Below are 72089 nucleotides of genomic sequence, written 5' to 3'. Positions count from 1 at the left end.
GTTCAGACACACACATATCTTGGCAAACACATACCCACACATGCCTGCTGTTTACACCCTCCTCGCGACAGTCTTTGACTCCATGACACCAGCCTGTTTGATTCCACTTAGGCTGGAAGCAGATTAGTGAAGGTGACTTCTCCTGAGGGAGAATTCTTCTGCATAATTAGCTGACTTTATAAACCAATCAAAAGCACATTCTGAAGAACACTGTTCTTCAGGTATTAACTCCATGTAGTTTGATAAGCAGGGGCCAACCTATGCCTTCACACTTGCTATCATGCATGTAACTGTACATGTGATTCTTTTTCTATTTGAAGCTATCTCATTAACAAAAGAGGTTCTGTAAAGGCAAACTCTGCCTGATCCTGTTTATACTTCAAAGTATTATTTGTAGACAGGACTTCAACATTTTATTTGATTATCAGCATGTTGGTAGATGATAGAAGGTCATGTGCTTTTTTCCCAGGAAGACGAAACTATAAACGACCACATCAAAGCATCATAATGAGCTTTTGTTCAGGTATTTATATACTCATGTATTTACCTTGCTTAAGAACATGTGAATATCTCACTTACCTGGACTTAATCATTATAAGACCAACTTTTAATCTTAAGCTCACCCTGTCTGTGCTAACTGTGATACTGTATATGAAAGGCAAATACTGACATGTGGTTCCCATGCATTCAGAGGATAGCAACCACATAAGGGCTGGTGGGCTGGTGGGCTGCATGGCGAATGTGTGTCTTGCTCTGTAGCACCAAAGCCAAGGCTTAGGAAGGGACTGGATCCGATTTCCCAGGCTGAAGCAGGACCTCAGGGCACTGTGTGGAAACTAAGCTAATTGCAGGATATTGGTCCTTGGATGATTAGAGGAGGACATGGAATGCCTGGTCTGTGATGCAAGCAGACCAAGGTGAGACTAATGACGGATGCATTTTTTTATGTGTTCCGATAAGTCTGTATCCTGCAGTGTTGTGACAAGAAGGTCAGGGGAGCAAGCCGCAGTTTAAGGGGGAAAAACTTATAGTGCCATAAGTTTTAAACTGATTGTGCTAGTATCAGTATCCAAACCACAATATGTTATTTAAATAGACAAAAGATGTGTCCAAACATGACAGTCCATAACAGATAATGGACAAAGAGTTAGAAAACTCAAACCTCTTTGAAGAAAATGGAGTGCCAGCTCTACTGATACAAAAGGAGACTCTGGCTTTCAAAGCTTGTTGGATCATGATTATGGTTATTCCTGTCAGTTGGTCTGAAACAGTTTGTCCTCCATAAATGATGAAGTACGTTTGATATAAACAGTTTCATATAATAGTCATCAAGCTCGTTAGAGAGTGACACAAAGAGTGGCAAGAAGCAACAATAATTTAGATATTGGGATAACACACACTTAAATTATCCTTCCTGGAACGCAGCCCTAAAATACAGAAATGAAGCTGCACACAAATAGCATGAGAACAAAGAGAGCTTAACAAAAAGCTAATGTGAGCGTGATCATCTTTGGAAAAGTACAGAAATAGTTGGAGAACCTCCCCTGGACTAGTTTACTTCAGAGTGTTAAGCCTACTATATTTAAGGTTTAAAAGAGGACATTTCTAAAAAGACGAAACCACCAAATTAAAGTATAACTTTTTCTGCAGCAAGAAGAAAATTTTAATCTTTAGCAGGAACCTTACTCATAAAAAGGACCTCCAAAAACAGCATTTTTGCATGTAAATCCTTTATAATCACTGTTTTAATCTATAACTCTCATATTTAAATGTACATCTAATGGATTACATTACATTTTCATTTCAGTGCGTAACTACATTATATGTTACTACTTACTTCCCAACACTTCATGTTACACATTGTGCAAACCAGTCCTGACACTAAACAGCACAACCCCATGTGTATACCGAAGTCTGTACTCTGTCACAGAACAGTAGCAGCTATGACATGTAATTCAGTTAATAATACAGAAAACTACATATGTGCTAACACTTGTCTTTTATTATAGATTCCTCAAGCCACATGCAACAAGTGGTAATTATTTTCCTTTTGTATGATACAGCTGGTCCAGCTCCTCAGCTATGCTTCACACAGTTGTTTGCGTCCAGAAATGTTAGCCATATCGGGCAGGAGGCATTTTGGAACCAATGAAGTGTTGCGGTGCCTCTGTGCAGACACCAATCCTTTGATTCTGTGTCTGCGTTTAGTCGCCCCCTTTGTTTACAGTGTTTGTTTGATGTTACTTTAGCAGAAAGAGACAGACACCATTGAGTAGTGGGAGTGCTGTTCTGCTGCGTGCCATTCACGCCTGCTGTAGAGTGCGCGGAGTCAAACACAACAAGGGTAGGCCATTGTTTACCACTGGAACTAATCACCCTGATGGCACCTCCATAAATCCCCCTCCCTGTTGACAGTGATTGGAGTGTACCTATGTGTGACCATGGACAATACAACTGCGCCAAAGGCAAATAGAATGGGGGTGCACTGAGGCAATATTTAGCTTGGCCAGATGGCCAGTTGCATGCAGCAGACTTCTTGGCCCTACACATCTGCTCCTTGTGATGTGCCAACAGTGTCTCAGTTTTACTCTTTAAGGCTTTCCTGTGCACCCCGTTTTGTCTCACTACGTTGTGATGATTCCCTACCTTACTCGCTCTGTTGGAGGATTCCTTCCTCACTCACGCAGTCTTGTTTTTTCTTTCACACGGGCAGGCTTTTGGTACTTTGAGAGACACATTGGTCTGGGGCCCAGTCAAAAATCCTCTCCTCTAATTTCTTTAGTTCCTTGTCCTGGAGCGTGATCAGATTCAGACTTGTGGTGTGGTCCTGTTGCATCATCAGTCCACACACAGAAGCTTGCTTATGCAGCTGTTTAATATAAATTCTCTTCAACTATCTTTGTCCAGATGGTTTATTTTTACAAACAATACACAGGGCTGCATTCCTACTGAGCTTCATCCCCACCCCTTTACTGTCTGTCTAACTAGACAGCTTCACTTCAGAAGAGCAGAAAGAGAGCAATATCATGCTGAGTGTGGACAGATGGTCCAGTGACACCGCTGTCATACAAACAGGCTTCAATAAAAAAGATATATTGACGTGTATTGGTATGGATACATAAGCCATTCATTTTCAAAGGAGACTTACATTTGGACCCACATATTTGTTCATGCATGAGGAGACAGATGTGCATTGAGGCAGAAGAATAAAAAAAAAATACGTCTACAGATTTTTTATTCCATTGTGTATATTTTTATTAGACACACACTCATTTGTCATAGATCACAAGGTTTCTAGATGATTTCCAGATGTGTTAATGTCACTTGCCAGTGGTTGCATTTTACCCTCACAGCACTACAGCCAGGCACACTTAGCGTTAAAGATACATAGCTTTACAGAAGTTAGTTTGGCTATAGTGTGTCACATGTCAAAGCATCTGACATTAAATAATTAAACATTTAAATATGTATCAAAAGCTACCTTACAAATATAGCAATATAGCAAATGATTCACTCCAGTATGCAACATTAACAATCAGTTTTTCTATATATTAAAACTGAAATATGAATTATTCTACATTTTTGTTTTTACTTTTTGAAATTTGATATATTTTGACAATTTGATTCTTAATCACACCAAACAAGAATCAAAACATTTTTCACACGTTTTTTTTACAGCTTACTATTAGTGCCTTAGTGACATGGAAGTGTAAAAGACTCAAGTAATTACACGTTAGAGGCAATACCAAAATCAAAGCTGTGAACCTACAATACTACAACGATAAAATATATACTTTTACAATATATCCAACAGTGGCTGAAATTGAGTAATAGTGCTGCTGTTTGACATTTAATTTAAACATGCTCTTAAATTCTCAAGAGTAAATGTGAAGGTGAAAGTATTTGCTCTTTAACTCTATTTTAAAATTTGGAAGTTTGATAATTACAAGCACCACTGGCTACTGTAACCAAACAAACTGATTACATACAACTGCACATTTACATTTCGATGCACCAGCCTATTTCATTATTTAAAAGCAGCAAATGTAAGAGACATTATAGCTGAAATAAACACCTTTTTACATATTTTAGTTTTTTTCCATAAAATGTGAGTTTTACCCAGTCCCCCATTTTCACCTCTCCCCAGGCCTTACTGCCACATCCACTGCACATCCTCTGCTCCCTTCCGGGCCCCAAGCTCTGGAGCCTCACAAAGGAGCCCTAACAAGAGAGAAGAAAGAGCCAGTGCCACTTGGACGGGATTACATCCTAGTAAGATTCTTCAGTCCTCTTGGCTGGCCGCCCCTTAACCCTCCCCTTCCCTGATTAGAAAGTGAGCAGGGAAAGGCTGGCTGGATAGAAAAGAGGTCCACACATGTCCAATGAAGTGTTGCACTGTTGTTTGCAGTAGACTTGCTGAGAGTTGTGTCAGTCTGGTCTTATCAGAAATCCTCTCATTGAAGCAATTGTTGTACATGACTTACTTTGCAGTGCACCTGCAGTGTTACACAGAATTAGTTAATAAAAGGCCACATTAATACATTTTTAAGCAATATTGTGTGTGTTTGTTATATTGTTTCCAGTCTCGTGTGAACTTCAGCATTAGTTCATGCTCTGGCATGCTCAAAATCAAGGACAAGGACGCAACTACTCTCATGTTGTACCTTATCCTGTCTGGATCTGTTTTTAATACCTGGCTACACACTTCCTGTGCTCAGATCTAGCATGTCCTCATGCCGACCTGTCTATCTTGTTTTATGCTTCCTTTACTGTCTGCTTTATTCTACATTACTTTTTCATGATTTGAAGAAAGCTCATTTGCATTTGGAGTTTTCAAGTGACTAACAATTCATTCAGACATTCTGCAAGACAGAGTGCTCGAATAGAGGAGTGTTTTTTGCAGTGATTTTCTTTTTTTCACCCCACATGCTTTTCACACCACCTGAGCCCCATGCCTTCTCCAAGAGTGGCGGAAGAGGTCAGGTGGCAGGTGGACAAAAACCAGTAGCTTCAGAGTAAATGATGCATGCCCCAGGATCAGTAAATAAGAGGCAATGTGGCATTAAAACAGGGCTGCCCGCATAGCTGCCATTCTTGCTGCTGGGGATGTCGAGGGGTCATCTGGATGGACCTGCCACAAGCGCAGCACAGTGTAGGTCATGTTTGATTACTACAGATTTTAATTGCTAATAAGTGATGGCATTGTCTTTTTAGTAAAATAACTAAATGAGCCACATTTATTATTTTTTTCCATGAAGACAAAGAATTACAGAAAAGTGTGCATATGTGGAAAAACCCTGGATACAAGACAAATGGAGGAAAGGCAATAGCATAAACAAGGTTATAGTCGTTTGTATGTGATGGCATCAATCTTGTAAAAGATGTCTGACATTTAGCTGCAATGAAACTTCAGTTGACAAAATAAAACTGATGAGTTAAACACCACATCCAGTTTCAGCAATTTCTTGCTGCCATTAGCGATTCCTTTTTTATTTGCTATTTCAGCCAGAGCAAGAGATGAGCTGTTATTGTTTATGGGAAGGTGGTAATGTTTGGAGAACCTGTTTCAGTGCAGCAACGTCTCTCAGTGAGAGAGGGAGAAAGACGAAGAGGGGTGGGGGTGTTCTGGCTTCCCCTCAGGAACTCTATCGTACACTGGAGCCAGGGAGGCAGCTGCTTGCTTGCGTAGCCAGGGCTCCCTTTAGCCAGGTCCCTGCAGCACTTCTCAGCTCTCCTCTGGAGCTGAGCAGGGGACTGACGAGGCCTGGAACTCCTCTGTCTTCTACATCGCAGCCAGTACAGCAGCCGCCAAGCCAGTCAGCCAGGCAGGCAAGCCCCCTCCCCAGCCTTAGCACCAAGCCAGGCCCCTTTGTGGTGCTCCACTGCCCAGTAATTGATGCCTTGCAGTGGGGATATATTTAATCACCATAACAAGGAGTTGGTAGGAATAAAATGATCTTGTAAAGGCGCAGCAAAGCCCTCTCTGAACAAGCTGGATCAGATTTTGTGGAAATGTAATGGTAAGATTCGAGTATATGAGTGTATGAGTGTACATGCACTTTTGTTCTCTCGCGCTTTCATATGACTATTTGGAATCTAAGACACTCACCTACGTCTTCCTCGTCTCCCCTGTGTACTTCTCTCCCACGACTCCACCCCAAAGACACGACTGCAGGCCAACAAATTTCATTACAACAGCCCTAAACTGCACAGTTTTAGAGCCTTCTAATTATTCCTCTCTCAGATGTGGTCATGTTGAGAAAGGCCGTAAATCAACAGAAGTACGAGCGCCAGGCCTGGAGCTGTGAGAAAACTGAAAACAAATGATGTGCCCCTTCCCCTGCTTTTTCCTTCTCCCACCATCCCTCTTTCCAACACCTTACCTCACTGTCTGCCTGCTTTGACTTCCAGGGACGCAGAAAGATGAAACAGAAGGACTGACTGAATTGAGTCTGCACGTTTAACATTCTACCTTTATCAGCCTCAGCCTAGACGTGGACACTTTTTAATAGCCTCTTGCTACTATGCAATTCTATTGAAGAACTTTGGTATGGAGTCTTTTGCTAAAATGTCGTATGGTAGTGAGATGGTCAACAGATAGCTGACTAGTACCTGGGACCAGGTCTGTTTGACTGCTCTGCCGTCAGTGACTGCCTGTAATCAGCTTCTTTAAAGGTTCCAGCCAGTAATTGCTCAGTATAGCCCCAAGATAGAAATCAAAGAGATGCTGAACTCATGTTCTGCCTCTCTCTGTTTCTTTCTTGTCTTCTCCCTCTATCCTTCTTTTCTTTTTCTCTTCCATTGTGACTCTTGTGTATTCTATTTGGAGACACTGTGAAGAAAAGCATCTTAGCATCTGTTTTTTAGTGTTTGAGGGAAGAAAATCAATTCAAATTGAACTAATGGTAAAATTGATATTGCTTTGAAGAATGTTTCTCCATCCCTCCCTCTACCTCCCCCCTCTCTCTCTTGTCTCTGTCCTGGTTGCATTTTTCCCCGATTCTCTGTTCTCTTATCTTTCAACAATTACAAGAGCACTCTAATGGCCCTTTTAAGTTGCCTGCCAGCTGTATTTGCAAAAAAATAATGTCTTCTTCTTCATCTATAGGCAAGTGTAGTTGTGTTGAGGTCCATTCTCATGTAAGGATCGCTGATGCCTTTCCTCTGAAGTCATGATGAGGGCATTAGAGCTGTTTGTCTGGGCATGAGATGTGAGCGAATTCATGAACAGATCTCATGATGTTATGTCAAATCTGTCAACCATCATAAAGGTAACAGGCAGTGTTTGATGTGGTATGAATTCCTGATAATCAAAGCTGTTAATTCTGCCTTCAACGGGAAGCCAAAACCATTACTTGATTAGTCAGTAAGATGATTGTTGGAAAATAATTTATCACATGAAAATAAACATTATCTGCTTATGACTTTGTAGATGGGAGTGTTGGTCATCATCTAAAGATGAAAACAATGTTTGTTTAGTTTTCAGAGGGTTTGGCTACTGGCTAGATTATTTCAAGACATCATTTTGGTTTCTTGTAATTTATGAATTTATTATTTTTGGAAATGTTTAGATTTGATAGTTAATTAAGCATGGAAATAACAATAACTAAATGTACGTGCATATTTTTATATTTCTAAACGTGTATTTTTGCCTTTGGACTGTACTGTAGATTTAGACTGTAACAGTGCCTTGCTTTGATAAAAGTCTCACTGTTTTCTGCTGCTACTTTGTCTGAGTTCTCACAAAATGTACCACTTAGCACTAAAGTTTGATTTGTTTGATTCTAATTTTATACGCATTTTATATGTATGCTTTACATGTGCTTGTTGCCAAACAGCATGGTGTCACTGGGTGAAGTCATCTGCTAAGTCTCATGAGAGAAGACACCTGCAGTTCAGCAGATGTCCCATCAATTATCACCGCCTGCACTTCTCCAACCTCACCCAGCACCCACTCCTGGTTTCTGGAAAGTGGCCCCAGCCTAATCAGACTAGCTTGTCCCTTTGATACAGTGCTGCAGTCTTCCTATCTTTTGGAATTGATTTAGGGTATTTGTGTTTTTGCTTTGATACCAAACCCTTCCGATCAAGTTGTTCACATCATATTCTGTTCTGAAACCCAGCATGAACCCCGTAGACTAGCATGATGTTACTTAGCACGATGTTTGCCAAACTTTAATGCCAGCTTAGCCTGTGTTGCACTGTATTCAAGTGGGGAAAAAATGAAGCGGTGTGTCCTTTCCTCTTAAGGCTTAGAAGTTAACCTGCTTAAGAATCTGTCTTACGTGGGATATCAGGTGAGGATCATCCAGCATGATTGATCAGATTGCATCATGACAAAGCACTCAAGCTTAAAGATGCCAATACATAGACGATGCAAGCTAAAGGAAAGAGGCATAAACATGGCAGAGGAAAGCCACAGAGGAGAGAGAAAGAGGAGTGTTGAAATAGAAGCAGAGGAAGGGGGAAGAAAACCCGTTTGAAGATACTGGAGAGAGGAATGAAGGAGTCAAGGAGAGGAGGGTATCAGTCTTGCAGCTACGCTAAGACCAATGAAGATAGAGAAAGAGAGCAAGTGGGGGTTTGTGCAGGAGAGAGAGCGAGCGACACAAGCCAAGCGTTTGAAGTGGATCACTATAGGCCAAACATCTGAAGAGGACAAGACTGCAAACATGTCACACTGCAGCCTGCTTGCATTTAACAACAGATGTTTGTTCTCCCCTTTTCTGGTAATAGTCCCACACTCAGGTTGGTCTGACCTAGTGAATGAATAATATATACATATTTTTCTTTTAAACCCATAAAAAAGGTGGGTTGCTGGCATGGATGGTCATTTTTAGAAGTCCTGAATTTTCCCAACTGCTAGTTCTCTTCTATCAACTAGAAAGGCTGTAGTGCTTTGTCTAAGGACCTTTCAACACAACTTTTCATAGGAAAGGAGAGACATATTAGTGATTCCAGAGCACGAAATATCAAAGTGTCAATGTTCAACTGTTGGCCACTTTCTCCTTAAAAAGAACAGGGATTTTAAAAACTAACTGCAAATTTCCTACTTTTGCTCCACTTTTCCTAAATATATTGTGGTCTATTTTTAGAATGCTCAGCTAAGTTTCTTCTTTAAATATGTAATTATTCTGCAGCATTAGCAGTCCAAACAGTCTCACAAGGTAGTGGCATCACTGGTCGTGTGCTGGTAATTTATGGTCCTAGAGGTTAAACGTTTTAAAAAGGTTTAATAATTTCTGTTAAATATCCCGACAGGTGCAAAAACCTATGTGTCGGATGATGATCAAACCTAGCAATTGCAAGTCTAAGCATGACAAGATACTAGCTCTGAACAGCTTTATACCTCTGCACTCATTTATAGGGGTTGGCAGTGGTGTGAGAGCAGAGCCAGAGGACCTTCATGAATTATAGATATGAGGTTGAATGATTGGGGCAGAGGCCATGTGAGCAATGGACAAATAGGACAGAAAGAAGTTGGCTGATGGGTTGTTGTCCCTGTTGCCCTGCTGTATGCCAGTGCTCATACAGATTAATGATAGGATGCTGAATAAAGCAGGCCTTTTGCTGGAACAGTTCACTGGCAATAAAATGCTAGGCCATCGTGATATGCAGTCATTGATGGAAGCTCATGACCATTTGAATGTGTTTTTAAAGGACTTTTGACAAACCAGTAGATTACAGAGAGCCTTAAAGACTGTACAGCAGGAATACACAAACTTGTATCACTTATTTTAAAAGGTTGCTTTTTTTGTTTATTTGAACTCTCTTAGAAGTTGCTGAGATTGTTTTACATCTATTATAAAAGTGTGAAACTTTTTTTTCCCACTAGAAAACCAAACAAATATTTAAGGGCAAATTGACACGTGAGGCTGTATAGGGGGGTTGTAAGGAGAACTCTGCAGCCTGTTTCAAATGATGATTTGGCCATGCCTTAAGTTTTTGCTATCACTCTGATAGGTTTCTTTTGTTTGTTTTTTTCTAGCCCAGTAATGCCTTTCATAGGCATGCCTAGCCTAATAATCTCTTTGGACTAAATATAGAGCATCGCAGTGAAAAAAAATACCAAATGCAAGTTGGAATCCACTCCAGATATTTTATCTGATTATTTTTTCATTGAATAATGAGGGAACAGACTTCATCTGGCCATTAAGTTACTTGTCAACCATTTACCTTTGAGCCTCTGAAAATGGAGGGGTATGTATAAAAATGAGTGTAATTCCTGAAAAGTTAAATCAGTGCAAGTGTTAAATTAAATCTGAAAAGCTATAGTACAATTTAAAACCACAACAGTGTTGTGCGTTGGCAAAATTACAAAAATTGTGCCAAAAAACCTGATTTAGTTTATTGTAACGCTTGTGACAGTCAGTGGGAATCTATATTCTTCTTTGTGCTGTTCCTTTTGCCAGTTTTTGTGCCAATGCACATTCGTAATACACAGAATTAAAGATTGCCATTCTGTTTTTAATGAACCACTTGTTGGAAGAGCATTGATTGTACAGACATTAAGCCCATGCTCAGATAAGATAACACAGAACATTCTCTAATCTAGCTCTGTCCTACTTCACACTTGACCAGATGGAGATTTTTTTTTTTTTTTATCACTTAAAGAAGCGAGAAATAAATCTCTTTAAAAATTAATACATTATTTACACCCACCAAAGGCTTACTGCCCAGTGTAAATCAAGTCCACAGCAGGCTCTTCTGAGTCCCTCTTAATGACTTCTAAAACATATGTTTTTTTTTTTTATCTTTCTCCTGTTTTCTTCCCTATTTTTTTTTTTTTTCTTTTTTTTAACTTTTTTGCCTTTTATTGAACCATACACACACTCACAGACACACAGTGAATTACACAGTGTCATTTCCACAGTAATAACAGAAGAACAGGTCCTGCACTCTACTGATAAAATCTGAAAAGGACACATAGTGACCCCCTTCCACTCATCCTCCACCCACATCAAAAGCCACCCCACACTCTCGTCTCTGTCTTTCCTTCTTTACTCCGTCTTACTCCTTTCTGAGAGGAGCAGAGGGGTGGGTGGTGCAGGTAGTTAAGACTGACCTTATGTAAAGCAGGCCAGCTGCTTTCTTTGTCTACAGTCTTCAGATAGCGTCAGTCAACAAGACCATTGTTGTGGCAGGGCAGGTAACTGTTTTTACATGTACCTTAAGAAGCATCTTGTGGGTGGCACTTTGAGATTACCACTTGAGATTTATTAAAATGGTCAGAGATAAAAAGAACAATGGGGCTTAAGCGGGCTGGGTAAGTGGGACTTACACACAACAGGAAGAAGGGCAATACGGCTGCACACCTACAAACAGGAGGATAAATGCCCCTGCTATTTTACCATCAATTAGCAAACAAGCTCAGAGGTTGGACTGTCTGCAAACAAAGAAGAAGAAAAACAATACTTGTTTGATTTGGGACAGTAAGGAACAGGCGAGCTAAGAGATAAGTTCCAGGCTATTGTCCAGGTGGCAACAGGAAGGAGAAGAGATCGCTTGCTTTCGAATGAATTCAATCAACTGAATGAATGAACGCTGCGACATAATTATCCTGTCCCTTGTGTAATGCAATACAAAGAAGAAGAAATAAGGTTGGAATGAAGATATCTAAAGGGAAATTGTGAACTATGTTTATTTATTTATTTTTTACACACTGAGTAATTGCAGCTACGGTAATATGAATTATTCCAGTGACATGTGTCTGTCAGTCAGTGCTGAGGTGCTTAATAAAAATTTGCGAATTAAAGCAGGGATACTACAGATGTTCAGGCAGACGTGCACATGCAAGCGTATGTTTTTTGTGTTAAGAGGATACATTTAATTCAACTAGAGAATAATTGTTGAAAATACTAGGCTGCAATCCTAATCTGAGTTCCAATCAAAGCATGAGCCTTAGTCAGATTAAATCTATCCCCTACATTTCCATCTGCTTCAAGACATCTCCAAAGAAATACACATTTTCTTTGGACAAGAAAACAACAGAATTAGATTTTGGCCCAAGGCAGTTTTAACATCACTGTTTACCAAATCAGCATGGATTAAAGAGAAGGCCCTTGTCCTGGCACAGGAGCAAGTCTGCACAAAAGGACAGAGCAGCACGGCATTCCTAAAGTTCTTTGGCCCACACTTTTACACACACACACACATACATCGTGCATGCACTCTACTATTACCAAGCCTATGACTTTATATGCAATCAGCTTGTATATTGCTTGGTTGCATTTTTAAATCCGCAGCAGCAAATTTGGGCTTCATATGGATAGAGGGATTAATCAACAGGATGTTAAAATGGATGACATCATCATACGAAACTCAGGTTTAGCTGGAAAAGTTTTGTCAGACAGTAGAAACAGCTACTATCACTTTTGACTTTTCACCTTTTTTACCCTCTTTATGGCTTTATGAGTCATTCAACTCAGAATAGGATGAGTATGTAGTGATTTGCTGCATTCAGTCTTGTCTTGGAAAAAAGTTTCAGGTAAAAAAAAAACATGAGACAGAGTTAAATTTTGCCTTGGAATTAACTTAGTTATCCGGAACTGGACTAGTACATTTAGTAATTCATACAAACTTGTTTTTTGTTTTTTTTAAGAGAAAAAAAGGAAAAGGTAGTCACATAAAGTTGAGTTTAATGAACTTTGACTTACGAAAAAAGAAGAGGGAACAGACAGTCCAGAACAAGTGTTAGTTTATTAACTGCATTAACTTTTAAAGAACAAAGAATTTGCAAAGAGTTGTGGCACAAAATCAAGGGTTAGGTACATTCATTTGAATAGCATATCGGGGGGGGTTTTCTCAATCAAAATACTGAAAATATTTATGCCATTTTAAGTTGTCATTTCCTGAAACAGTTTATACATGTTGCAAAACATTATCGATAACTAAAATCCTGTAACTCCTCCAAAACCTTCCATGTGAATGACAAAATGCCGTTTTCATGGCAATGAATGACTCATGACTCATACTGTGTTAACTAGGGTTGTTCGGGTATTTGGACAGAATGACAGTGGACTGTAGAGGTCTGTTCACCACAAGATTTTAGCACTTACATTTTTATGTGATGGGGGAAAATGAATGTTCCAGTGGTCACACAATGCATTAAAATATAGTTTAAATATAGTTTAAATATAGTTAGCCATCTTTAGCCATCTGCATCTTCTGTGCTTTTGTCTTCTCCTTTACACCACTACGCATCCTTACTTCTCACCTTCTCCTACAAATATTTTCATAGCTACCCATAGAAGTTTGACAGTGTGATGAACAGTTTTGCACATGATATTGCAAACAATGAAATATATTTATTTTAGTCTCAAAGGCATAAACAGTATTTGTTCAACTTTTTTTGTGTCATTTACCTGAATTTCCCAGAACATTTGCAATGACTAACGCTCTTTCTGATGTGCACAAGTACACTGTTTTGAAGGATTTAACATATTGTTTTGAAGAGCTAAACTGGCATTTAAGATTGATTAAACTACAAGTACAGGCATATACTTGTTTAAAGGCAAAGTATGAACCCTATCATCATTTCTCAGTTATGTAATTACTGCCGCCCTTCTTAGTGGTGGTGGAGGTTTTACACAGATGCAGACAGATATGAATACAGTCATTCTTAAGTCATACTGTGATTCATAGTCGCACTATCTCAAATATAAAACCATGCTTTTTTTAAGTACCTTTAATCCAAATAGTGTCTTCTCAGCAGAAAGTCTCTGGTTTCACGTCTGACAGTTCACTTTTTGAGAGTGACAGGAGATGACAGCAGGCTGCTATTACCTCGTTCTCATAGACGTGGCCTCGGCTGCAGACATGTCAGCCTGTGGCATTTTGGGTGGAATTGATGATACAGTTACACATGTTCACATATGTCTCGGGGAATTAAGATGCATCTCACACTCTTACTGTCTTTCTGGGGTCGATGTCATACTTGGCCTCTTCGAATGGCCCTGCCTGTCCACAGCTTTCTGCATTTCACACTTTGGATTATTGCTCACTTTGTGTTTCACGCTGGTACATCCTAATATATCAACCAGTGGCTCCACTGCCACCCCCCCTTAAATAACTCAGTTTCACTGTAGCTTGTTTTAGTCCATCTTTTTTAATGACCATGGCCAATTGGATATGTTCTGTTGGCAACTGTCTAGCTCCTCTCAAACACTGGACTATTGTGAAGAAGCATAAAAAAGAAAGTTAAGAAGGCCCTTTGGATATTTAACTGGTATGTGACAGTAAATTTGTTTCATGTGACTAACTGTCTGATTATATACTGGTTGTATAATTCTATACACATATGTTATGTGTGATTATCAATGCCTGTGTATCTGTTTTTCTACATTTATATATACTTGTATATAAGGCTAATCGCATTAGCATTTTTTTTTCTCACAAATTAAATCTCAGACTGCTGGGTTCACAGCTCCCTGGAATCATTTGTTCATCTCCTTAGAACAGAACCAAAAAAATGATAACACCCTAAATCTTTCCTTTACTAAGAAGAAGCAGCAAAAGTTGCCAAGCGGAGCGGAAAAACAACATTCATTGCCTATATGATGCATATCAGAACTGCTTATTGGATGGTAGAAAGAAAATACCCCTAATAGACCTTCTTTTATTGGCAGAACAGAAAGATCAGAATTAAAAATCATTCTTGATTTAATATGTAAGGCGCTGTAATTGATTCAGACTGTCAAATCTAAAAGACTTGTGAAAAATTGAGAAATAACTGTATAATTACACTATAATTAAAATGTGCAAATTTAATTGCTCATTTTACACACTGCATCCTGTTATCTGTGTTCATTGATTAAACCACATCAGTTGAGAATGACCAATATTCAGTTGCACGTTTAATTCAAGGATAGTACTGGTATTGGTTTAACTTGAGTACATGCGCTCACATGCTGGCATGAAGGAAGAGGTAGAGAGGTCATAAAATAGGGAGGAAGTATCATAATCTCTCATTACATCATTCATGGAGGTTATTGCAAAGGCATAAACCACAGCTTCAGGAAATGACTTAACAACTGTCATAAAAGTCAGTTAAATACTGCTCTCCCCACTGCAACTCCTCTACATTTCTGATCAATATATGTTGAAATGACAACGATGTTGTTTTAGTCTTGCAGCAATTTCACTAAGAAATGTATTGAAAGTGTTTTGGTTTTAGATGAAAACTTTATAGGGTAGACTAATTTACAAGACAGCCACAGTTATCATCGTTTAACTTCTTCAACTGATATTTAAAATAACTGCTTTCAAGAATCAAAATAAAAGACCTGAAAATCTGTGCATAATGAGTTAACATGTATTATGTGTAATCAAGACTATTAAAACCTGCTATGATTAAGCCATTTATCCACATCTCAAGGAACTTCTAAAATAACTTTCCACAGACTTGTAGGTCTTAACCTTGAAATGCCCGTATTCTTCTCTCTTTCTGCCTTGACCCACTCATTGCTCTCCTGAGGTCATGTTTTTGGTGATGTGTCTTACTCTGGGAGTAACCTAAAGCTATTTTATCAACTAAAACAGACTTGGTGGACCTCCCTCTCAGCTGTGTCCCAATTATCCCTCTAAGTCTTACGGCAGGTATCCAAAATGTCAAGCGTCTTCCATGTTATTTCTCTCGCCACTCCACTCCAGAAGTAGATTCAGTAATTAGTACCTGTGGGATGTGTCAGTGTGATCAGAGGGCGAGGGCTAAGCATGGCTCTGCAACGAAATGGTCTTTCATAACGGCTTGATGGTTGCATTGTTCAGACAGGGATTTTTGTTCGATAGAGCTCCTGAATCTTGACGTTACAGCAGTGTCAGCGGTGTGCAGGTATGGAGTCCTGGGCAGCTAGTTTATTGAGATGGAGCTTAGTGTTCTCACAGCCTTGAAGTGTTGCATTCCCACAATTAGGAAAAAAAAGTATGAGTTTCTTAAAGTTTTAAACTACAGTCTAATTCTCCTGCTAGGATAGAAACTGAAAGGTGAACAATCAGACCTGGACAATAATCAGACACTTTTTGTTAATGAAACAGTTTATTTTTGTGGTTAAAAATGATATTTTTTTCTATCATCAGTCATGTCATCGTATCCATTGGTGGGAGAGGCCACCATAAGCGTTGGTTGCGCCACCATGTTGGTTTCAAAAAAAGTATATGTATTTAAGTAATCCAGTACATTGCAATACTAAATGCCACCACTATTTTCACTGGCCTGTGGCACCTGTTTGCTGGATGGTCAAACTAGATTTGAAGTTTCTTCCCAGCATGCATTTACATCATTTGACAGTTTTGGGTGTAACAGAAGGTATCAGTTTCATACATGGTCTCCTTTCCACTAAACTGCATGTGTCTAAATGCCAACTTTTTTCTATAATACAATGTGGACAGGCATTTGAGGAATTAGTTTGAGCACTGCACAAAAAGGTCATATTTAAAGATAGGCAAGTATACCTCTAATTCTTTTGTCCAGAAGGATGCTCATTACCAAATATGTTTATTTAGATGGGAGCAATAGCATGCACTAAATAATTTTATTATAATTATATTTATTCTCACCAACTTCATTTCTAATTTACAAAAGATTAATATATTTTAAAAAAACAATTATGTCTTAGGTAGAGATTCCCAGTGTGCACCATCAGAAAGACAAACGTGACAATGATCAGTAATGATGTTGAGGGACATTTTGAAAGTACAAACCAGTACAATTCTATTGATGTCTTTAATTACATTGTTTCCACTTCTTCTATTACACCTAGCTTTTTAACTTGCCTTCTCTTACAGGGAATAAAAACACCTGTAAACTTTTTTCCCTTTTTGTATAGTCAGACAAGTGTGATGTGGCACAAAACACAACATTACATTATGAGCAGAGTTCACCTAATTTCAAAACCTCACAATCATTATTTGAGTAGTTTACATTATTTCAAGTGCATAAAGACACAATAAATAGCAGCAGCCTGTTATCTAAACTCAAAAACAATAACTATTTGAATGAACATTAAAAAAAATCATGAAAAGGTTTTCCACGTGATTAAATTGCTTTATTTTACCATTATGCAATTCTGTTATTCCAACATAATGTACTTGAATTGGACCAACTTAATTAAGTTTGAATTAAGTTGATCCAACCCATGCAAATTACGTTAGTCCAACAAAAGTACTTAATGCAAATAGAAAGCCATTTACTAGCATGGAAATCCTTTCCATGATTATTTTAAGTTCATTTAAAGAGTTATTTTTTGCAGTGTTCAACAAAGTCAGAGTCTGGTTAACATAAAACTTGTCATGTGCGTCTTATTTTCCTCCAGTTTAATGGATTTAGGACATAGCTGTCACTCCATCCATTCCCTTGGTCGCAGGAGCCTATCCCAGCTGTCACAGGGCAAGAGGTGGGGCACACCCTGTCCAAGTCACCATTATATCGCACGGAGACAGACAACCGTTCACTCTCACATCTATGGGCCATTTAGAATCATTAATTAACCTAACCCTACTGCATGTACCCAGGAAGACACAAACACGGAGAGAACGTGCAAACTCCACACAGAAAGGCTGTGGCCAGTTGAACTCAGGACCTTCTTGCTATGAGGCAATAGTGCTAACCGAGCAGATGTCACTTCGTAGTTAAATGCCGAATTTTTTTATGTTTTTGTCCCTAACAGGTTAAAAAAAGTGCTGTGGTTATGCTTTTCTGCCACTTATAATCCCAGTGATTTTCCTGTGGTTTGAAATCTTGCGTGATCTTGTGATATCGCGAGTCCACGCAGCTAACCACTCTTACTAGATTGTGTCATGTCATTGAAAGAAGAATACATTGAACTAGTATTGAGTTGTTGAATTTCATGCAGATCGTACATGATTTAATTACATTCACCATAGAAACATAAAATTATTTTTATATTCAAATTACAAGTTAGACTCTTGTAAATTTAATAGCCACCCAATTTTGCTTTTTTGAGTGTAGTTCCTAGGACTTTGGGTGGATCCAGAACATATTTTAAACATCACCTAAGCAGTGTCACATATACCCAGTAAAGGTATTTATGCATTTCCATTTTTTCATCTAACTTCCAAATGCGTACTTTTATTCTCTTCAGTTTCAAGGTCTCGCAAATAAGAGAATAGGAAATAAAGCAACACTGGGAAGCTGTGGGAAATCGACTGATGAAGCCGCTCAGCTCAGTGTCTCAGTTTGATATAAGAGCTATTCTATGCAAAAGCACTCCCTGCTCGTTTTTTCCCCCTCTCCTCGTGCTTTGTCACTTAAAGAATGCTTGGCGCCTGTGGATTAATTAAAGTCTAAACATTAAATATTGATTGATGCATTATCAGTGGCTCACAGTCGCCTCCTCTCAGATTGATTTCCACTGTGATTTATTGTCATATTTGCAGAGTCATTTCACTTGATAACAAAGAGAAATTGCTTGCAACCTTGGTACCCCCACCATTAGCCCCCCACATTGACACGCTCCTGGTACTTAGCCCTCTTCCCATCATCCCCCACATTTCTCTTGTTTCTGTTGTCCTTTTTTAGTCTTTTTACTGATGTTTCCTCCTCTGTCTTTGATATCATCCTCAAGCCATGTGCCAAGAAGCCTGTTCTGCCATTTCTTTGGCAGCTATTTGCAATGACAGGAAAATGCAGGGACAATAGAAAATATATGCATAAGAACTAACAGTTCAAAATATTAAGTGAAGCAGAGTATGCATGAAGTGAGTACTTCTGTTTAAAAAAAAAATGTAATTTTGTTCACGAGAACTGATTTTTTTTCTCCACTCTAAGTGGGTAATCAGGAAAAATGTCCTAAAGTATTTAAATGTATTATTGCCATCATTTTATTTTTCATTTTTTAGGAAAGCAATAATCCCAATACAGCAGGGCAAATTTCTATTATTTCTCCTCCAGTTTTTGCTCCATTTTCATGTGCCAAACATAATTTACGATGTCTCACCTCAGCCGTCAACTGTGAACTCTATTAATTTGTAAGGGGGGAATCTGATTTATAGACTTATGAGGCCATGTATTCACATCATCATTTGTTAACCAGATATTTGCTGCCAGCTCCCTGGATGATGGCATCATCCTATTTCTCTGCAGCACACGCACACATTGTGGATACATACACAAACACACACATAAACTTAAACGTATACAAACAGCCATCATATATACCTTCTAATTAAGAACTCACTGCGTAATGTATGCTTTATTCTCTCAGCAGGTTTAAGGGCACGTTTTTGTGTTTGTAGGCATGCGTGTAGGGCTGGGAGGGTGAGGAGGGAGGTCTCTGCAGTTTTCACTTATTGACATAATGTCAAAATGCGTTTGTGTTGTTTTTTTTTTTTTTATTTAACTAAAATGTATATTTTTAGAACAAAGCCAAAAGCCCTTGAAACTTTAAAGTTCTAAGGGCTTCGGGTTTCGGCTGATACCAATTAGATTTTGTGACATTGAATTATGAGATATGGCCTAATTTGTTTTGGTTGCATCTGTTTGTGTGGATGCAGGAGTACACAAATGTGTGCCAAAGATCTTGTGGGTTTTAATTCTCAAGCCAGTGCTGAGACGAGGGAAGCATGTCATCCAGGTCTCGCACGGTATTGTATTGCCTGTTAAATTGCATTATCAGTCATGAGGAGACTGTGTGGGAAACAGAGTTTTTCCAAATCAGGTGCTGAAAAAAAACAGAACCCATGTGATGTGAGCATGGTTCAAACCAGGCAAACACCACAGTCTCTCCTTGTCTTCTTTTGCACTACATCTGTTTAAAGAAACTGTTAATGTGTTCCAGAATAAATTACTCCATCAAAGTCATCTGGCTGGCTTTCAAAATACAAAAAGTACATAAAAAATTATTTGTTTTTAAGGCTCAAAAATAATGTTTGTGCCTTTGAAAAGCTTTTGATTGACATTTAATCTGTAGGTATTTCACACTTGCCCACTAAACACACATCCTTTATTCAGAACATTCTGCTTAATCAAGATATCCCCTCTGTGTTTGACATCCATAATCAGTATGCAATGAGGCAAATTATTCAATTAACCCTAATTAACACAGTAATATTCCTCAAATTGCGTGAAGATTAGCCCTGTGCTTTGACTACTTCGAATCATGTTCGCACATGCTGTACAAGCTCGTCTTTTGTCTCAGAGCGGTTAATTAAGGCTAAATTTGCTAATTGTTCATTTGTATTATTCTTATTGGCCTGTCGTGATAAATCACTGTGCTGTAATTCATCTCGCCCCATGTACTTCATCTCTGTCTTATAGGAGCTTGCGCTGCAGCTGAAGATGAAATGTTCATTGTTAGCATCATCTGTCACACCGTGGGAGGAGAGTGATGACACAGCTGTGATTCTTCAAGCTTTACAGTACTAGGCCTCTCACCCATACAGCCTGCTTCAGCAATCATAGTGAATTTCTCTTTTCGGCACCAGTGAAGAAGTAACTTAACAAGCCACAACAGCACAAATCGACATTTAATAGTCTAGGCAAGTGCTTCTTGAGCTCGTGTACTTGTTCATCTACTTCAGCTCATCTCAGTGGAGTTTAAACTTGATGTTATTTAACACAAATAATTATACTATACCAGATGTTGTTGTGTTACATATGTTTTGAGCTGGCATTTGTGTTTTTGGATTAGTAGAAGCTGGGTAATTATTCATCGTTTCCACTGCTTGTCTGTTACTACTTTCAACCACTTTAACCATTAGGCTAAAGATTTCCAATTCACTGTTCCCTTGCTAACTAGTTTTCACATGCTCACTTGCAACCTGTGGAGTTTCTGACTCAGGCTGGAAACCTATTTGACTGTTTAAATTCCATCTTAAAAAATATTTTGACACTCAAATCATAATCTCTCAATGGTCAACATTTACATCGAGCTCTCATCTGTAATCAGGCATCATTTCAAGCTGATTAACAAAAACTGCTCGCTTCCATATTCTGACATCACCGTATGATGATATCCTGCCACCCCTCTGGATAAAATCCTCCAGTTGTTGCTGTTTGCAGGAATTTACTCTGAGGCCACTTTTAGATAAACATAACCCAGTGTCTTCTCTATTCTGTGGTGAAGCAGTTCAATAACCTCTCATCTCTCTACCCCGCAGTCTCTCCCTACTGCATGTATTGGCTTCAGCCTCCACCAATCGTCTTATTGATCCCAAATGAAACTCTGAACTCATCAATAAGGTCTTAATGCAAGTTTGTTGTTCAATCACTTGGCATTTAAATCACCCAGCTCAAGTCCAACAAGCCATCCGTTTTCTGTCATACTCTGCACGTCTCACCAATTTGCTTTGTCATTTTGGGAGGAGTATGCAATTATCATAAATATGCAGCGTGAGCACGCCTGTGAGACTTCAGGAGTATGCCCCCTTTTTATCTTCTTTGTATCCCACAGTGAAAATAGGTGCCTCTCTCTTACCACCAGCACTTACGATGGCCTATTCTTACACCTTAAATGAGGTTTCAAGAATGTCACAAATGAAGTCAAAGTGCAACCCCATTGATTAGGCTGGTAATTAAGATGTAAATGTGGTTGTGGGCTGGTGAGCGATCACACCTGTGATAACAGCATAGTGCTGTTAACATCACCAGGGGTCTGACTGCCATGCAGTGCACTGTCTTATCAATGTTTGGGGTGATCTTCTGTTTAAATATAAGCTCCGCTCCTAATTCATGCTGTTTGCTAGTCTTGTGCTGCCAATGGCAGATACTAAGCTACAAGGTAATGACAATTTTCTCCAGTGGGTGCAACTCTCCAGATATCAACTCTGTGAGAGGTGGTTCTTACGTTAGCCACCTGGTTAAACAAAGGACCCCTGGAAGACATTACAGTCCAAGGGAGAATAACCTTAACTGCCAAAAGCAATTAATGTAGAAGAATTTGTCATGGTGACACATTCACAACTCACACTGACAGAACAGGCTGGCATATAAGGGCTTTCAGTGCAGTGTAAGGGGACAAAGCAAGGCATACTTAAGAATGGATTAGGTGTGAAATCTCAAATTAGGTCTATGAGAAATGTGTACATTAAGTTACTTGTTATTCTGTCATTGTACAAAGTTCCGCAAACAGCTCTGCCTTTGCAACACACGCACAGACTCTGTGATGTGCTTATACACCGCATCGTTTCTCTGTGAAGAGCAGATGTGAGTGTAGTGTGAATTTAGGTAGACCAGGCATGTGCAGCCGCTGGCAGTCCTTTAGGGTTCGGGCACTCACACTTCAGTGTTAACAGTTTAGCTCCAGTGCCAGGTAGAAAATGAATGACACGGGGCAGGGTGGCACATCCTTGGAGATGTTTGTCAGGAGATGTCCCTCCCTTCTGCGTGTTTACACTCACAGGGGCCACACTTGGCTGTTAGTGGGGGAGAAAACTGGGAAAACAGCCGTCTTGTGAGAGCCAAGACTCTTACTGTGAATATTAAAGAGAGACAGAGAAGGAGAGTGAGGGAGAGAGAGCTATCTGGACAAAACAAAGCTGGGTTTGGAGAGCCCGGAGCACATAATAAGCACGACTCTTTCACTGCACACCCAGGGCACTGTGGAAAGTGGGGAGGCCACTGAATGGGAAAGGAAGTAATAAAAAAAGCAAACTTCTTTGAAAAGAGTCCTGTGTGTGTGTGTGTGTGTGTGTGTGTGTATGTGTGTGTGTGTTTGTGTGTGTGTGTGTGTGTGTGTGTGTGTGTGTGTGTGTGTGTGTGTGTGTGTGTGTGTGTGCTTACATTTGTCCTTATCCATCTGAATGTGTGCAGCTGTATACCAGAGTGATGAGAATGCCTACCCTACCTGTAGTAGGGTTTTTAGATATGAGATGCTAGATCTCTGAGAAACAAAAAGACTGTAATTTTTATCTGTACCAAAACATCATTAAAGAATATGGAGCGAACCTCAGTGGGCCTTGTGAAAATGTAAGGCAAGCTGTGTTGTGTCCCCTTGCCAGATGCTTTGATGGGAGTTTGAAAAGCACCAACTCACCAAACAAGATGAGCCAGGAGGTAGGAGAAAAAGTAAAAGGGCAATGGAGTTTGATGAGAGAGTCTGATTGCCATTCTGTCTGACATTCAGCCTAAATGAGCTAAGAGAGCAGGAGAGGGACTATTTGATTCCAGCGTACGCACACACACAAACACAAATAAGGGCACTGAAGTGTTTTTCACTATTACATGGATTTTTTTTTTTTTTTTACTTTTTCATTTTCTTTTCATACCTTGTTCGACTCCATAGTAAATTAAATTTATTGGCGTAATTCTTACGTTTTATATCTTCCTTTGCAAAATATGAAAAGAAAATAGTAAAAAGAAAAAAAGAAGCAAGAGGAGACATAAATAGGGGAGAAAAGAGTGAGTCGTGAAGAAAAAGGAAGTGGGGAAGTGGTGGCAGTCCTATAACTTGACTGAGTTTACCCCTCAAGGTAGTCTTCTCGCTTGTCATCAGGGAACTGACTTCTCTGATATCCCGTATCCGACTAGACTTCCACAAGTGGGGTAAATAAAGAATGACAAGCCCTCCCCCTTCACCTCCAGGCAGATTTCACTCCTCTTCCCCTTTCCAGTGCAGATGTGGTGTGCAACAACAGTGGAGCTATAACGAAATACCATCTAATTTCAGTTCTACTCATTGAAAATAAAATGCCATATATATGCAGCACTTGCAGAAATTTTGTCCTCTACATATTATGTGGGTAAATAAACACTTAACAAAAACAGAGATACATACAGTATCTCTGTTTTTTTTTTCAGTCTAAAGCACACAGACATACACAGAAACACCAGCTTAAATTTAGTTCCCTCTCGTGTGGTCACAGGAAGCTCAAGAGCACACATGCAAACACATAAGAAGACCTCACATAGAGCCTGCAACACTTTTCCTCCCGACAGATTCCTCATTTTGAACCACTGAAACCTCAGTGCAGTCTCGTGTGTGTTTGTGCTTGTTTTAAAGAGCAATTAAGTACAGAAAGGCATCATATTTGGTGGTGAATTCTTTATTGGGAATATATAGAGAAATATAAAGAAAACAGGGCACAATCTGAAGCAGTCATTTAATGAATTGAATGTTGCTAGCAGTGAGCTTAAATGCCGCTTTGAAAGCACTGTGCACCAAAGTGAATTGCTTTATTCCAGCCAATCAATCAATCAATACATAAAAGAATGAGGATATTAATTTAAGAAATAGCCGAACAAAAAGGATGAAAGGGGGATGAGACAAGATGCAAAGTACGTAGGAAGTTAAAAATTTCATTGACTGGAGAAAAACTGACAAGAAATGCATTTCTTTAGGTGGCCTTAAAATGAAAGACTAAAAATGGGACTATAAATGAATAATTTAGCTAATGCTTCATTAATAGATGCAGGCTGTTAATTTGAACACAAAGCAGCAATCTAAAGGAGTGAGATCTTTCTCAATACACTCCTGACCAGCACCACCGGTAGCTCTCCCAGGTGCCAGACAGTGAGTCTGAAGGCTCCGCCCGGCCTCCACTCCCATTTCTTTCCCTCTGTAGCTCCAGGCCGGTCAGGGACAGGCTGAAGATCAATAGCTTGTGTTTGCCTATAGCAGTCCCATTCCTCAGCCAGGACACTGATGCTAACTATCAATAGCAATAAGAGGCTGTCTGAGACACAGTTAACTGCTGGCCGACCAACACAGCTGTCTGGCGGCAGTTGATAAACATCTTGTGCCCAGAGTCACTGCGAATAAACCGCTTGATATGTTTCAACTTTGTGGCTGTATTTACTGTAAGAATGTGTGTGTGTTTTTTGTTTTACGTGGCGTGTCTGCTGGCTCGGTGGTTACCTGCACGTTGCTTTGTGTGTGGTTACATTACCCGCCCGGCTTGCTTTGTGGCTGTGACACAGACATTGCATGTGTATATTCTGTATATTCTGTGTTTACGAGTGTGTGAAGTAATGTAGGGATAAGTCGATGTGTAATTTTTAGTTTTGCTTCCAGGTTCTTAAGAATACATAAACACTCAGCTTTCGGTGGGTGATGTCTGTAATTTCTTCAAGATGTTTGGAGTGTTTGGTTCCTCTATAACCTCCAGCCTTAGTGATGTGTGTCAGTGTAATCCGGCTCCATTCTGTGAAACATCTAACCATCTAAGCATCCCTCTTCATCCAAATATCATTTGTCAATGTCATATGAAAGCACAATGTGTTTTTCAAGAATACAAAGGAGCTAAAATGGGAGTCTTGGTGGTCGTCCAGTACCACTGTGTTTGTCGTTAATGCAACTCAAGCGAACATGTTTAATCAGATACAATCAAGTGAATTTGTATGATAACAATTGAAGGATTGAATGATTGCATCACTGTGACTGAGTGTATCTATTTAGAAAAAAAACTTGGGTGGACAGTAATGAGAAACAGCCATAAAGCTAATAAACTTAGTGAACTAAAGCTAAAGGTTCGTTTTGCTCAAGTGCTGTGTATATTACTTATCTATATCTATTTAAATGTTTATTTATAAATAAGAGTCATCAGTTAATAATCAGTCATATCTGATGTGAAACAAACTATGATTTGAATTTGTCCAAATTGAAAAGTGTAATTAATTGTTTTTAATACAAGAATGCAGCAAGTTATACTATCATAAAGTTTTAATCTCTTCTAAATTGTACTGTGTTTATATTTTATCTGAAACAAAAGTATTCTAGTGTTTGCAAACTATCCAAAATGATGCAAATGTAGTTTTATGTTTGAGTGCATCCCACCTGTAATGTTTGGTGTCCAGTTACACCATTCAGAAAGACACTGAAGCCTGGCCTCTCTCACTAATAACAGGGGGGCGGGGGGGGGGGGGGGGGGGGGGGGGGGGGGTTGGAGCTCTTTGTCAAGGATCCATTGGCACACATCTCCTAACACTAGTACACTTGTACCTGAGTAGCTACAGCTTAAACACAATCACTCACAGTGTTTGTGCCACAGATGGCTGTACCAGTGGCACATGCAAACTCACAATCACACACACACACACACAGCCTGGACATGCAGGGTATGTGTGATGGACCAGTGACCTCTAGCACCTCTGCGACACCCTTGAATGTTTGCTTGTTTTCCCTCAAACAAGATGAGATTGAAAGGGGGTGTCTGTAACTGCAGCTGAGATAATGTAAAAACAAACACGGCCCATTGATATCGGGCGATGCTGCAGGAAGATGTCAGAGGGCACAATGGGGGAAAACAATCTGTGGGACAAGTGGTGGCAGGGCTGCTGGAGGACAATAGAAAGGGTTTGATCTCTTAATTAATGGAGGCTAGTCGGTGCTGCTGCAGGTATTGAATTTTAATGCAGGCGATTTTTCAATGGGATTCCTTTGGTGGCAAAACAGTGCTAAATGCTGCATTCTGATTGTCTGGAAGACAAAGAAATCTCACTTCATACTTCAAGTAAATGAACCAATAATTTCTGCTCCAGCTGGAGTTTTTTTCTTCCCCATAGCCCTATAATCTGATTAACTTTAGATATGTTTTTTGTTGTTGTTGTTGTTTATTTATTCGTTTTGGTTTTTTAGAAGACTTAATGTGGAATAACTCAAATACTGAGTAATACTGAGGTTGGGCGCCGTAAACATAGCAGTACTGTTCTGTTAAGAGTCATACAGTGACAGAGTGTGTGACTTGGTAGAAGGAAAATATGGCCTTATTTCTTTATTTGAGCATGAGGCCAGCTTACAACAATCCCTTTAATCAAGCTCATAATCCTTTAGCAAAGACATCATGGTGCCATTAATAATGCCAGGCACTGGATATTTATTCTGGGAATGAGGGGGACCATTGACTTCATCAGTTGTCGTTAATAAAGAAAAGAAGGAATAATGTACTAGTTTATTCTGCCACAAAATAAAACATTTTAGGGAATTTCAGCCTATGGTTGTTTGTGATTGTATTTGTTATTATTAAAAAGGCCCTTTCTTAATATTATCTCTATAACTTTTTGGTATTTTTTAACAGAGGCTCTTTACTCATAACATATAAATCAAACCTATTGTCCATGTAAGCAGCAGCCCTGTTAATCAGGGACTCCACTCCTCTTCATACATACTGGAATCACGAGACTCTGCTTTCTTGTAAAACCTTGAGTTTTGTCCGCTCTCTCTTTTTGCCATTTGTGCGACTGTTATCACAAATACTACGCGCGCGCACACACACACACGCGCACACACGTGCAGCTGACCTAGATGAAGGCCTAATCCAGCTAGTTGTAATTCTTTAGGCATCGAGTCGAGCAGGACCGTGAATAGAAACCCACCACGTGTTGAATACGCAGAAAAAAAGGGGGCTTTCTAGTTAGAAATACAGAGTGTGAGGATCACTAACAACTGCGCTTTGGTAGATTCCTCGCTTTAACTATCGCATTATGCGCTCAGACGTGCAGTGTTTCTGAGCTACGTGATCAATCACGACGTGTCGGTGATAATAGTGAATGATGACACCCACGACAGACCGTCCCTGATATGGTGCGCGCAGCATTGATTGCGCATAACCGACAAATGCGCACTTTTTATGCGCCAAAGGCTTCTGTCACTTTTCTTTGAAAGCACTTTTCCCCCCACAGTGACAAAAAGAAACTGTTTGATGCGCCTGTTAAATAAACGGTTATTACATTCACCGTTAACCAAAGGTTTTAATAGTTGTTTTTTTTTAAAGGGAATATACATTAATAATTCCATCTCAATATCATTATCATTAGTATGATAAACATTTTTATGTTAAATATTTATTTTTTCCCGCTTTTTCACTCAACAGATAATAAATAATAATTCAGGCAGACACACGCCTCTGAAAAAAGAAAAGAAATAAAAAACGTTTAAGTCAGTTTAAAACTTTTTCAAGCACTGGCACTGAGTTATATCTGTTGGGTCCCCAAACTGTGTCCGCCTGTGTCATTCAGCCCATGACTGTTAACACTGTATCCTCAACCGTCCCGAGTGAATCCCATTTTAAATGTCTCCTGCTCGGCTGGGCTGCAAATCACCCTGTTTACAATCTCACACCAACACTCACATCAATTAACTGGCCATTGATTTTTCCGCCCGGGACATTACAATATTGCAGACCCCTTTTTCCTCTCCTAGCAATTTCAAGTTTCCTGCATATAATTGCACGGGCTTTTTAACTGCACGCGCACATACACATTTTCCCCTACTAATGATAATTTGCTCTTTGATTTTTTTAGTCACAGCTTTAATTTCGATCTGGTCCCCAGGTTTGTGGACAGTTTACGCATCAATTGATACTCCCTCCCCCAAAAAAAGAAGAAGAAGAAGAAGAAGAAAAGAATGTTCCATTTGAAAATCATGTGTGCTGTTTAATTATTCGACCTAACGCATTGATAAAGCAGATCACTAAGGCCATCAGAGGTATTTGATTTTCCCTCTGCTCTTTCCTTTTTTCATGAATAAGTAAATAGTAAGGCTAGTCGAAACTAAAAGATATCTGACACAAGAGAGGACCAGATCCATCTAGCCTGCAGCTGCTCTTTAAATATTCAGTGAAAAATAATGGCATCCGAGCCATCACCTATAGTAACATTATTATCTTCATTTCTCAAAATCAGCCTGACTGAAAGCTTCGTTTATCTTTTTCAGGTAATAAATCTACTCGACTCAGCGCTCACAAGAAGCTCTTGTGGGATCTCTTGCCCTCTTAAGCATCCCAAGTGAATGCGCACTCCTGTTAATGCATTATTTATAATAATAATAATAATAATAATAATAATAATAATAATAATGTAACTTCTGTAATCCACAGGCTCGATTAAGACATCGTTTTATTTGCTTTGCCGTTATCAGCTGAAATATATTGGCCAATTGTCATTCTAATAAAAACATTTACCATTATGATAAAATAAAACATATCAACAGGCCAAACATTTAACTTTTGATAAGGACATTATGCAATAATTCATGCCGATTTTACAACATAAACAACCCAGTGGATGGTGAATATATAAAGAAAAGTTTAGGGTTTTTTTTTCCAAATGCATGATGTGAAATATAGATTAGTCCACGTGACATGGATATGAGGCAAGCATTCGTTAAAAAAAGTGTTTGGGGAAGAATTTAAAAGCTTAATTTATCCCCATTCAGATGAACAGACTTCTGTCTCTCCGCTCTTTACCACTGATCATCCCGGCGCGCACAAACCGTTTGGCTCTGCTGTGCTCAATCAGAGAGAAAGAGAGAGAGCGGGAGCGAGGGAGAGGGAGGTGGAGGTGAATGGTAACGTGACTGAATAGCCCGATGACCAATCAGATCCTCGATGGGCCGGGCTCCACATTTGTCCCACTGCCGCACGGGCCCTCAAAGTTTGTTTATTCGCGGAACGCAGTGTGTGATGAAAACGTGTTAGTAAGTAACCCCTCTTTCTGCTAATAATAATCAAATCAAAGTGATTGGGACGTCGGATCTCACTCTGGACTTTTGGGAACGCGTAACGGTGCCATTTACGCACGGAACATGCTGGCGAGACGTTGCGTTTTACCGCACCGGGAGCTTCGCTTCAAACTCTTCAGAAAGTAGGTGTCGGTGTGCACACAACAAGAGCTGAATTACAGCGATCTTAACGCAAGAGTGGAGAACGGACTACCGAGTTGTAGTGAAATTAAAGTTGGTTGGAGATCGTGAAGGTTTGAGTTGCGAGCGTCCCGTCAATCCACATCAACAGGGGAAAAGGAAAAAAGAAAGAAAATAAACTGTGATCACTGCAAAAGACTGAAAGATACTGTCGCGGGCATGGACTCGAGAAGCTGACATTCCCCTGTAGTAGTCAAGATAAGCCTTGACTTGGCTAACAGAAGGGGTTAAACCGTATCTAAAGGGAGTTTGGAAAACCCAGCCTTTCTTCCTCATACGGATCAACTCATTGGGTGGGAGCTGAGAGAGAGACAAGAGTCCCCAGCAAATCAGGAGCTAATTGATTAAAGAGACTTCATTTGAATAGGAGGGGGGCTGGCAAGGTGCCAATCGCCTTTCAAAGAAGCCCCCGTATGATTAATCGCAGAGCATTATTGATAATCATAACGGGGCACATGCGCGGTGGATGTTCTCGATTTACGTAATTTTTTAGAAGGTTTTGTAGTCATTTTTTTATTCTTTGCCTGCTGATGTGCCAGCCAGCATGTCGCGGAGGAAGCAAGCGAAGCCTCAACACTTCCAATCCGACCCTCATCTGCCTTTATCGGAGCACAATGGTGAGTCCAAGTAACCCAACGCTCCTTTTATGCAATCACCGTGAATTTTTCTTTCTTTTAAGCGATGTTTTTATTGTGTCCGCGGTCAACTCTCACTGTTAAGGAAGACTTTGAATTGGAGTTTATGCTGTTAGTTTTTTGTTGATTTCGTTACAAATTCAAGTGACTTCTTGATGAAAGTATGGTCGACTTTTAACAAAAGTTGATGCACCGATTTTCCACGAATTTCCCATTATTCAAGTACCAAGAACAATTTGGGGTAACTTGACATTTCTGCGCTGATTATTTTATTATCAGGGGTTAAAACTCGGTTCTAGGCGGTTAATAAGTGAAATATAAGAACACAGATATGGTGCGTTTTCTTTGGGTTTGAGCTCGGTGTGACTTAAAAGTTTCAAAAGTTTTTAATCTTAACTTTAGCGCGTTTTAAATAAATAAATAATCGCTCCGCTCGCACTCAGGCTTCCCTGCGTTCAGCGGTCGGCGTCTTGCCTCGACATCTACCACCCTGTCGCCCCTGTCGGGACTCCCAACTTTTCTTTGGTCCCGGACCCACAAATACCGTATTCCGTGTGCTTCAACTTTGCGCTGTAAACTCGTACAGATATTTCCTTCTTTTATGAAAATATATCAACAGTCTACGCCATGGCTTGTTACTCTTTTTTTTAAGTAAGATGAAAGGAGGACAGAGTGCGCCGGAGAACGTTAATGAACAAACATCTTTCCCAGTTCCTCCTGTGACGGTCTCTTTAGTTTACCCATCTTTAGGCAATTTTTTTTCTTATAAAAAAGAAGAAGAAGAAGAAAACAAATATTTGGGAAACTGAAGTTTTGTCTCGGCCATTCTGTCTCCACAAATACACAACCGATTAGTCTAAAAGATAGTTTCATGTCCACATAGATAAACCGATTTCCTAATTTTAACTTGCGGACTTGTAGCCAATGCGACCATCTTACATCTTTGAAAAAACTGCAGTAAGAATGCTTTGTTAGAAATGTGGTGCCTAAAATGTGAAATGAGTTTGTACAAAGTGGCATTCAGGACTTTGCATGAGCTCTCAGAGTTTCAGAGGCCAACATAAGCCAGTAAAGTTATAATTAATTGCAAGCTGCTTTGTTTTTGTAGAAAAGGGGAATACTCGAGCCAAACAAGACACTTATAAAACTGCGTTTCAGATCACTGTAGAATAGTTATAAATAAAGCTTTCATTTCGCTACAGGACGTTGCAGCGTGTATTTTTGTTGACCGACTTTTCAGTCATGCGTTCATTAGGAGGAAAAAAATATCCATTAATATTTTAAGTAATTTCATAAATGTTCATAAATGGAAAGAAGCCCCGACTTTGTTATTCCGCGCAGTGTGATCGAATTTTGCCGCACAAAATTTATACTTTCTGCAATTTAAAAATAAATACATCTTTTGATTTAAAATTTTAGAAAAATGGCCTACAGATTTCATGCGAGCAAATAAAAATTTCTATGCAGCACACTGTGTTTAGCACAACCTGAAAAGCATGTGCATTTAAAATAAATATTTAAAATAAATATTCATTTCGGGAGAAAGTCACGCATTGAAACGCTGTTTCACGTGATTTTAGGAACTTGATGATTAATGCAAAACCTAGTCTATCCCTGAGTGCTGTTTTTCCCCCTAAATTTCCTTTAAATCTAATAAAGGGGAGTGAGGGAAAGTCACTTGTTTCAACAACCCATCTGCAGAATGCAAAAATTCCTAATTATGTCTAGGCCATATGCTAAAATAGTTGCAAGTGTCTTGTGTATGTAATTATAAGAGTATGACCATGTTGTCTTTAAGTTTGGGATTATTTAGCTGAAGCAGTGCTCATTAGAAATGAGTTGTGTGTCTTTCTAGAGTGTTCTGGTAGCAGAAAGGGAAACAGAAAGTCATTGTATTTGTAGCTGAATATCAGTGATGCTCAGGGCTGTAGTTACTGGGAGGTCGGAGTGAGAGCCACAGAGGGTGGGATGTTGAGCTGTTTTAACCTTTGCCAGCGTCCCTCTGTTTGGAGGTGATCAGAGTTCAGGGCTCACTGTGTTCCTCTCTGCCTTGCCATTGACCCTGCTGATGAGAGCTGCAGGCGGCCCAGCAAGGCCTCAGCTTTTTTATTTAAGAGTGTGTTTGACTGTGGGGCCTTATCAATGTTGTGACCATCCCCTTATGCCCTATCAGAGTGGCCCCCCTAGAGGAGAGATTGGCAGGGCAGCCCCCTTTTGCGCTGTTTCTCCCTGCAAACACAGAGTGCCTCGCTTGTCATTTTGCCATTGTTTATGTGGTGTGAGTTTAGGTGTAGCCTGAAGGACTTGCTTTGCCTTTTTCCCTCCCCTTAAGCTTTAACCATGTCACCGGGGCAGAGCTTCTGAGATTTGAATCTTGTCCTGGACCACGGCAGCTTTAGTGGAACCCCATCTAGTGTTCAGTGGGATGAGTCCTGAGGGCTGGAGAAGATGTGAGCAGAAACCCTCCTGAAGTTACAAGTGTCAAGACGCTCACAGAGGCCCCCTGCGAAAAAATAATGTAGGATCTCTCAAAGCTCTCCAACTTTTTTGACTAATCCTTACTTTCTTGTCTCTCATATTCAGATTTTTGGTCAATCTCTTTGAGGCTCCGTCCTCTTGCTGTCTGCCTTAACGCCCTTTAGCTCTGCTCACTACTTACATTGTGCTATTGATAGACATTCTATCGAAGTTTACAGTCTTTCTTCATACCAGCTTGACTTTATCTTAATTGTAATTTGAAGTTAATCCTTGCTATTTTAGGAATTAAGCCTAATGCTAGCATCTGCGCTGTTTGCTCCTAGTCTTATCTGGACAGTGGATTTGTAGTGATGCATTAATTCAGTTTTGATCCTTTTTCGGTCACCAAGTAAAGACATATTTTGGCAGTGTAAAAAGTCACATGCAGTTGGTGGTGAAATGATTCTTACACTGTACAGCCGTAAAGGCATTTTTACCACTGGCTTTCCTTAAACTTGTGATAGAGTTCGGAAGACGACAATGTCCCTTGCTGCACTGCAATTTGATGACGAGTCTTAGCAGTTCCTTAGTTAGCGTATAGAAATGTACATTTTGGGGGAAAGCTCATCTATCTTTGCTGTCTTTTTTAGTGTAATTTTATATTCTAGCGATAGTTATATTTTATCCTTGCATTTGTTTTATTGTGGCATTTGTTTGATAAACTTAAATAATTTGAAAGTGCACAATTTTTGAAAATGCACTGTACAAAAAATAATGTTTTAGTATTTGTTAGGATTTATTCAATTAAAGAAACACACTTATTATGTTTGTGAGTTAAATAGTGAATTAATTAAATTCCACTGTAGAGCTTTTTCTCTGCTGTGTGTAGATTTGCACACACAGACACACACACACAGTGAAAACTCAGGTATTTTATTTTTTATGAATAACTCTGCATCTTCCAAAAGTCAGGCAAAAGTTTTTGTTTTTTCTATATTCTTCTATTTTCATCCCGCTCATTGTCATATGATTTGATTTTCTTCACACTAATTTGTGTACAGTGAACCTTGAGAAAAGAGAAAAGGTGTTTATTTAATCCTCACATTTCTCACACTATGAATCAAACACATTTTTTCAAAATTAACGCTTGGGGTGTAGGTAGAGGGGTGGGTGGAAGTGGGGGTGGGGGGGGGGATTTAACATGAAAAGTTATCATTAAAGTTGAGTCTTCCCTGTTTGCATGGTTTGGTGGTGTGAGGGCCGGGGTTTACTGTCATGGCAACTTTGCGTTATCTGATGTCTCTGAGCGGAGAAACATTGAGGGAGATAATCCCTGAATTAAACAGGATCTGCTTTGAGTCGACTGAGATGAGCAGGGCCAGGCTGTGCCGACGATCCCCGCCGCTCCCATGCTGTGTGAACAATGGGAAGGCATCCTGTCTCTCTGTGGGGCAGGGCTGCACTTCTCTGGGTTTCATTTGCAAATGAATTCTTGGCCCTGATGAAAGTGTTGAGGGGCCAGAGGCACAATGAAAGGGATTCATAGAGAAATGCAATTTGTAAATCAACTTGTATGCTAAATAGCGAGATTTTAGTGTGACAAAGAGGGAAATGAATAAGGAAAGTCTGGAGCACAGCAGTGGCTCTGGGGGCAGGGTGTCGTCTTGCCTTTTCATTCCCTGACTCGTCCTGTTTATTAAAATGGAAAATTTCAAAACCTGTTTCAGTGCGCATTTGGAATGTGGTCGTTACTTTAGAATTTTTGTCTAAGTAACAAGAGAAGTTTCTGTTATGCTTGTTCTATGAACTGGTGTGTCTGCTTTCTTAGTTTTGGCAAGTTTGTGATGCATGCGTTCTCATATGCCACACTGCTCTTTAGCGTTGACCAAGTATTTATTTATTTATTTATTTAATCCCTTTCAGGCATTTTTTTTTTCCTTAAATGAATTCACCGATAACTGTCCTTTCTTGGATTTAACTTTTGGGTTTATTGGACAATACTTAAACAAAAGTCTTAAGAATAATAAATACTTTTATTCTTGTAATAGATGGCAGATTTGTTTCATGTTTTTTTGGTTATCAACTGAGTAACTGTTTACCTTAAACTTCTTTCTTGAATTCCTTCCTCTTTGTTTTTGCTTTCTTGTGTATATGCAGTAGATGTGGTGCCACAGGCTCTGTTGTTCTTGTCTCACTGTGATTGCAGGCTGAGTGGATACAAATTAGTTTAGTGACATAGATAACCTGTCCAAGATGCCTGTAGTTGGCTGAAAATGAGCAAAGTTGACAGCAAATTGAAAGTCTAATAAGTCCTTCAAATGCTTGATTTGCACCGAGTGGACAAGTAGACTTTGAAGGGCATGGAATATAGGAAATCAATGCTTTTCTATGAAATTTCATTAGGACCCAATGATCCTGACTTCACTCTATTCTATATTTTGATGGATTATCTAGAGAACATGATTACCTTTGGTTGGCCTGATGAAACCAAGATGTACATCTTCAAAGATCACTTTTAACCAATATTTGAGTAGTTCCCATTGATTTTGTATCCCCTCTTATCATGTTTCAGAGGCCACTACATTGAATAAGGCCTTTTCTCATTTCTGCCAGCTTACTGTTGCCTTTCAATCTTTTTTTCGTGAACACATCAGAAGGATAAGTGTTAAAACTGATTAACTTAAGATTAACAACAATTGAATTCAAGAAGATAAATCTGCTTCTTCAGCTGCAAAACATTTCTAATCGCTAATCCTCTGTTTCCTCTTTTTCAGGGGACACAGAACTTTGCTCCGAGGACCCCCCCTGCAAGGAGTCAGACGCCCATGTCTGTAGCAGATGTTGTGCTGAGTTCTTTGAACTATCAGATCTTGAGGAACACCAGAAGAATTGCACTAAGAATCAGTTAGTTCTGATAGTGAATGAAAATCCTGCGTCCCCTGTCGGAACTTTCTCGCCTGGGTCGCCTCCTCATAATCCCGATGACCAGATGAATGACACAGCTAATAACACTGATCAAACAGAGGGCAGTGACCTTTTGGAGCCTAACACTCTTGAAAAAGACGAATCCATGGACGTGGACGTTTCCGGAATGAGCAGTGGTCACGAAGAGGACGGCAGTCATACAGAGAGCGGAAGCCCCATTAATACAGTCAGCAGCCATGCTGATAGAGGCACCTCTGGCCCCGCAGTAGGTACTTCAGCTATCTCTGCCTCACTACCTCAGCTCAGTAACCTAACTGAACTGGGGAACTTCTCCATGATCAACAGCAATGTCATAATTGAAAATCTGCAGAGCACCAAAGTGGCTGTGGCCCAATTCTCCCAAGAAGCCCGTTCGACTGGAGGACCAAGGGTGGCCGTGCCAGCACTAATGGAGCAGCTCTTAGCCCTGCAACAGCAACAGATCCACCAGCTGCAGCTTATTGAACAGATTCGCCATCAGATACTGCTACTAGCCTCCCAGTCACCAGAAATACAGGTACCTCCAACTTCTGCTCCCGGCACAATGGGGCCAGCTGCCAGCCCCCTGACCACACTCAGCTCACATCTCTCTCAACAGCTGGCGGCAGCCGCAGGCCTAGCACAGAACCTGGCCAGCCAGTCGGCCAGTATTAGCAGCATAAAGCAGCTGGCTGCAGCAGCACAGCTACCTCAGTCCAACCCAAGCAGCAGTGAGACATCTCAGAGCATTACCACACTAGGGCCATCAACAATCAATCCCCAATCCTCTGACAAAAGGCCCACTCATATGAGTAGCCTTCATTCTCAACTAAGCAGCTCCTCACTAGCAAAGTCATCGACGCCAGCATTTGGAATAGGTAGCTTGTTAAGCTCGGCGGTGAATCCCCTTCTACCTCAACCCCCACCTGGAAATCCCATGTTCTCCAGTTCTCTGCCCAGTGTTGGCACCACTGTAGAGGACCTCAACTCTTTAGCAGCTTTGGCCCAGCAGAGAAAAGACAAGCTGCCAAATGTCAGTTCATTTGAGCATAAGAGCAGCTCCGATGATGCTTTCTTCAAACATAAGTGCAGGTTTTGTGGCAAGGTGTTTGGGAGCGACAGTGCCTTGCAAATTCACCTGCGCTCACATACTGGTGAGAGACCCTACAAGTGTAATATCTGTGGCAACCGGTTCTCCACTCGTGGTAACCTGAAGGTGCATTTTCAGCGTCATAAAGAAAAATACCCTCATATCCAGATGAACCCTTACCCTGTTCCTGAGCATTTAGACAACATACCAACAAGCACTGGCATTCCATACGGCATGTCTATACCACCTGAGAAACCTGTGACCAGCTGGCTTGACAGTAAACCAGTTTTGCCTACTCTGACATCATCAGTCGGCATGCTGCTACCACCAACCATGCCAAGCCTGCCACATTTCATCAAAAAGGAAGATCATTCAATAGCCATAACTAGTCCTTCTGTTACTGCAAAGAGTGACTCAGGTGCCACTGAGCCTTCAGCTAAAAGTAATGATGGTATATCTGAAGAGGGTGAAGGTGCAACACTGCCTACCTCAAATGGAAAAACTGACGAAGGTAGCAAGACTTTGGGTCTCATGACAAATGTGAGTTGTGCATCAGAAAGCGTTGCAGAGTATACGACTTCTACCAGCCCACCCATGATGACCAACCCACTCATGCCCCTTATGTCTGATCAGTTCAAGGCTAAGTTCCCTTTTGTAGGCATTCTGGATCCTCTCCAGGGATCGGAGACATCCAAGTTACAACAACTTGTGGAGAACATTGATAGAAAGGTGAAAGACCCAAATGAATGTGTCATTTGCCACCGGGTGCTGAGCTGCCAAAGTGCACTGAAAATGCACTATCGCACTCACACTGGGGAACGGCCCTTCAAGTGTAAAATCTGTGGCAGGGCATTTACCACCAAGGGAAATCTTAAAACCCACTACAGTGTTCATAGGGCCATGCCTCCTCTTAGAGTTCAACACTCCTGTCCCATTTGTCAGAAGAAGTTCACGAATGCTGTCGTTCTACAGCAACATATCCGTATGCATATGGGTGGGCAGATCCCCAACACCCCTCTGCCAGAGAGTTATCCAGAGTCCATGGCTTCTGATACTGGCTCATTTGAAGAGAGAAACTTTGATGATCTTGACAACTTTTCTGATGACAACACTGAAGGAATGGAAGAGGGTCCAGACAGCAGTGTGCCAGATACACCCAGATCTGCTGATGCTTCCCATGACAGTCTATGTAACTCCCCAGCTCCCCCTGAAATGGCTACCCAGGAAGGGCAAGAGAGGAATGGCCAAGAATATAATAATGAAATGCAGGAACATAATGTGATCCAGATGAAGGCTATTGCAAATGGCTTAATTGAAGGTGACTGTCTCACCAATGACTCCTCATCTCTGGGAGGTGATGTTGAAAGCCAAAGCGCCGGGAGTCCAGCGGTGTCAGAATCTACCTCCTCCATGCAGGCGCCATCACCCACTAGCATGCAGCCACAACCACACAAATCCCCGAGCCTCGAAGAAAGGCACCAAAGGGCCTTATCTTCAGACCCCACCAGTATAAGCCTCTTGCACTCACATCCCTCCAACCTTGGAGCCCTGGACCTGACATCTGTCAATTCACCAAAAGACCCTTTGGGCATGATTTTCCCCTTCCGTGAGCGTAGCACCATCAAGAATACATCCTGTGACATCTGTGGGAAGACCTTTGCTTGTCAGAGTGCCTTGGACATTCACTATCGAAGCCATACCAAAGAAAGACCATTTATTTGCACGGCATGTAACAGGGGTTTCTCCACCAAGGGCAATCTCAAGCAGCATATGCTAACACATCAAATGCGAGACCTGCCCTCACAGCTATTTGAGCCATCAAATACCAGCCTGTCCTCCAGCCCAACTCCTTCTCTTCTATCTGTCGGTTCTCTAAGCAAACCAGAAGTCAATGGTTTCCTTCATAACCTTCATCCGGAAAACAAGGAGGTACCCCCTGGCTTGGTCACATCATCTGCCTCAACATCCCCAGTGCTTTCCACTGCTCCACCACGCAGGACTCCCAAGCAACACTTCTGCAATACCTGCGCAAAGTGTTTCTCCTCCGCCAGTGCTCTGCAGATCCACGAGAGAACCCACACAGGGGAGAAACCCTTTGCCTGCAGCATCTGCGGCCGAGCTTTTACCACCAAAGGAAACCTCAAGGTAAATGTCGAAACACCCAGCAAACTATTGGCCTCCTAAAAGTATGTGCGTGAGAATGTTCATGAAAAACGAGTCTCAGGGTTACTATTTAATTTTATATGGCATGTCAGTGCACTAGGCATCAAGATGTGGTAATGTGGTATAATTAATGAAAGGAACTGCTCTTAGAGAAAAAAAAATGGAAAAGCTGAATCATGCATGTAATATAATTATTGGAGAGAAATTCCAGCATGTGATCAGCTAAGAATGATCCAGTGCACACAATTAATTATCAGGTATAATCACCGTGAGCTAAGTCAGTCTGTATTTTTCCATAACGGATTCTGTAAAAAATGTCGCAGGCTTAAATCTTCAAGAAAAAGATCTGCTTAGTGATCTTTAGGATTTTGGGGGATTATGTGGCCTTCATTTACAATTATGTTAGTTATTTTTGAATGTCTCAATCTCCAATTCCTAGTGGAGAAATAAGGGCATATGTTTTTTTCTTGTTTGTTTGTTTTTTTTATTTCTAAAAGATTTACTGAATCAAGCTCAGGCTGTTGGATGATACTAGACTTACAGCGATATCTCACAGTGGTATGGTTTATTTAAAAAAAGGCTCATTAACTTTGTGTAAACTATTGTATATGAGCCACATTAAAATACAATTATTTTGGAGCAGTGTTTCAAAAATGTCCAAGCAGAATGTTGTCTTGTTCTTAGAAAGGGTATGGGCAGAGGTGAAATGTCACATGTAATACTGGCTGGGGCAATGAAACTGGACAGTGCAATTTTTGCTTCAGCCGTGCGGTCCCCTTGTGAGATGAGCAAATTAAAGTTCAGATTAAACAGCATGTATCAGTCTTGCCAAAAGATGTTTACACAGTGTTTGTACTTCTCATAGCATAGGCAGCTAACTGATCTGCTGCACTCAGGGTGTGAAGCTATTTTAATTCACACTCAAGCATTATTATTATTTTTTCCATTGCATCATCTCATGTGCAGCTCTTGTGGCCAACTTTGTAAACATCACTAGTTTTCATCCCGCTCATTGCTCTGTCTCTCACCTCCTCTCTTTTGTTCTTCTCCCTCTCCGTCTGTGTAGGTTCACATGGGCACCCACATGTGGAACAGTGCTCCTGCCAGACGTGGCCGCAGGCTCTCCGTAGATGGCCCGATGGCCTTCCTTGGCACCAACCCAGTCAAGTTTCCCGAGATCTTCCAGAAGGACATGGCATCAAGGGCAAGCAACGGAGACCCGACCAGTTTCTGGAATCAGTATGCTGCGGCCTTCTCCAATGGTCTCGCAATGAAGACAAATGAAATCTCTGTCATCCAGAACGGAGGCATCCCACCCATGTCAGGTGGTGTCGGAAATGGGGGCAGCTCTCCCATAGGTGGCCTGACAGGCAGCCTAGATAAGCTACACAACACGGAGCCCAATGCTGCTCTGGCTGGTCTGGAGAAAATGGCCAACACAGAGAATGGGGCCCACTTCCGGTTCACACGCTTCATGGAGGACAATAAAGAAATTGCCACCAATTAGTATATGTCCTCAACTGGGCACAGACACATAAAGATGCCTAAAGGCATACTGTACACATATGTAGACACAGACAGAGAAAGAGAACAAGACAGGGATAAAATCAGCTGAACTGCTTTGCTCGCCATTGAATCTTTACGAACATGAGTGTGAAGACAAGTTGCTTTTTTTGTACAATGTACATGTTATAGTTTTAAGGAGCTTATTTATTAGTGATTATAACCTTGCTTGAAACCAAGTGGAAGCATTAACAATTAGGTTTTGTTTATTTTAAAGCCACAATGGGTGCTTTAAAAATGTGCTTTTGAAACTTAGAATATCTGGTTAGATAACCTTACCTTGGCATTAAGTTATTTTCTGTCTGTAGTAGCTATAATTGAACTGTCTATGTTCATGTGATGCATTAGCCCTGTAATAAGCGAACAGACTTGCTGTAAATAATGTACACTGATCTTCTGTAGATGGTCTAACATCTGTGTGTTCATGAATCCCCCCCACCCCGCCTCATCAAGACAAAACAATGAAATTCAGGCAAGGGACTAAATGATGTTGTAGTTCCTTTCTTTCCGATTATTATTTACCTTTATCTTATTTAAGGAAGACAAAACATTGAAGTTTGCTACATTTCAAGGGTTTATTTAGTGTTAATTTGTTTTCTCGTTACAGTCTCTGTGTATTGTACTTTCTACTTTTTTGTTTACTTCCATTTTTTTTCTTCTATCTTCTGTTGCTCATATTTTGGTGTTGTTGAGAGCAAGACGGTTACAAATAGAGGAACATTCAGTCTGGCCTGTTTCCTGGTTTTTGGAACTGAGACAGCTAATCAAATTGGAAGGATCACTTTTAGTATCTGAGCTGGATTTCCACATTGCTGCTATGTCCCAGCATCCTCACTGACATCAAGTGCAAAGTTATGTGTTGAAGCTTCTGTAAATATGTTCAGATGTGGAAATACAAGCTCCCTTGCAAGAAAATGTACATAAAGCTCTCACAAGAAGTCCATCACGGCCAGGGGACAAAATGATAGTGTTTTTATAAGTATAAATATATATCGGGTTTGACAACCTTCGGACTGTTACATGCACTTTCTTGGAAAGTTGGAAGATCTTTATGGGTCCAGTTTCTCTACACTTTAATACCTACTAACAACTAAGATACTGTAATTCTTTACTCTAATAATCAAATACATCAGTTTTCCAAAAGAAACATTGTGTGTTTGTGTGCTTTTATTTCCTCATTTTAAAAATACCGTCTCTTTACATTTACTAACAACTATACATAGCAGAAATAAAAAAGAAATTAAATAAGTAACTTTTGTTTCTTTTAAAGAATTTGTGTTCACGTGCAGCCTCCACACTTCCAGTTACTGTGCACAAACTACAGAAACAGAAACGGAGGCTTGGGTGCTGATGGTGTGAGTTTTCCTGCTCTTTAATTTAAAATGAACACTGTTTGAACATCGTAGTTTCTGTCGCCAGTTCTCCAGATCTCCAATTAATGACTGTTCCACAGAATCGGATAAATTCAAAGCGTATCCGTGGAAAGGAAAAGGCCCCCTTCTGCAATTTATTTACAAAGGGTTTTTTAAAAAAAAAAAAAAGAAAGAAAGAAAGGAAGAAAGAAAGAAAGAAAGAAAGAAAGAAGCGCGTCGCAGCGGGTAAAAGGATGGGGTGTCCGGAGCAGATAGTTAAGCAGGAGGTGTCCGATGCGCAGTTGGCGTTATTTTTCTTCTTCTTCTTCGTCTTCAGTTGAAAATAGAACTTGTATTAAGAAAGCGACGATCTAGTTAGTGCTTTCCAAAGGAGGTTGTCAAGACGATCGCTCGGTTATCCGGATACAGTTGACGACTTTAAAGGCGTTTGCTTTGCATTTTTTATTCAAGTGAAAAATTTTCCCCTTTTGTATTTCAACAGCTGCATTTAATTTAACACATCGTTGCACATCCTGCAATGCAGGATCTGTTAATTTCTGTCCAGCATCCTCGGCGCGCTCCCCTCCTCTTTACAAAGCCGAAATCCCCAATATTTACGTTTTAGATTTCGAGACGTAGAAGCTAAATGATCCTTGCCCACAGTGCCTGTTTTCTTTTTAACAGTCACATCTGTTCCCCTGAGCTCTGTTTGTGCAGTAAATCGGCTTCCTGAGAGATTCCTTCAAAGAACAAAAAGAAAAATAAAACATTCCCACATTCTTGCTTAATTATGACAAATTCTTCGTTTGCATGTACTATTTTAAATATGGTGTATTTCTACTTAGGAAAATTATTATTATCATTATTATTATTATTACATTCTAAATGATAATCTAATTGATTTCATAAAAAAATTAAATTCCAAATGATAACATTATAAATACTAAAATATGTGCTGCAAAATTAAATCATAAAATTATAAATATTTGAATAATAAAATAATGGAAACAAAATAAATAAATAAATAAATAAATAAGGGCCTGATGAGTCATTTGGCTTATTTTTCATGCAGACTGCTCACAGCTGGGGAGCACAAATATACAGGAGTAAATACATGTTTTATCTCTGTGTGAGTCATCCCACCACTAAGCATGGACTGTGCTCTTGGTTCTCAGCTCCTTGCTTAAGTATCGATTGAGCTGTGCAGTATTACAGAAACACTTGAATCTCAGGTGGCAGGAATGAGTACAATTGATCTCTTCCACTGTGGCTCCCAGCAGTGGCTTTTTGCTCCACAACACACCGCACCACAGGGAGAGCCAGGCGAACACACTGAAACACAATCGCTAAAGACTAAGATGGGCTGTCCCAGTCTGCCCTGCTCACTGTCACAATTTACTGTGAGTCTAGTCAACTGCTCTGCTGCTACATTGAGACTTTGCTTTCAGGCTACTGAGAACATATACACAATATTATGCTGTAAACACACATTCTACAGCTAGACACAAAGTCATGTACACACACATTTGGATTTATTTTACATCTAATGTTTGTTTTTGTTTTTATCTTAGTTTCACGGTTATTTTTCTTTTTCCTTATTCAAGCTAAATGGCTTGATGACTTTTTGCTGCAGAGTCTGGCAAGGATGGGAACCATCAGGAAAGAAACATTACTCTCTTTAGCTGTAAGCCACTCCTGTCCACTTACTGTACACTTGAAAGTTCATTATAGGGTTGGCTTAAGTAAAGGCTGTGTGCACAGCTGTCACACTGCAAAAATAAACTCACTTGTTTTCTGGTTGTGTCAGAAATCTTTTCATGCACACTTGTGTATATTTAACACAGTTGTCATTATGGAAATTATATTTTTACCTGGAAAACATCTTTATTTCATAATACATAAATGTGGATAAAACAGGAAAACATGAAGAGAAAAGAATGACCTCCATGGCTGATGGCAAGTTTTTGTGCATCATCTGATGTATGCGTTCATTGTAAAATGAGAGGTCAGAAAAAATATATATTTTTGACTCTTAATTTGTGGTTGGACTGAAATCTGTTTAATAGCTGTTGTTTCTCTTTCCTGTACCCTCAACCGCCCTTCAGTGTGTAGGTCAGGCTAAGTTGAAGCTGCACATAGGCGATCTTAGGAAGCTGGAGTCCCCACCCGCCCACACCCACTTCCGCTTTGTGCTGTCACCCCTGCTGAGTCGATACAAACCGTAGCCTGGGGCCCAGCCTGGACTCCCCACTGAGGTTCTGGCCTACGTGCGATCAAAGACCCACTGAGAACAATAGTAAGGCAGCCGCGGTTCACTCTCCCCGGATGCACCTCCACACCTGTCCATGCTGTCACTCAGGTGACTGACCTGCTCAGCGGCCTACTGTCTATAACAACATACCCCTATGTTCACCTACAAATATTGATGTAGAAATTAAAAAAAAAAAAAAAGCAAATCTAAATCATTAATAAGTAATACGCCATTGACTGTTTAATGTGCTTCTGTTTGTCTCCCTAATTTCCCAAAAGTGTGTTTTTTCTGTTTCCTGGTATGTTTGTAAATGTCTAATTTGTGTTGTCATTTCCCTCAAGCCATTCCAGGCTGTTTTTATCTTCCTGTGGTTCTCATCATACTTCCTGTGGAAAGTGGAGGCTTTCTGCAGCATGTGCACAGCTGTTTGGAACACCTCCATATTGAAGGTACAAACATGGAGCACAACTTTTTAGCTCTGGGTTTTCCATTCTGCCACTGCTTTTTTTACACTGCCACTGCTAGTGAAGCAATCAAAATGTTTAAGTAGAAACTTTAATCCGCTGAAAGGCAGCTCTTTTACTTCTGCCCATGTTTAAGTTCTACTCAGGGCTCATGAGGCTTTGGAGTTTTTCTTTGCATGGTTTATTTTTATAGCGCAGAAATCTGGAGACTTTCCAAATGTCAAGGTCATTTATCTTGCAGTTCATCCGCTCCTTGCCTTTTGTGTTGTGAGAAAGAGAGGCACAGGCCCATATTGCATTTCATGACCTATTGTGTCAAAGGAGCGCCCAGACAAACAGGTGGGAGCTCTTCGTGGACCAGCCTCGCCAAATTTGAGGCTCCCTGGCCCTTTCTTTAATAAGACACTCATGCTTGCAGAACGGCCTCAGTACTCCGTTTCCCTCTTCGTCAGATGGGAACCTTCACGGATGCTAATGAACATACAGTAAGGGTTTGTCTCACGCTCAGTGAGCCTGCTATCTGCGTCTCCCAGTTTATCATCACCACTAAAATTGCAAGGCCATTTTACTGGGCTTTTACTACAGGGGAGACATTTAGGGTATTGTGATGCTAATTCCTTAAAATGTGATGTCTAGGTTTGTTCTTTGAGGTCAGGGTAGGTTTATGAGACTGGGTCTTTTGACGAAGTACAAGTACCTTTTTTGTTATCACAGAAAAACCTGCAGTCACGGGTTGTCCTCCCTGCCCCTAAAGGCAAATTTAATTTAATGTACATTTCCATTTTAAGATGAATCACATGTTCGCTTATTTTGTACAGTAGAATAGAGACAGATCGTCTTTCTTTGGGTTTAAAGAACAGCTTTGAGATTAAGTAGGCTGATTGTGGCCCTTTCACCATCAGAATTACGGCTGGTAACCCAAGCCAGGTCTGTCTGCTCTGGGGCTTAAACACACACACAGTAGGGGACACTCTCTGTTAATGTCATCTCAGAGATTCAGTTTCCTCATCACAGTCTTACCTCAAGTCACACAACCTCTGACACATATTCTTATTTTTTTCTCACAGTGTGAAAGCATGCTAGTAAGATGGATATTCTACAAGTTATCGATACTGAGAAGTTGTCAGGATGGGATGTCAGTGAGACTAGGAAGAAGCCCTTCAGCCGCTTGTCAGGTGTGTTTGATTCCATAGGTGCAGTGGAGAGATGTCTTGAGTTTATTGAATTTGTCATTTTTGGCCTGGGAGTGAAAAGGGCACCTGTGTGCTGCCGTAAGCCCCCACGCCTGGGCCACCACCTGCATCACAGATGACAGCTGATGTGCAGGGACAACCCTGAAGCAGTTTTTTTTTAAAGCACTCCATCACTCACTGTGTACATTATTCATCAGCTGAAAAGCTGATAGGATATTTACTTTGTCAATTTTCTCATAAAAGGCTCATTGGGCACAAAAAAGTCACCCAGGGTTACCACAGGAAAGTCAAAACTATTTCGGAGTCAGTTTCAGTGTGCTGCCAGTCTCAAATTCAAGACTTTTTGAGTTGTAAATACTGACCACCCACATCAATGCTAGATCAAAGCAAAGGGCTGCAACAGTGGCTGAATATTAGCGACATTACTCGAGTGTGTGATAGGTTCTGTTACTCAATTGCTGGCCATGGGAAAATGAGAAAGTCTGATAGAGATTTTGCTCCATTTTACTGTCATTAAGGGGATCTGGGACTGCTATATAGTGTATCTACTGGGCCAGGAACTGTAAAATGTGTAATCTAACGTAAGATAAGAAATGCATTAGGTCATGGCAATTCCCACAATGTTCTGTTTGATATGGAGATGTGTGTGTGCGGGAGGGTGGGTAACTCAACTGCACCATTAGACTTAGCTTGACTCCCACTGGGTCTTGCGGTGCTAAAAATGAATCACTCATCAGGTTAAAGCATCCGCTAAATGGAATATGCTATGATTATGGGATTTCAAGCACACAGAAATGTTTGTGTGAGTGTTTTTTATAGCCTGCCCCCCGTGTGGATCTCTTTGCATACACGGCGTCCTCATGCTCAGTTAACTCTCTGCCACCTGTGATTAATAAGAAATATCCCAGATCCAGCAGGTTAATGTTTAATCAATCAACTGAGAGAGAAGCCTCTAAATGGCCTAGTTTATTTTTAACCACTGCATCACATTAACAGCACCAAGGTCTTGCACAGCCAAAACTCATTATTTCTTTGGTTTCAGCTAATGTTTATCAATCTGTGGTGGAAATATTTTACACCAGCCTTACATGCTTCTTGTCAGAGCTGGGAAAAGTGAGAAAGGTTTCAGTTATCAGGAAGAGTGTTTTGAAATTAAAGCACACAATCCAGCGATTTTAAAGGCAAAAATGTCACAGGACAGAGTGTAATTGTACACTGAGAGATGATGTAAAATTCCAGCTCACATGTTTTATAGTGATAGTAGATACATTATGAATCATTCACTCCATTCTAGGATGATTCTGCAATATTTGTTACACTGTGTGTTTACTGTTCACTGCGAGCTGCTACTGTGTTACTTGGCTGAAGCACCTGCGCTAGAAATCAACACCCCAGTCAGCAATAATGCTCTCTGAGGCTTGGCCAGTTTACTAAATAATCGATCCAAATAAAAGCAGCAGATAAAATTGACTGACCCTCATATACTTAATTATTGCAGCTATTTGACCAAATAGCATTTTTCAGGATGCTGTGTGTCACAGGCCATCAATATTCCTTTAATCGCCGTTAGTTATTGCCCTACTTTGTTACTGCTGTAGATGGCCAGTCTCCAGTGGTCAGTTTGGCCCAGGGCAGCAGGGGAATGAGATGCTAAATGGTTGCGCAAACAATTTGATTATGCTGTTTAATTCCCGTCATATAGATCTGCCGGGCCTGCTGATGCACTCATTTCTGTGAGGCTGTGCGGCAGAGTGCTGACCTGCCTGCTCACACCACCTGGCCTGAAAAAGCAGGTTTTTCCTCTACGGCCTCAGGATCAATAGTGCATGCTCTGTGGGTATGGACCGGTGTCTTGCAGGCTTCACCTCTTGACATGTTGGCTTTCAGCTCTTGTATGAAAGGGCAGTGCTCAACAGCCAGTCTAAGAGGTGGAACGTAGAAACTTCTAGCCTGTTTGCATTTGTGTCCTCAGCCCTCATCTAGCTAAACTAAGGTGCTGTAATACAAGGAGAGTTGAGGGTTAAGTCTCCCCCATTGAAACAGACCACCTCACCCAAGTGAAAAATGAGAAATGAGCAGGGCAAGCTCTCAGACCCAGTTGCCCAGTTCCCAAAATTAACATTTCAATTCAAAACCAATAATAACGCATTGTGTCTGGCATGAATGAGAGCTGTTGCAAAGGGAAGGCGATACCTCCTGTTCCTGTGTCAATGAAAAAGCTCCTTCATCTTCTGCTAAAGGGCCCACACAGTCTGAGGTCAGCCAGTCAGTCTTGGTTACACTGCACAGGCATGCCTGGGAGGACGGCTCGAGCTTCCCGGTGCCTTTACAAAAGCCAGGAACTGCAAACACACACACACACACACATCCACACTGACACAGAAACACTCATGTCATGCTCTGCATGAAGCTGATGGCTCTTAAGCTTTGCCAAGGACTACTTAGCACATTGAAAGGAAAGTACACTTTGTGTTCTTTGAAATGAGTTGTAGTAGGTAACTGCAATATCAGATGACCATTTCAGCATTGGCAGCATATTATGATTTGAAACATAATAGTTGTATCTGGATAAATAATCTTTACATGTGCTTTCCACTTGTACTCTATTTGTCTGTTACTGCTGTATTCATACAGTTGTGACACCTTATCTGCAAGATATTCAGTAAAAACACACACAAACACATTATATCTCGGGTGCTCATACTGTACGTCTCTGTTCATGTTAAACTGTCTGATATGCTCATTGACAGGAGATTCCAGGCACTCAGAAAGGGCCACAAATGAACACACTGTGTCGGGGGGTTTAAGCTTTGGCTCGTTTTGGCTTTTGAAAACTGGTTTGGGAGCCAGGCTCTATGACTCTGCCAAGAAGGTGTCAGAGCAGACCTCTGCTACACGCTCCCCTCCATCAGAGAGCAGATTACTCTTCTGGGAGGTGAGGCAGAGGGGCACAGGGCAATTCCAAGAGAGGCCCACTGTTGTTCCTACTGAGAATGAAGGAGCAGAAGAACCTATATGCTACCTGTCTGGTCCGAGTGATGCAGCTGTTGTGGTCTGCAGACAGGTGAGATTTCTGGGTGGGTAATGTGCCATAGCTGATGTTTCACTTTTCTCTTGTAGCATTCTCTCTGCTTTCGTCTAAATATATTTGTTAGGAACAGGATAATCAGTAAACCTTCAAAAATCAAAGAGGAAGACAATGCAGCATTATGAATAATATACCCAAATCTGCAGACTTTAGGAAAATGGGCAAAAACTTCTGTGTTTCACAGTACCTAGTAATTAACTGTATTACAGCAGCCAAAATGAATGTTAAAGTTGGCTGTATATCAAAGAAACAAAACCATCTAATTTTTTCTTTTTAAAATAAGCACAGCCAAATCAGTAAACAAATGAAAGTTCTCAAAAAACACGAATATATATAAGGTAATATGTTAATATTTAGTTAGGGAGTTGAGCTTCAAAAGAGCTAGTAAACAAATTTGTTACCTTTGGACCGTGGAGGCTAGGCATTTCTAATGATTTCTATTTTTCTTGCAGGTTAAGCTAAGCAGATTCTGGCTGACGTTTTAATGCTTTCATGAATTCTCTAAATCTTTCCTTTTAGGAGTTTGGCATAGTTTACATTTTAAACATGATTTTACACCAACAGAGTTAAATGTTTAAAACATCATATTCTGCAAAGGCCAAACCGTCAATTATAGTGATTTTGATGTTGAATTTATTTTCCCTTATTAGTTAATTCACTTTTTAAATTGAATTTACATTTTTTTGTTATTTTTTTATTTTTTTCACACCATAATCATACCAGAGAAAGTCCACCCTTGAAAGACATATAATGAATATTTTGCTCAGCCTTCCTCGGTTATTAACTTAAAATATGGGGGGGGGGGGGAGCATATAGCCATTCCGTTGTTGTTCTAAAAGTGTATGAAAGTGTAGAGCAAACATAAAAACAAACTTCCATTATTGAACATTTCTGTTAAATGGCCAAGAAAGCGTCTTTTGGCAGGCAGCGATGACATCAGTGCCCCCAGTGAAGAGGCCAGCTCCACTAATAAGGCACTGTTGGGATTGCTGCCCGCTTAGGTTGTCAATGAGTCTGTCTTGATCTGAGGATTAGGCCAGTCGTTCCAATTACAGCCTGGTGCCTTGAGGTTTGTCAGGCATTGACACAGACGCCTGTCGATGGCTCGGCGCATATTCCAGGACCCCGCTGAGTGACAGGCGCCAGTGTGCCAAGAGACTATGATGCTCAGTAGGTGTGTGCATACGTATATTGTGTGCATGTGTGTCTGCGCTTGCTAATTTGTCTCATACCTCTCAGCTGTAAGTGAAGTCACTGTTCTGTATGATTGTAGAGCAGTATGTTAGTGCATAGTGTCTTATTTCCACATTGAGGATACCAACACTTTCTGACAGTTATCTTTCTTATATATAAGAACACTAACGTAAGACTGTTAATGTATCTGTTAGCTGTCACATGAACTGTCAGCTACTTGCTTGTTACAAAGAGTGTTAATAATTTAATACAACAGATAACACACCCTTATTACTTATCCTAAGAAATACTCCATACTAACCAGTCAGGCAGCTCAGAGTAGCTAATTTATTAAGAACAAAAGATAACCTTCACCTTCAGATTAACTGTTACCTTCTGTCTGTGATGCATTGGGATTATTTTGTGATCAAATAACTCTTTTAATGTTGTTGTTGTTGTTGTTGTTTTTGGAGGTGATGGTGTTTCCTTAAACCTGCCTCATCTGTATTCAATTAGGTCTGTAATATTTGACATCAGAATTTATAACAGATGTGAATGAAAAAAAATCACTATGAAAGAAAATCAGCACAATAACAAAAAAGGGGAAGTGGCTAGACAGTTACCCAAGAAAACAAGAATATTGTTATCTGTCTATGATGGAACTCGGTCAGTGTGACTGCTAAAAATCAGTACAAATGCCATACCGCATGATGAGACTGATGGTAAACCCTGATTCTTACTTTGTTTTACTTTCTGCATTGGCAATATGGTGTCATATCTAAATTTGACTACTCATCTTAAGAAATGTGGATAATGTACAACTATCAAACAACAGAGAGAAATAGATATAAATATATATTTTCTTTTTGGTTTCTTATACTAACATTGCATGGAGCGAAACAGGGAAACAGGTAAGGTAGTCTCTCTGACTACAGACATGGATGTATATGACTATATACACAAGCTAGACGCAGCCATCTTGATGTCAAAAATTGCTTTGTTTTGTCAGCTAACTTGGTTAGCAAGCCGTTCTCATCTATTGCATTGTATTGGTGGAACACAGACATGGTGTAATTCGTGTTAAGTAACATAGAAATAATAGATTTTCATTAATTAAAACTGGATTGCAAAATCCTGGGGGCTGTTAGTCTAATTAATGAAAAACGTTAGATTTTAAAAAAAAAGCAATCTAGCTGGAACCTACCTGCTAGCTATAGTAGCCACCTCAATGGCAATGCATTACTTTAAGTCTTTAGCCATTTTAATCAGACCACTTCTTACTGTTTTAAAAGTGAAGTTAGCTAAAGAGACCAAATTTCTGCTATAAACTTTGTCATTTTAACATTTGGAGTCTTGCATTTAGCGACTGCCTCAAGTGGCCATTTAGGAAACTGCAGTTTTTGGTGCAAATACGTTGGCAGTATTTTTCAGCTTTAGAGGTTGCCACTTCATGCTGGTGTCTTTCTTTGCTCCGCCATGAGTCAGAAGGGCTGGACAGAGCAGCGTTCAACAACTTGACAAGGCATGGCTGGACTCAGCCAGCTCTCATCTGGTCATCTCGGCTAATTCAACCCTCCTTCTTGTGTCCACGATAACGCACACTAGAACAAGCACACACATATACATGCTTGTCGCCTGGGAGGCCAGCAGTGACTTTACACCCACAGAGGTGGGTCATGTGACACAGAGTGCTGTGTTCTACGTTTGATACTTAATATTCACCACCTGGTGTTATTTACATGCCATTAAATGAAAGATGTGTGCTGACCTTACTGACTCTATTTATCTGATTTGGATGCAATAATCAAAAGTTCACTTTGTGTGTCCAAAATGAAAAATGCAGAATCTCCCAGGTTACACAAGAAGAAATAACTATCCCACTATGGTTTTTATAGCAATTATCTCCCCCTTTTTTTTTTCTGAGTGTAATGTTATCCAGCAGCGATGTTAGCAGGCTGTAATTAAATATGAATGCAGCTCTGTTGGTTGTCTGGCTAGTTTGTTTGGTTCAGTGCTGGCCTGAGGAGGAAAGCTCATCAAATCAGTTGTGTTTGTGTCATTCTATACCCCTGGAACACTCCATGACAGGGAATCTCGGTGGTTTTGTGTTAAAAAAGGGGAGGGGGGATCACCTGTATTTAGAGTTAATTAATTCAAAATATCTCACAGGCTCGCACTTTAATGAACCCTGGATTGATGAAAAAAGGGGCCCCTGTACGCCCCCTTGTCCCCGCATTGCACAAAAAACATTTTCAAATTGCATGCTGGTGCAGATAATTCACTTATTCTGTGTAATTGGATGCTGACCAGGGTTAATATGTAGGGTGTCATTAAATGGAAATGTAGAGCTGTAAAGGGGTACTGTATGATACAGGGAACCTTTTCTATAGAGCTGCCCAGATTGTGAGCTCCTTCTTCTAGCTGGCAGGGACCTTCTTTATTTGAGACAACTCAAGCATGAATTCTGCGAAGGAAAGATCGGGGACGGTTATATTCACTTCTGTTTGTTGCCCAGTTGAATGAAATGACCTTTAAGATAAAGCAAATCTCATGAGCAAGTCAGGTGAAGAAAAGGCCGCACAAATAGGGCAGATGTGGTGAAAGGAACTTTTTAAATTCAACAGTGAAGGAGCGCTGCTAGAGTACAGATAGTTAAAAGACTGTTGTTTGCTGGTAACCCTGCTCTGCCACCCCGACAATGCCACATGGGAGGAGGCACATACTGTGGACATTCCTTATGGTGATTCACTGATTGGACACCAGGGATTTACTTTTTTCAAATTTAATTTTAGAGCAACTGTTAAGGAAAAGTCTTGCGATTGTCTAGAAAATTATTTTGGTGGGGGAAGGCAGCAGTGGAATAATACAGGGTAATCTGGAGACTGGTTAATTAAGTTGCTCCTCCATCCTCCATTCATGAGTACGGCCTGTAATTAGTTCTCCAGAAGCAAAGGAATTTTCATCGGATGGGTCAATTTGAATTCCTCCTGACTCCGATGGAGAACGCCAAGCCTCTGCGGCTTCAGGAGAGGCCTGCAACCTGCATTCTCCTTGTGATAGCAATGCTGTAAAACCTAACCAAATGTTTAAATATGTCCTAAAGAAGAGCCATTAAAAGTCAAAGCACGTGGATGTACAGTTAGTAATAAAAACAACAAAATTAACGCTTTCGAGCGCTGCCTCCTTTTTGTTTTTCTTGGTAGTCTAGTGGTGGCTGTGCTGTGCCACGACTCACCAGCTTTGCCACCTACAAAGAGGGCAGACTCTGCGCTGCCTGGATACTTTTGGTGAGGAAGTTAATCATATACCTCAGAGTAGCGCGACACAAGAAAAGCAGTGTTTGTAAACCTGCCCCCACAGCTCTGCCCATAATTGGCTCTACAAGTGACTGCCTCGGCTTCCTGTCAGCATTATATCTGTGTTCACACCAGCCCAGCTGGTAAGACATTTGTTCCTTGAAAACATGGCTGCTGTTTTGATCTTTGGACTGTGAAAGCAAAGTAGCTCTCACAATGGTCGTAATGTGGGGAGGATTTTCCAGGCTGTGGAAGAAGTCAGGCGAAAATGTCCTGCTGCCTCAGGTCTGGAGTGACAAATGCTTTGTTGGCGAAGGTTTTGCTGCTTTATGATATTTAATTTTGTTTGTCAGTGAAAGTTCTGTGAGAAAACGTGCAACACAGTTGCACTTTAGATGCACTTTTTCTCAGAAATCTGATAAAAAAGTAAAGTAACGTATTTACCCCCAAAAGTGATGACAATAAAAGCACTCATTACATGTAGCTTATCACAATATTTTATTATTTTATTTATTTTATTTAGCATGTATTTTGGGGTTGTTCTCAAAGTTTTTTCATTAATATCTAAGTAAAATTTTAATTTTGTAGCTCTATAATTTAATCTATGATAAATTCACAGTAACTTATTAATATATATCTAAATCTAATAGAGTTACAATACATAGAAATACTATAAGAAGTTAATAAAATACCTTGCTTGATATTTTCCATCACTGCCAGATGCTAATTAGAGTACTATTATTACTCTATCAACCATATTTAATCCATTCCTAATAGTAAACATGTAATTAAATGGTACATTTAACCCAGTCGTGTGTTTAAAATCATGTGCTTTGAATCATTTTTGAACATTGCATCTTGCTTTGAAACATACTTCAAACGGATCTTGTTTCATGAACCTTTGAGAACAGTGGGGGGGGGAAAGGAGCAGAACAAAGGACCTGAGTGCAACCTGGCATCTTTGTGGCATCTCCATACGGCAGATTGTTATTAGGAGTCAGAGGGGAATGCAGGAGTGGAACTTTATTTTGAAGTTGACACATGGCAGGAATCTGAGATTAAAATTGGAAATGTTAAAATAATGCTGGTGACACCTCGACGTGTGGAGGGATGTGACTTCCTGTGCAGCTGTCAAGAAAGAAACACTTCCCCGCACCTCCCAAGCTGCTGCTGCTGCTGCACCTCAGCTCTGCTAATAGAGCATGCAGGGAAAATAGGGGAATAGAGAACACTTGGAATATGCTTATAATTAATCATAGTAACCCTAAAATTAGGGGTTAATGATAAATTTGTAATAGTAACCACTTGTATGATATGCTTTACTTTTTCAGAACACACGCATTTTCATGGCACACTTTAATTTTGCTTTCATTGTGTAAAAAAAGAAAAGACAGAAATGCATTAAAAAATATCCACATGACAGCTGATGGATATTTTTTCGTTGATTGTTGATTAATACCACATGCTTGAACATATAAGCCTTGGATTATGTATTTGTTGTTCTTTTGATGTTTACATGGGTTCATGACGGATATCTTAACCAGGTACCAGGAAGAATAGCTCAAGTTGCAGCCCCTCATCCACATATTTCTACAGTGGTTGCCCTGAGAAATCTGTCATCTTCATTTTTCACCAGATGCTTATATGGATGAATATGACTTTTCTCAGCCTGGTGCTCCCATTTATAGACATTCTAGATTTGTTTAGGATTTTTTGGAAAACCACACTCTGATGAGCATCCTGCCGGAGACATTTAATTTTGGCTGCTCCATTTTGTGCACCAGCAGCTCTCTGCCTTTTTAAGACTTGTTTATTCAAAAGCGTCCACATGTTGATTGTAACCTTTTTTTCTCTTCCTTTGGTCCATGTTTCTCATGATATTATGGTCTTGGTTGGCTGGGAGGATATGAGTACCTTGGTGTATATAATTAATCTTTTATGTTTATCATCATTTATATCATAAGCTGCAAATTTTCCTTAAGTGGCTTTTTCCCCTCTTCTGGTCATTTTGGCAAGCAAACGTGTATCAATATTAGCGGTTATTGTAGAAAACCTTCCTTTGGTTTCTCTATTTTTCTACTTTTCATACTTTGGGTTGGAGGCAGTGAAAATAAGAAATGAGCACAAACAATACTTTGCATGCTTGAAGAAACACCTCAGTCATAAATAGCAGTTGAGGTGAAGCTAAATATTGACATTGTGACTCCACACTAATGTCTCCTGTGACTTCAGACTTTTGTCTTTTTCTCTGCCAGCATGTGGTTGTAATTGAATTGTAAACAACACCCACCACGTTATTATTTACTGCCCTATGCTGCTCAAACCGTTCGGCCAGCCACAGCCACCGGAGCAAAGCTCTGAGTCACTTTGACATGTTACCTAAAAGGCAGTGAAAACAATATATGGCTAGCTCATCCATAAGTCATGGCATTTGGCGCAGCACCGCATCCAATAGAAAGGGGCTTTATGAATGGCACAAAGTCTGTGAATGATAACGGTCATTAATATGTCCATTGAGGGTCACCACATTCATGCCACATATCAAATCCCCTTTGAATGAGATCAGTTCCCTTCTGTCAGAGCCCATTAGATCCGTCCCACAGCCCCAGTAGCCAGCTGACAGGGGAGAAACCCTAGCCCCAGCCTAGCACCATTAACATTAGAAAATGAGCAATCAGCTGGAATGAAGCGCAAGAGGAGGGGGGGATCATCCAAACTTTAGCAACGATACCCGGAAAATCCAACACAAAATGTATGTCAAAGTGTCAGAGAGGAATGGTGCTCAACAAACAAATAAATGCTTTGCCAAAAGCCACTTGCACCCAAACTTCTCTTGTAAATTCATATATATTTGAACTGACTACTTTTTTAAGTTAAAGCATGCTTCATAGCAGTTGTGTCTCCTTCAAAGGCTGCAGAACTCAACTACTTCCTCTCCACAGAAAATGTTCTGGCTGCTCATAGAAAATTGTGTTGAACCCCTTTGACTTTGCGAAATAATTGAGTTAAAACACTCGATAAAACATTAATTAGCTTAGCAGTCTGGAGCAGATAACATAGATAAAACCCTATGTAATTCATATTGATTAGAATATGCACATTGAGCGTAACCTCTTAAGACAAGTTTTCCTTATTAAATGGACACAAAGCCGAGGTCATTATTCGTACAAAGAAAGATCGCTTTAGATTTTATCTTTTCACATAAAAAGGTTTGATTGGATTTCTTTCTGAGAAAGCCGCACAATCTATTTTATTCAGGTTTGATTGTATTACCTCTTAATTAGTTTGTATATTGAGTAGAACAGGCCTTATTGATTTGAGGTGCATTCATTTGCATTGCAAAAATCCCTTTTAATCCAATATAATCTCGTCCTTACTCAAACAGAGCAGACTGCATCTTCGAGAGGCTATTTTCTTGCTTTTTCCGTGCTCCTGTTTTTGGCTTGTTTCGGGTTTAATAGAACCTCTTGGTCGAAATTAAAGACTGCATTCTCTATGCAAAATAATTTTCCTAAATTTGGCTGTTTATGTAGAGGTAGTTACATTCAATTTCTGTGTATTTCATGTGGGGAATTGCATGGCGTGTGTGGTAATTTATACGTCGAGTGTAATAACAAGCTGTAGTATTTTCATGTGGCTGTGTTGTGGGCTTTAATTTCGAGCTGTTTCAGTGAATGATTGGCGCTTTGTAGGTGTTGTGTGTAAATCGGCTGCTGAACACCCGTGGAGCCGGTAGAACCGTGTCTCACAGAAATCAGCGTTGGAGGCGTCAAATCCCTCCCACCCGCCCAGCGCACAGCAGCAGGCTTAACAATTCTCTGTAATTAACCTCACCTGAACTTTAATGGCCCACCTCCGGGACCAAGGTCCCCGGCTGTGTAAAATTACTGTCACACATGGAGTCGAGGGGGAGCCTTGCCACAGCGGGTGTGTTCCACTCAGACAACTGAGAGGGAAATGGACCCCTGTGTAACACCTAATACCACCAACACGATGTCAGAGCGCTCCCAGACATTTTGGGGGTGGAGAAGTGGGGGCTGTGGTTTTGAAATGCTTGTGAACAGAAAAGCTGTGAACAGCTGAAATTGTTTAATAATAACTTTATTTTAATTTCAGTTCTGATGCCAAGTTTTTGCATCTTCAGAGTTTCTAAAAATGCTGTTCTTTTCTTTTGCTGTGATAGTGATTCATGCTAATGCTAACTATATAATTCTTTGGTTTAAAGTGTATAATTTTGCTCCAATGTTACGTTTTTGATTGTTTGTTTGTTATTAAATCTGAATATTAATTAAACAGCAATCATATCAATCAGAAAAAACAGTGCTTATGCACTTTTTTATATTTAAGCATTAGTCTTTCTATCTGATCTGCCACCTTACTAATAATTTTACTTAATTGGTCTTGTTTAGGCACACTACACTAGGTTAACATCAGAAAAAGCTCACCTTCATGGTAATCTGGCTAGGAGGCAGAATGCAAATGACAATCTCTTGGTGTCAGTCTCTTGGTAACACTGGCGTTTTCTTTACCGTGAGCACTGGTCATTGTTTTAGAAAGGAAAGTCAACCTTCAGTTTCACCAGAATTTATCTGGTAGTAAATCAAAAAAGTTCTGTAGCAAATTGCTACTAATTTGCTATTTATTTAGAATCCAGACTAAAAGCCCCTGTGTAGACAGAAAATACCAATTTTTCTCCTGTCCCTGAATTTCAATGTTGCTGTGGTGAAGAGTTGTGTGTCGCCCAGTGATCTTAGGGACTAGGTTATTGATAGATTTGGTCCCTGATAGGTTCCTCCTAAAGCAATTTGATTCTGGGTAAGGGGTCAGATGAAGAACGATTCACAAAGTTCCAATGAAGAAATGACCAAGAGACTACTATATCCTGCCACCACAGGGTTACTGGGGCACACCCTGGAATAAGGACAGGGGAGGGAGCTTAAGGGAGAGGATCTGGTGGCTGGGTCTTAGCCCTTGTGGCCCAGTTGGATTCAGCCAGAAGAGAAGATGACAACCCCTGTTGTGGGCTCACAACCTGCAGAAGGTGCTGTAGCAGTGGGGTGAAATATGTTTCAGGTGGCAGTAAAGAATGGAGATGGACAGTCTGATGCCCAGTTTTTGAAAACTACCTCCTATAACATAAAAAGGATCCATCATATCTCAGGGGTGGGCAACTCCAAGCCTCGAGGGTCGGTGTCCTGCAGGTTTTATATGTCACCCTGGGTCAAAGCACCTGAATCAAATGATTAGTTCATTACAGGCTCTGGGGAAATACAAGATATGTTGTTGAGGTAATTTAGCCATTTGAATCAGCTGTGTTGGATCAAGGACACATCTAAAACCTACAGGGCCCTTGATGCCTGGAGTTGCCCAGCCCTGATCTATCTGATTTGGAAAAAACCTGAGCTAGTCCATGAGACTGAGAGACACCAGCTAGCTATAGTTTGGCAAACTCAACGCATGGCTTGGGTCATGGAACCAGTTTCCTACAGAGGTACTAGTCTCTCTTCCAATCTGGGTATAACTGTATCAACTCTGTTTGCTGCCTGTACATTGGGGTTTTCCCCAGTGGTTGTTTCCTTGTGCTTTTGGGTCAGGGAGCAGGCCCTGACCGACTTTTGCACTTATGTCCTAAAGCAGCGGTCCCCAACCCCCGGGCCTCGGACCGGTACCAGTCCGTGAGTCGTTTGGTACCGGGCCGCGAGAGTTGAGGCTCGGGTGAGAAATGTATGGTTTTCAGGGTTTTTATCGGTTTTCAGTGTTATTTTGTTATCGTTTTTATCGTTAACTCGGTTTTCCTGGGTCTTTTCACGTGTGTTATGAATAAATCTTCTTTTTTTCTGTACCGGTACTAGTTTTATTTTGTTGTATTTATCCGCGACACCTTAAAGGCCGGTCCGTGAAAATATTGTCGGGCATAAACCGGTCCGTGGCGCAAAAAAGGTTGGGGACCGCTGTCCTAAAGGACATTTTAGAGTACCCAACCTTCTTTCAGTCAACAGGTGCTAGAGGATGCCACAAGTGGACATCCCTTCACCGACTGTGAGAATTCAACACTCATGTTGGCAAAGACAGTAAAATCTGGCGTGGTGTGATCAGGAGGAAGAGTCTGCCTGATCTAAACCCCAGTGTTGTTCTCTTATTGGACCTCTGTGCCAATCACAGTTAGTTTATAACAAACACCATGTTTGACCATAAGGATTTTCAAGTGCACGAGGCACTAGGGCACTCTAGGCCATGGGATGAATGATCAGTTTGTGTGTGTGTGTGTGTGTGTGTGTGTGTGTGTGTGTGTGTGTGTGTGTGTGTGTGTGTGTGTGTGTGATTCTGTGTGTGATTCTGTGTGTGTGATTCTGTATGTGTGATTCTGGGTATGTCCTACCAGGAGCAAGCCCCAGGGTAGACCAAGGATATGCTGGAGAGATTACATCTCTCAGCTGGCCTTGGGACACCGTGGTGTTTCTCCATATGAGCTGGAGGAGGTGGCTGGGGAGAGGGAGATGTGGGCTTCTCTTGTTAGGCTTCTGCCCCTGCAACCCAGCTCCAGATAAGCAGCAGGAGATGGATGGCTGGATGGACAAAATGTTTTCTTTATAAAAACTGTTTAAAAAATGTTTAAAAATCTGAAACAAAACAAAGTTTCTTTTGAAGTTTTACACAACATATTTATTCTGCCGCAATTTATGTGTTCTTGAATAAGTGGAAGAGATGTAAAGCTCCAATATGGATGAGCAATGCAAAAAGCAGAGATTTGTTCCTCAAAGAGCACCAGACCAGATCAAGGACTGCAGATAAATGCCTGCTGCTTTCTTTATCATGTTCTCTGAGCCACTTCAGTAGTCTGTACACAACAGCTGCATTTGGCAGTGTGAACATGTGCATGTCGGACATAGATTTGAATCCTGTGTGTGGCATGTCTGAGCCCTGGGCTTTGGTGGTGCAGTGTAGATTTAGATACAGTGAGTCTGAAGTCATCCAGTTGCTTCTGTGGTACACTGAGGGCAGGTTCCTGGTGGAGATATGTGTTGTATATGTGTGCTCTTACTCCCAGTGTCTGAAACACACACAGAGGGGTGACTCACAGACGCTATCCGGAGATCAAACACTTCAAGGGGGCCTTGGATTTACCATCTCGCCTTGTGTTTTATCTGCACTGTAGGCCTCTGCCATGGCTTAAAAAGAAGGTGGTGATATAGATGGCGAGAAGGCCCAAAACCTCTACTTGGCTGTGTCATTTATACTTTTACTTAATTGCAATGTCTCACATGTTAGAGTTGTGCCAGAGTGCTACCTACTATTTTCCATGGGTGTGTTTTCTGTGCTGTGATTCATTTAACCTCATACTAAAACAGCTATGAATTAAATTGTAGCTCATTTAGAGTAAATAAAGCTGAACTTAAATAAGTTGGACTGTGATATTTTGGAGGATTTGCGGTTAGATCAGCAAACGCTATTAAAAGAAAAGCACAAAACCAAACACTAAATGTATTAATCTGTAACTCTATGGAATTGCTCATTTTATTTTGTTAGTTTCAGCTTTTGAAGTTTACCTACAGTAACAAACAAAGTTTCAAAGAAGAGCACTGCATTAACTTGTTCTTAAAGCGTGTCATTCTGTGTAGTGTTTAATGTGCTTAAAGTCTTCAGATTTACATAAACTGATCAGCTTGTGGAAAGCAGCACAGACAACTCTGTCATACACATCAGCGGTATATTCAAAGTGACAAGTTGACAGCTCTGCACACACACAAACACCCAGTGGCTGCGGCAATATCCCCCGAGCCGCTATCTGTCTGCCACTTGTATGAAGGATAAAGAGACAGGATGTGGAGTCGGGGGGGTTCAGGCCTATGACTGAATGCACCATCAATGGGCTTATTTTCATTACAGCCAAACAAATGTGTCACCCCAATCATCACACGGCTGATTTTATCCTTCTGTTACTGTAGCTCCACAAGCATTTCCTTTTGTGAACGCTCGCTCCTGATAATCCCACTCAGACAAAGGGGCCATGTGCCGCCATAGAGTTCCATGACCAAAAATGTAAAACTAGTCGTTTCCACTTACATACTTTCTCAGTGATATCATGCATAATGAAAGAGTGTTTGTAAGCACTTTTGCTTGTTAAGTAATTCCTATAATCCTATAATTTGCAATAACAGGTATTTAGAGATAAACACTGACAGGAATTCAACTTGTTTATCCATAGTTAAAATGAAGTGTTTATTTTAAATATTTATTTGTTCCTAAAATATTCTTTCATATCCTGAATTGTGACTTCCAAACTTAAATTGTGCTCTTTGTGGGGAGACACCTTCATAGCAAATGAACCAGCTGGGTGTTGTATAGTTGAAACAATTCTCCTGGATTAATTGAGCAGTGTCGGTGTAATTTAGAGAGGTACAGTTCTCAGTGGGACAGGGCTCTAGTGCTTTCAGCTGGGCCTTCTAAACCTGAGAAACTCTTTTATTCCACCCTTCACTTGCAGACTGACTCCAGGTTTACTGGGCTGGCCCATCGTAAATTGGACTGGATATCTTCTTTCTCGACTCTGCCAGACTCAAAGTGGACTACAGGGTGACCTTACCAGGTAAAAACTGCATTATTGCTGGTGTAAAACACACACAGCGGCAGGCCTGCTGCACTGAGGTTTCAGTTGTTAATTTCTGAAGTCTGGGGGGCAGATTTCCAAAAGGAGATATTCATTGCAAGAATAATACATGGCCATACATTTCTACTAGCAGTACGCTTTGTGAAGAGTTGTGAAACAGCTCATTTTACATCATTATTTCAGATATACCAAGGGATTAATATGACACTGCTTTGCTTACCTGAAGGATAAATACATATTCAATTTACTTGCAAGCAATCAAGAGGTGTCCTTTATTTTAGGTAAAGCATTAAAATTAGATGAAAGACAAACTTCTGTTATTTCTGATGTTTTTGTTTACACAGTTGGAAAAGGAAATAGAAAAGATATAATAATATTTACGTTTCATATGTATTATATAGCTCACTGGATTTTTTTTCTCTCATACTGTAATTTACTGTTGAACTTGGGCTACATTTTTTCTTAAATAACATGTATTATGAGAAAAACAATACAACGACACTATTTACTACAGGAAGTAGTAAATTGTTTTCACATGCCATATTAATAACTGCTACCATGGGCTGCGTTTCATCCTCTGTGTTAACTTGGTCTCTAGATTAATTGACACAGTATAGGTTAGTTATCTTATATTTATTTGCATACAGTTTTTTATGACAATTGTTCTTAAAATAGGGTCTGGGGACCCCCAGTGGTCCACAACTCATAGCTAAGTGGTATTTGGGGTAATTTGCTGTAAGTTATAACATTTGTAAGGTTTATTAAAATTAAGTTCACATCCAGTAAAAATTAAGTTGCTCCCAGTTGCATGAGATTTGGTCCCATAGAAGCTATTATAACTATAATAGAATAGAATAGAATAGAATAGAATAGAATAGAATAGAATAGAATAGCTTTTTATTGTCACTGTTACAAGAACAATGAAAGGCAGTTTGGCATTTCTCCATGTGTGTGAAGTACACAATAGCGTAAGTATTTACACAATAACAGAAAAATATAGGTATTGCATGTGTTTTGTTTGAAAAAGACAAATAAAAGGTAATAATCATATAAGTACATGGAAAATGTTTTAAACTGAAATAATATTAAAATATTATATATTTAAATAATATTAAATATATCATTCAGAGGTTTTACTGATACTCTGGAGATGCATGGATAGATGATACAGCATTTGAAAGTACTGCTGAAGTACAGAAGATGAAATAATACAACAAAATGCAAATAATTTTATTTATATGGGCTAAATTATTGGAATACAGTAATCCTAGTCAGTATTTACTCTCAAAGTAAGAAGAACAACCTGAAGTGAGATCTGTTTTGAACACACACAAAAAAACAGCTTTAAGAAGTGATACCTGCTACTGAAATATTGATGAGTAGACTTTTTGTATCCTGTAATGAGGCTTTTCTTTTTACAAAACTGTTGTTTGCTAGTTGCTTTCACACTGCTTACTGACTGACTTTCAGAGTGAGTCAAGCATCATCGATCCAAGGTGGAGGTACTGAAGGTGACTGAGGAAACCCTCAGAGAAACAAATTGACCCTTGACACTGTCTGTAGCTAAGAGGTTCAGTGTCGTGACCGTGTTGGCTTCTGTCACAGCATGTGTTTCTCCTTGGAGTTGTAACTGAGACACAGTGTAAGGATACAAAGAGATATGATACTGTTGTGCGTCAATAACTGGACGTGGGTGTAGTTATGTTACTGACAGTTTAATATACACTTAATTCAGCAGTACACAATACATACTGTCTCCTGGCAAATGTAGCAGAAGATATACTGTAGCTCAAGTTAGATTTCTATGTAAAGACATGAAACCCTGTTGAAATGGTCATCCATCACTTACATGCGCAATATGTGGTGCAGGTCTGCCGTGCTACCCTTTTGAAGAGGGTATCAAGTGAACACTTACTCACAGATATGAGGAATGTGGCGCTGTGGTGCGGAGCAGGCTGCAGTCTCTCGAGAAATGTGCCAAAGTGTAATCTGTTGTCTCACTTAGCAAGAAAAGTTCCCCCTATGAGGAACCTGTTAGGCCCTTTCAGCAGCTTGTAAACAGCTCACGTAACCTGTTGTTTCAGCTCCACACTATCTGACTGAAAGCACTTTCTAAGTTGCAGTAATGGTAAAAAATAAATAAATAAATAACAACATGACACTGTTTGTGTTGGGCAACACAAAAGCGACAAGCTGAGATGCAGTAAGCAACAACAGAGCCATTAGTGTGTGAGCAACGCAGCAGTGATGCTGGAATAAAAAGCTGTAGCGTAAACAGCCACGAGAAGGTGCTTTGATTAACAGTGAGAGCATTCAAGTGTAATGCAGTGAAACAAAGTGGTGGGGCAACAGAAGCGGCATTTGTACAGCTCAATATGATGAGTAAGTAAGCCTGTGAATGTGTGTTCCCTTGAATAAGTACTGAATGAATCTTCCTTACGCAATGATGTCAAATTTGAAGTTGAGATTAATTATTAATCTGCTTTTGCTATATTTACTGGTATTGTAGAGTGTATTTATTCAAGTAATGTGTTTCAGTACAATTACAATTCAGGACAATTAAATCCCATTTTAGTGTATTTTATGCATACTTTTCAATATTTGTGCAGAAGCATTGCACTTTTCTTTCAATACTTTGACAGCTTTAGAAAGTTACTAGTTACATTTGTACTTCAGCCCTTTATAGGGCACTCATGAAAATACTAGAAAATTGTAAATTTTAACTCTAGTGCTATTCTTCTATTACAGGACTTTTTTGTATTTGTCCAACTTTTTCCCCTTAAAAGTCCAGGGCCATAAAGATACCATAAATGTGCTACACTGAATTTTTTTCCCCAAAAAAGTGTGTATAAAACAAAATTGAGGCTGTTTTTTGTCCACTAAAGTTACCAAATATGGTTCATTACCAGATAAAAGGTTAGATTACCAAGATTATAGATTATTGATGAAGCAGTCAGTATGTAGTCACAGCAAGTTCCATGTAAAGGGTTACATTAAAGTTCTGTGTATTTTTTTCTTTTCATTCTTTTTGTTTCTCTTTTGTGTGTCACTTTTTTTTTTTTTTTTTTTTTTTTTTTTTTTTTACATTTTTAACTGTTTATTTTGGGTTTTTCATTTAGTTTAATGTGTGTTTTGTGTCTGAATTTTGTTCTTTTTTTGTAACCAGTTATTGACCAAAAATTCAACTGGGACAAACAGTTTAATTACTCTTATAATTTGTTTAATTATTTATTTTTGTCAATAATTTTTAGCAAATTGTAACACTTCTTAATGTGAATTGTCTTAAAATACAACTTTAAAATTTTCTGATTCTCTCACTAACGGTTTAATACTGATGAGGGCTCACAAACTTTTTGAATGACTTAAATCTACACCTGTGTTGTTTTGGCCAGCACTCTGTTTTCTCCTGTGCTCCAACACATAACAGGCTTTTTAATATAATTATTTGAACAGATAAATATTGTTTGTTGTCTCTGACTTAAAGTATCCATTTCTCTGGTTACAGCTAATACAACCCAAACACAAAAACCTTCAGAGTTAACTGACTTCTATCCGTTCAGGTTTACTTTGGCTCAGGTTTAACAATTCAAATCCATCCTTCTTCTCTTCAGCGTCCTGTCACTACTTGTCGCTCGAGGGACGCCGTGATTTATCGACAAGGTAAACAGCTTATGAATGAGGCCTAAGCTTTAGTTATACAGTTTACAACATTTGAGTAACCACAGGAGGTTTATGTACACACACTTTCTCAAGGCTACTGTTAGGGGAGAGAACGAGGTTGCCAGCCTCATCTCATGTTGAGGGAAATTCTTCAATGTCTTAATTGTAAGCCCGTAAGATTAATTCTGCATGCACAACTCCTTGTGTAAACATTTCAGGGTGACGCTGAGACATTTTTAAACAAGTTTCGAGCAGCATGGAGAGTGACAAGGATTGTTTAAACCAGAAATTGCAGCTTTTTCTATTTCCTATTTGAAGCCGAATGTCTTGGGGTTAAATTGATCCAGAAATTAGAGGAAGAACAAAAAGAAGAAATGTTGTCAAATTTGTTTGCTGCATTTAACAGCTATGTGCACTATAGCTTTTAAGTTTTAAATCCTAAGTGGGAAATTTTCAGTTGTGTGGAATGTTAGGCAATTTTTATGAGGTGCAAATTTTATAAAAATTTTTTTAGAAAAATCTATGTTTTTTTTAATGATCAAAACTGTCTAACTTTAACGACTTCACTTAAAAAATGGAATGCTACAGATTTTTTAAAAATCTCTATAGCTTAGTGTGCCTAAAAGTGAGAAAATTCCAGAAGCAACCCATTTGTGTCCCCAAGATGAGGCAAATGCTGTTATTGGCTGATGATTAACCAGGTAGTGCTCTTTCAGATTTTGCATGGGAAGTACAGTCAAAACCCAAAAGAGACAAATAGAACCCCCCCATCCTCATGTCCAAATAAATACTTGTGATTTACTGTTAAAAGTCAAAAATATAAATACATGAGGCGATAGTGCACTAGGTAAAAATGTCATTTAGTGCAAAATAAAGTATAACAATGTACTACAGTTTATACTTTGTGGTGTAGAGTACAGGCAGCCAAAAAGTACACATTTTTGGTTTATGGCTGACAGATGAAAATGTAAATTATTTTCGCCAGTTCACGGTGAAAACTAAACAAAAAAATCAGCAGACAGATATTTTCATCTTCTGCTAATGTGTAAATAGGGTACTATTTTGCATCAGCCCGACACAGCCGACACAGTATGTGCTCACAGGCGTCACCAAATTCGTGCACGTATTTAAACACAGCTATTGTAAAAATGGCCCTCTTCCTGTTGTTGTTTTGTAGAGACTTTATTTTATTCAAGCCTCAGGAAGTGGAATAATTTCAATGCAGATGTTTTTCACTGTAAACAGCCGTAGCGATCTGGGGGGAGTTGGGGGATGAAAGCGTGCATCAGGGAGAGCAAGAAGTGTTTTCCAGAGGTGGAAAGCATACTGAAATATTTTGCTCAGGCGACGGTGGTGTTATTTGATTTAAATGCTAATTACATTCAAAAAATGGCTCCACTAAAGAAAATGATCACAGCTAGGAACTTTTACAAGAAATTAAGCACTTAAAACAAAATCTGCATTGTGACGTGGTGCTTGCATTAAGAAAAAAAAAGAAAAAAAAGAAGCCATCTCCCAAGTTTTGTAAATGGCCCTTAAGCTATGACCAACGAGGTCTAATTCCACAATGTTTTTAGGCCCTGGATTCATTATTCTTTCACAGATCTAATATTTACCTAAGCAAAGGCAATTAGTTTAAATGTTACTGAAGCTGTAGACAGGTAAAAGCTTGGTCATTTAGGTTTGCTCATAAAAGAGTTACTTCATCAATAAAAATAAAAGGTCATTATTTAAACAGCTATTATTGGTAGGCTTGACATAAATGTTTATCCTGATGGTTTTCTCACTTTGCAAGGCTTAAAGATGTGCCAACATTAACAGACTGGCAAATGTCTTCCATCAAAATCAAAATCAGACTGTTAATGTAAATGCAGTGTGTCCATTCTGATTACGCTTTATTTGCCCTCCCAGCAAGGGCAAGTTTAACTTCACAAGCTCACTGACATGTTGTAAAACCACTATTTAGCAAAGTGCAGGGAGCAACCTGTGTAATAACCTACTAACAATATTAAAGTTACACACATACCAGCTTTGAGTGAAGCACACTAGATGATAAACTGATTGGTGGCTGTTGATGAAATAAAACATCATGAAGTCTTGTTGAAGATTAAACTTAGATCCAAGGCCTTTTCTATGTGCTGAGGTGTTATGGTTAAATCAACAAGCACTAACCAATACATTCTGACCCAGTGCAAACAGAGCAGCTGACTCATTTGATTAATGAGCTGGCATGATGTAACCACGGGGGGAAATGGGTTAGTGCACCTGGTCGTTTACACAGTTTTTCATTCATTTGGAAAATGGAGCAAACAGTCAAAGAAACTGTTTTAAAGCACCCACTACTCAAAATTGTACATTTTTTAAATAGTTGAATGATTGACTTTCTGCTAATTTTGTCATGACCTCCCCAATAAATGTCAATCTTTTTGACAGAAATATAGCTTTTAGGTCATGGCCTGCGAGTGTTGCATGTAGGGCAGTCTTGCACATGCATGCACTGTGTTTAGTTGCCTGAAAACACACTTAAATAATTGTGGGGGACACAACCATCCCTGTGCCCCTTTAGTAAATCTCCTTCTACCCTGAAGATGCATGGAGTTTAACCGGCAGCTAATATTGGTCTGTCATATATTGCTTTTCTTTTGTCTCTGTCAGTGGTCATTAAAAGGTCAAGGAGGTGATGTGAAGTTGTAAAATGGTCTGAGTGGTGCTGACCTATGGCTGCCTGAGCATTCCTAATGTAATAGTAGGGCCCGCGGGCCAGTCCTGCCAATACTGGGCTGATTATAACGAATCAGGTCCCTCTTAACACAATAATGTGATCAATTTCTCATTGCACCAAATGAATAACGTGGCAGACATGGAGCTCCGTGTGACCTGCTGTTAACCCCCTGGATCATTATTCATATCAGTGCCTGAAAAGAGACTAAGGCAAGGAGACAAGGAGGGAAATGGAGAAAGAGATCCATTTAGGCTAATTATTGCTAAGACAGAGGTGCTTTCCTAAATGCTTGAATGTCCTGGGACTGCTTTAAGACATCTGTTGTGTGAGTACTACCAATGAAACTCTGGACCTGGTTTACTTTCCTTTGGGGATTTAAAAGGGGTGACAGATGCTTTCCTATTCCCCAGCTAGTAGTAGCAGTATTTCAGTCATACATCCAGAGGAGGCTGGACAGACTTAGCTCGGCTCAGTAACACGGTAGACCTGTCTCTGACTGCTTTCTCCCTGCTTGGCACCTGTTCTTTCCTGGTACTAGTTAACATGAGGACACTTGGTAACATACCTGTTCTCCAGGTTGACAAAGCCACAGCAGTAGTAGCGCTGTTAAAAGGATCATAATTAGCTTTATCAGCAATGCATCATACATAAGAGAGCTCCTCTTTGACACATTTGAGCTCCGTAAATCTGGCCGCTTCTACATTTACTTCAGGTAGGCACTTATCCTTGAGTCTTTGTTCCGGCCTAAGTAATAGAGCTGGGTCTGAGCAGGCAGGATTTCTCAGTATTGTAACCAGAGGCCCTGTGCATCTGTGGCAGGACCCATGTGGGAGCACACGACACTCTGGGGCGAAGCTTTAAGCTTTACACGACACCCAGTCGAGCTCGACGGGTAGGATGTGACACGGTCATCGCTCTTCATTTATTTACCTGTGTTTTTTTTTTTCCTTTTTGTGTCACAGTCTTTTGCCAAGTTTGTGTGCACTTCACCTGACACCCAATATCTGGACCTATTGCTTTCATCTCCTCGAGTATTGGTCTTCACTTATCTCACTCTCATCATCTAACTTTAATCAAGTAAATGGATGCATTTAAATGTTGCTAATTTCACTTTGGTAATTGCATGTGTATAATTAGGTTTGATCAAAGGAGCAGTTTATATAACGTGGCGCTACCGATGCATAGTTTCCCAGATCTATAAAACCTTAAACCCAGTGCAGTGCAATTTCCTGCAATATTTTAGCACAACATAAAATAACTGCCATTTTTCCAAAGATTTATTGTGGAAATGCTAAACACAGAGCTGCTTATTGTGGAATATAATGACAACTCATGTATTCTTTTCTTCTCTTATATTTGACTTTGCCTTAGAAGACAAGCAAAATCACACCAGATGTCTGAATCCTGCTACTTTATATCCAGCTCTGTAGACTACAGTAAATCCCTCTTGTCGCTCTGTTCACACACAGACCTGATGGTCTTAGCATCTGGCCACATGGCTGAATCTCTGTATCTCTCTTTACTCAGCAACCCCCACCCCCTTCTTTCCCCATTTTCTTTGCTCCTCTGTCTGCATTATTCTGAAGCATGTAAAAGGCCTGAATGACGCTTCCAAGGTCCTACACAATTTTATTTAAGCCATTACAGTTCCTGGGAGTATATTCGGGGGAGGTAGGGGGCTCAGTTCCACATGAGAAAACTTCCTCCTCACCAGGCAGTGTTTAAAGAAGAGCAACAGGTGGCTGCTGGCAGAGGGAACCTGGGGCTAAGTGGATGTCAAAGTGGAATTGCAGCTGAATCGCGGCTATTTATTTGACCCTGCTCACATCTGCACTCTTCCCCTCTGAGAAGGAAGAGATGGGAGGGGAGATGAGCAGAGGGGTGTTTTGTTCGGCTCTTCTCCCCAAGTTAATGTGTGGCTGGAGGATGTGTGGCAGGGTAAGGGGGATAGGGGAAATTAAACATGGTATTAATTAAAGCCCTATTTTCACATGTCCGCCCTGACTACCTGTTTATGCATGGAAGTAACATCATGTGCAGACAGCATGAAGAAGGCTCAGTGGTATGGAGGTGTTTTCTACATGGTGTGTGGGCATATCCTATTAATTCACAGATTATTTTATTATGTGAGAAAAAAACTAAAAATATAAATACAAATGAAAACATAAAAATATGCACTCTGTTCTAAAAAGTATTGTAAAGTGTAAAAAAAAACAATAAAAGAAAATTTTTACTTGATATAGAAGTATTACATCTTGACTGTTCATGCTCTCTTGTGCTATTTTTTCTGTTGTCTAAAATAGGGCTTGGGATCCCATAAGAACCTGGGACTGTTGTGGAGGACCACACAGATGAGATGAACTCCATTTTGCTCAATATTAATTTTAGCTCTTTATAAACTACTACTTGTAAGAGTAGATGTTAGGTTCCAGTTGTGGCCCCATGGGGAAAATAGTTTCCCACCTCTAATATACCAGATCGTTTCAGTGGGGGACAGGTCTGGTCTGCAGCCAGACCAAACTGTTTCTGGAGCCACGGAGAATGTGGTGTTATATATTCCCCAGATGTGTAGCTGAAATAACCTGGGAGTTCTTCAAAAGACATTGATGAGAGTATGCAATGCTCCGAAACCTACTTAGATCATTCAGCATTAATGGTGCCTTCACAGATATCCACTAATGCCCCTCCACACCATCAATGATGCTGACTGCTCCCACTCAACTTTGGAGTGCAAACTTGTCGTGTGGGACCAAACATTACAGCCATTCAACATTAGGAAACTTTTTCTGTCCTTTGCCTCTTCTGTTCTTTTGTTATATAATTTATAAAACACCCAAATTCTTATCAGTTTTAAAATGAAAAACATTATTCTTAAATTGTTGCAGTCTTTCATGGACTATATGCACTTTCTTAATCCCATCACGTTACTGACCTTTGGCCATTTAACCTTATTATTTTCTTCCATAAGGGGATTTTCTTCTTTTTTCCAAGTATGACACTTTTAGAGCCATTTATGGGCCACTCTCAACCTATTTGCAAAATTTGACCGATAATGAATTAAATCTTCATACATTTTTAAAAAATATAAATTTGTTGTTGTTTTACTGTTACTAGCATTTAAATAATATGCCTGTCACATTATTAAATTATGTTTTAATCTATATTTTACACCTTGCTTCAACTTTGTGTAAATGTGATTCTAAAACCCAATCTCACCTTACACCTCATCATTCTATAATAAAAACAATATGAAGAGAAAAAGATTTAAAGCAACTTACGAATGGTGCTTTTTTCCATATCTGTGTGAATAAATAAAAGTTTACAGGAACTCAAGATGCGCCTTTATGACATCATCCCTTAATGGGGTTTTTTTTAGCACAGGCATTCACATTTTCCCTCAGAGTCTCCTTAACCTGCATTCACAGGCCAGTTTCTTTGCTAACAGCCTGGCAAGAGAGTTTCTAAACACCAGTCATGTCAAGGGTTATTGGCAGTGAAAAGAGAACAGTGGCCAGGTCTGGGAAGGATCCCTGCATGTCTTTCCTGTTGGCCTCAGTGTTTCCATGCTGTTATCAACCCAGCTGATAATGCAGAGTTTCAGGCGCTTTTTCTCAGGACCCACAGCACGCTGCCACACATTCTGATGGCGTGACACAGACCTCCACCACAGAGCCCCCTCTGTCTGAAGCAGAGCACACTGCCAGGCAGAGGCCTGCAGCTGGTACGCATATTGGTGAAGGGTTCTGCCAGCCCGCCTCCTCCTAACGATATCTGAAGATACAGATCGACTGTACGCACTGCCCTTACAGTTTTGAAGAGTTTCAGAAAATAATCAGT

At 40.1% G+C, this 72089-nt stretch overlaps 1 protein-coding gene across 1 annotated transcript; it reads left to right on the top strand.

Moving 5' to 3' along the window:
* Positions 1-29308: 29308 nt before the first annotated feature.
* Positions 29309-41592, top strand: sall1a (spalt-like transcription factor 1a). The gene is made up of 3 exons (XM_084929169.1): positions 29309-30211; positions 35461-38864; positions 39949-41592. The coding sequence occupies exons 1-3, from the start codon at positions 30139-30141 to the stop codon at positions 40387-40389; spliced, it is 3918 nt and encodes a 1305-aa protein (XP_084785295.1). The 5' UTR covers positions 29309-30138; the 3' UTR covers positions 40390-41592.
* The last annotated feature ends 30497 nt before the right edge of the window (positions 41593-72089 follow it).

The sequence above is a fragment of the Perissodus microlepis genome, chromosome 1 (genome assembly GCF_051167445.1).
Source record: "Perissodus microlepis isolate ML-2025 ecotype Zambia chromosome 1, ASM5116744v1, whole genome shotgun sequence".
In the NCBI taxonomy this organism is placed as follows: Eukaryota; Metazoa; Chordata; class Actinopteri; order Cichliformes; family Cichlidae; genus Perissodus; species Perissodus microlepis.
Note: the sequence above shows the minus strand (reverse complement) of the source record. Positions and strands in the feature narration are given on the sequence as shown.

Coding starts and splice junctions, on each gene's coding strand:
- sall1a (XM_084929169.1), top strand. CDS start 30,139: ATGTCGCGGAGGAAGCAAGCGAAGCCTCAACACTTCCAATCCGACCCT. Junction 30,212..35,460: donor GCCTTTATCGGAGCACAATG/GTGAGTCCAAGT, acceptor CCTCTTTTTCAG/GGGACACAGAACTTTGCTCC. Junction 38,865..39,948: donor CCACCAAAGGAAACCTCAAG/GTAAATGTCGAA, acceptor CCGTCTGTGTAG/GTTCACATGGGCACCCACAT.